This window comes from Loxodonta africana, chromosome 3 (assembly GCF_030014295.1).
Source record: "Loxodonta africana isolate mLoxAfr1 chromosome 3, mLoxAfr1.hap2, whole genome shotgun sequence".
In the NCBI taxonomy this organism is placed as follows: Eukaryota; Metazoa; Chordata; class Mammalia; order Proboscidea; family Elephantidae; genus Loxodonta; species Loxodonta africana.
In genome coordinates, this window is record NC_087344.1 from 135,639,900 (window position 1) to 135,704,940 (window position 65,041).

The 65,041-nt window shown below is 42.8% G+C and overlaps 1 long non-coding RNA gene, 2 other non-coding genes and 2 pseudogenes across 3 annotated transcripts; 2 read left to right on the forward strand and 3 right to left on the reverse strand.

The window, feature by feature from the left end:
- Window positions 1-1,115: 1,115 nt before the first annotated feature.
- Window positions 1,116-1,188, reverse strand: TRNAK-CUU (transfer RNA lysine (anticodon CUU)). Its single transcript has one exon. It is a non-coding gene; the product is annotated as a tRNA-Lys (tRNA).
- A 12,656-nt stretch (window positions 1,189-13,844) lies between these two features.
- LOC135230546 (uncharacterized) lies at window positions 13,845-24,785 on the reverse strand (annotated as a pseudogene).
- A 3,431-nt stretch (window positions 24,786-28,216) lies between these two features.
- On the forward strand, window positions 28,217-28,378 carry LOC111752900 (U1 spliceosomal RNA). Its single transcript, XR_002787795.2, has one exon. It is a non-coding gene; the product is annotated as a U1 spliceosomal RNA (small nuclear RNA).
- A 16,269-nt stretch (window positions 28,379-44,647) lies between these two features.
- On the reverse strand, window positions 44,648-52,052 carry LOC135230756 (uncharacterized). The gene is made up of 3 exons (XR_010321445.1): window positions 51,952-52,052; window positions 50,620-50,895; window positions 44,648-44,789 (listed from the first exon to the last, which is right to left on the reverse strand). It is a non-coding gene; the product is annotated as an uncharacterized LOC135230756 (long non-coding RNA).
- A 7,978-nt stretch (window positions 52,053-60,030) lies between these two features.
- On the forward strand, window positions 60,031-60,178 carry LOC111752904 (U1 spliceosomal RNA; annotated as a pseudogene).
- Window positions 60,179-65,041: the final 4,863 nt, after the last annotated feature.

Below are 65,041 nucleotides of genomic sequence, written 5' to 3' on the forward strand. Positions count from 1 at the left end.
CAGATCACTCATTGACATCATGTTTTCTGTGTGTGTGTGTCGTACTGTGGGGACTTGCGTGTTGCTGTGATGCTGGAAGCTATGCCACTGGTATTCAGATACCAGCAGGGTCACCCACGGGGGACAGGTTTCAGCTGAGCTTCCAGCCTAAGACAGACTAGGAAGAAGGACCCGGCAGTCTACTTCTGAAAAGCATTAGCCAGTGAAAACCTTATGAATAGCAGCGGAACATTGTCTGATATAGTGCTGGAAGATGAGCCCCCCAGGTTGGAAGACACTCAAAAGATGACTGGGGAAGAGCTGTCTCCTCAAAGTAGAGCCGACCTTAATGACGTGGATGGCGTAAAGCTTTCGGGATCTTCATTTGCTGATGTGGCACGACTTCAAATGAGAAGAAACAGCTGCAAACATCCATTGATAATCGGAACCTGGAATATACGAAGTACGAATCTAGGAAAATTGGAAATTGTCAAAAATGAAATGGAACGCATAAACATCAATATCCTAGGCATTAGTGAGCTGAAATGGACTGGTATTGGGCATTTTGAAACGGACAATTATACAGTCTACGATTCCGGGAATGACAACTTGAAGAGGAATGGTGTTGCATTCATCATCAAAAAGAACATTTCAAGATCTATCCTGAAGTACAACACTGTCAGAGATAGGATAATATCCATACGCTTATAAGGAAGACCAGCTAATATGACTATTATTCAAATTTATGCACCAACCACTGGGGCCAAAGATGAAGAAATAGAAGATTTTTATCAGCTGCTGCAGTCTGAAATTGATCGAACATGCTATCAAGATGCATTGATAACTAGTGGCGATTGGAATGCGAACTGACAATGTAGAAGGTTCTAATTCTGCTGGTGGAGCTTCGGTTGCAAAGTGGGTAAGACCTCTCGGCTGCTTATCAAAAGGTCGGCAGTTGAAATCCACCAAAGTTCCTTGGAAACTCTATGGGGCAGTTCTACTCTGTCCTATACGGGTCGCCATAAGTCAGAATTCACTCGGTGGCAATGGGCTTTTCTTCTCTCTCTTTTTTTTTATTCTCTTGGTAAGCAGCTAGAAAAGATTCTGTGACAATGGAAGGGGGCATAAAAGGCGCCCGCCCAACGTGGGGCTCGAACCCACGACCCTGAGATTAAGAGTCTCATGCTCTACCGACTGAGCTAGTCGGGCACTGCTATTATTAGCTTTCTACATAATTATCATTGGCTTCGGAGCTAGAGTCATAATTACTCGTGTGAAAGTAATCCCTGACTTTACAAAATCACGGACACAGTCTCACCTTTTCCCACTGAAAAACTCAAGGCTCAAAGCCAGAGCTTGCGCAGGGTCCGGCGGACTCACTGTATGTGGGAATCAAGAGTTCTGAAACCCTGATATTTCCGAAAATTCCTTCTGGACCTGGTCACTCTGAGAACTCGGTTTCGAGAACTCTGGCTCCGGAAGAGCGCGAAAGGAAGGGGATGAGGGCCGCAAACAACCGCGGGGAACAGGAAGAGAGGGGAAACTTGCTCCTGGGACTTTGGAGCTGCAGCCCAAGCTCCCTCTTCGCGGTCCCAAACCCTTTTCTCCCCTAACTCATGACGGGGGAGGGAGCAGAGGGAAGAGGGCGACGCGTTATGGGAAGCAGGTCGTATAAATTTGGGAGCACTATTTTGTTTCTATATACGAAAATTTTGTGTGGACTGACTAAAAGAACATATTCTTTGCGAATAAAGGTCCCACCGAGATTTAAACGCAGGTCGGATTCAGGGCCTCATGAATACTTGCTCGGGGGATCCTTGGCTCCTCTCCCCAAAGTGTTAGGGCAAATTGCAGGTTGAGCGGCCTGCGGCAAAGCCAATACAGAGACAGGAGGAGGTAAGCAGTAAGAAGGCTTTATTGAATACCGGTATTCAAGAGAGAGAGGGAATTAAACTCCTCCCAAATTCTGTCTGCCCTAAAGGGTTGATGGGAAGGTTTTATATGGGAAAGATTAGGGTTACCTAATGTTTTGAGCACTAGTCCACAGATGGTTTTATACATCACAAAACAACTACAAAAACTCTTTATTAAACTAAAGATGAACATGTCAGGCATCTGGACTTTAATCAGTATATTTCTAACAGGCTGAAAAACTCTCATAAGAATCTCTGGGCTAGTGAAGCTGTTTTGCCAAGTCCACTGTGGCTGAGACAGGGAGCAAGAAAGAAAGCCTTTTGTTGGTTTGCAGGCTGAAGGCCATTTCTCAAGAGAACAAAGAAGAAAAGAGACCAAAGCCACAGGGGCTGAGATAGCTCTGCACCTCTTTGGAAGAGACCAGTATAGCTGGTACAATTAAATGTTTAGAGATTACTTAGAGCATCATTATGACATTAGTCATGTCAAGCTCTTAATCACCTATTTTGAATAGGGGAAAACATGTTGTAAGGTATTAGGGTGTTTGTTGTGTTTAAGAGTGGAACAGGCTGCTCAGCTATATTTTGAACACAGCCTGCACCATTTTCCAAGGACTAGAGATTAATCACAGTTTGTACAGCTATACTAAAACAAATGAGAAAATATACTCTCTCTAATACTAAAACACTGAAGAAAATGCATTTTCGCTACTTCAAAAGCATTCAGATCCCCAGCCTCTAAAAGGTTGTAGCTCTGGGGTCATCCTCTAGAAGGGTCCTCTGGGCTGCTCCCGTGAAGGTGGAGGAAACTGTCCTTGCAGCCTTGGTTACTGCTTCCGCAGATTTTCACTTTTTCCTGAAGCTCTCTCCGTATGGCTGGTGGAAACTATCATTCACCAATTCTTTGACTGCGCTCCTGAGAAGCTGCCTCCAGCAACAGCACAATAACTTTTGAAGGACTGGGCTGCAGAAGGAAGTTTCAACTACATGGCGTGACTGGGATTTAAACCGAAGTTGCTGAGACCATAATGCAGAGTCTTGACCACTATATCATCAGAGCCAATCGCAGGAATCTTACCTCCTCAAGGAAAATGGATGCACAAGTCCTCAAAAGACTCATCCAAAAATATTCATAGCAGCCTTGGTCACAAGCAAACACTAGAAATAACCCAATTGCCCACCAATACTGGTGTATTCACTCTTTGGAATAACCTGCATTAATGTAGAAATTAGCTAGTGAAGCAGGCAGGCAAAAATGTGGATGAATGTATTCCCAAAAACACGACTCTGCTTGACTGGAAAAAAAAAAAAAGCCAGGTACTACAAGATATACATTCATTAACGTGAACTCCAAAACACTAATCTCTGGTGACAGAAATCATAAGAGTGAACAACTAAACGTGGGCGGGCGGCGATTGATTGGAAAAGGGTTCTACAGACCTTGCTGGGATGATGGAAATTTCCTATAACTTGATCTGTGTGATGGTTATATTTACCATTTAATAAGCCGCCCAGTTAAGATTTTTACATTTGGCACTATGGGAGTTACATTCGAAGATTTAACTGTTGGCATAAACATGGGGGACAGAGGATGGAGTAAGACTGTGTAGAGCATGGCAAGGGGCTTGGACTATATTTTCAACTCACTAATAATTCATTCTTTAGTCTAAAAAAGTCATACTGATAGCTGAAATATCTCAGTCAGAAAAATGGTTATGACCACATCTCATTAGACTCAGTGAGAGGCAGCATTTCACCTTCTCCTCACTCATGGGGAACATCTATGGTTTCTGGATCACCAGACCCCAGGCTTGTGCACTATTGGGTTTCTTTCGCTTCTCCTGACTCGCAGCTGAGTCCTGCCGCTCTATGGCCTCAAATCAGGGGTGCGGCCTGTGCAAGAACTTAAGGCAAACCTCAGGAGGAGTCAGTTCGTGCCAAGACAGACGCCTGACACTGCCGAGGTTACTGCGGCCACCACGAAGAGTACCAACCACTCACTATCCGATCACCGCAGGCCATAAACTTGCAAAAATGATGCGTTTCCTTGAATATGTTTGAAATGAAAACATTCCCAATATTTCCTCGCTTTGCTGTTGGATAGCTACAGATAGTTCGCTTTTCTCTCTTTCAAGCCTTCTCTCGGTTCCCTCCCTCGCCTGCCTCCCCATTCTGCTACTTCAGAAAAACCGTTCTCTACTCCCAGGATCCCAACTGCGTCCCCGCACAGGGTCCCCCGGAGGTCTAGTCCTCACCCACGCCTCCCTGTTTTCCTTCGCTCCCCTTCACTGTTCCCCTTTGCCCCCTTATTTTCCCAGCTCCCGCCCCACCGACGCCAACCAAGTCGAGCCGGGGGCGCCCAGCGGCGCGGGCGGGCGGAGCAGAAGAGGCGAAGGGACGTCCCGAAGCCCACGGGGCTCAGCTAGTCTGGGCCCCGCCCGGGATGGACGGGGGTCGCAGACTAGGGGGTCTCTGGGGTCGTTGACTTCTGAGGCGGGAGAGGAGTAGGGAGGGCGAAGTCCATTCGGTGCCCCTTCTAGCTCAGGACTCACCGAAAGCACAGGTTTCAAATGTGAAGAAGAACGCGATTTGTCGCCCCAACCCCTCTGGTTTTTCGAGGCTGTGGGGCCAGCGCAGTTGTGCCAAAGAAAGCGGGTGGCATCGGGGTTAGTAAGAAATCCCTGTTTATTGAGACCAGGAACGCTGGCTACTGAAGGCTCTGTGGTGCAGCCCATTAGTGCGTTCCGAAGTTAACGGAAAGGTTGTTCGAGACCACCCCGGGAAGTGGAGCGCTCCTTTACCCTCCTGTTCTCTCATGTCCTCCCAGAAAACAAATTAGGAGTACGCCTGGGAATCCGGAAATGCTTGAAAGAATAAAATCATCATTAAACGACCTTTTCCCAGTGTTTATGTATACTATTATTTATTGAACACTTCCATCATTCTTGTACACATATCTTTGGCGACTTGTGCAAGTATTTCTATAGGGTATAAGAGCAACTGCAGAAGAGGCACTATGCTGGGGCAATCTTAGGGCTCACCTTGTTTCCTGGTTTTGAAGGGTTGTTCGCCCCTGTTGCCTGATTTCCAGTGTTTTGAAAACCGGTGTTTCATAAAATTCGTCTTTTTTTGTTCAGGAGCCCCGTTGTTGCAGTGGTTAAGAGCGCTCACCTGCTAACCCCAAGTCCGAAGTTTGAACCTACCAGGCGGTCTGCGGGAGAAAGATGTGGCAGAGGGAGAAAGATGTGGAAATCAGCTTCCATAAAGATCACAGCATTCCGTAAAAACGCTATGGGGCATTTCTAGTCTGTTCTATAGGTTTACCGTCAGTCGTAATCTACTCGACCGCAACGGGTTTGGTTTTGGTTAGTCCATGTTTGCCAAAAGTGGAAGGTGTATGTTTGAATGTTTTTTTCATCTGAGTTCAATAGTTGTATAAATGTGTATTTGCATTTCAATTTATTTTTCCAACTCAATGAGTCATTTCCTTAATACCTTTGCCAGCACAACAAATTTTTTACACATCTGTGGTGCAATGAGTTCCTTTATATGGGCTTTTGCCTTGGTTCTTTGGAAAAAACAGCTGTAGAGGTATTTTTCCTGGCCTTGATGAGTTGTTACTTTTTCCCTAGTTCTTTGCAAAAACTACTTGAGGGACCTCCAAGGTCGCTTTCTAGCCCAGACGGCTATTAACTTTTGCCCAGCAAAGAAGCTGGTCTGTACAGGGAGAAAGACCTGGTGATCTGCTCCTGTAAAGATTAGAGCCTAGGAAACCTCATGGGGCAGTTCTACCCTGTCAAGTGAGGTCACTATGAGTCAAAATCCACTTGATGGCACCTCACAACATGTTTGGTTAAAAATTGTAGATAGACATAGAAGTCTCCATGTTGCAAGCACTAATACAACAATTGATGCAGGCAGGGATCATCAACAAACATTAAAACTTTTAAGGATTCACACGTGGACACAGTGTATTTACACGCTCTCTAAGTTTCATCCCACAAACTATCTAAAAATTACAAAGTGAAAAATGTCTCTTTCCAGTGGAGAGGACAGACACATCCTTACACTAAGAATCAGTAACAGTGATGAACACACTGACCCCTCTTTCCTTCCTGACAGGGTGCTGTACAAAGCACAGGGCATTACATATGTAGTGTTCTCACCCAAAGAGTTCAGCTTGATCAGAATGTAGGGGAAGACAATGGGTCTGCCCTCTTCAAAAACCACAACAAAGGAGTAGGAAGGGAGTAGGGAGACAGTTCAATGTAATCAGGAATAAAGAGATGTAACAATCAAGTGCCATTTAGGAGCCTTGATTGGAGGTTGGACAAACAACAACAGCACCACAACTCTCAACCTGCCCTTGCTCTGGCCTTCTGGCCCTAGCACCCTTACTCTCACTCTCCTGATATATTTGTATCAATCTGTCTATCTATCTATCTATACAAAACAATGGATGAAATTTGTATCTGCACAGTATGTTAGGTATTCCCAAAGTGAATTAATATTGATATTCTTAAGTTTGATAATTAAATTGTATTACGGTGATATAGAATAATGTTCTTAATCTCAAGATATACATGCTGAGGTATTTAGGAGTTTTCTTTTTGTCTGAATTTACTAAAGAAATACGTATGTTTGTGTGGGCGTGTGTACAGACAGAAAGAGCAAATGAATATCAATTGCTGAACTTAGTAAAACAGTGTGAGGTGATCATTGTATAATTCTTTCAATTTTTTCTGTAGGTTTCAAAATTTTCCCATAGTTGCTGGGGGTGGGGACAGGATGATTGTAAAATATGGCAGGCTGTGAAGAGCTGGCAGAATCCTGGACTAAAATTGACTCCCTATGGGTCTCCTTCTTGCTGGACGATGTGACCGTCCCCGCTACCACTCACTGCTACAATAAAAAAAGATCACTAATCTGCTGTACAGACTCATCTGAAGGGATCCCTTCCTGCCACCCAGCATTTGGGAGAAGTGTCTACTTCGTCCTTCTTCCTTGAATCAGCCTATTGTAGACTGGAAGTCTGGTAAGTTTGAGGCTACTTTGCATGTTTCAAAGTTTCTGAAAAAGATGTCCTGCTTTTATACTTGATTTCAAAAGACAAGTCAATGGTTATGAGAAATTTATTTCCAGGGAAAAACAAACAAAAAACAACAACAACAAACAGGAGAGTAAAATTATTTGCAACCTCCTAGTTTCATCTGGGAGACCTCAACAGAGACCTCTAGGATGGAATATCTCCTGGAACTGTACAGGAAGGTTTTTCTTCATCACGTGTGAACAGCAAGCTCTGAGGATCCTTCTTTGGTGCACAGTCTATCGCTGTTTCTTTGAGAACCCAGGCTTAGACACGTGTGAGTCTGCTGCCTTGATTACAGGCACCTCGCCACAAGGACAGATGGTGTTAGCTCTGTTCCTGGGTGTGAGACCCAATATTGTTTTTCTAAGTAAAACCAGGTGCTCAGTAACATTGAACTTTGGAAGGAAGTGGTGCATCTAAACTGGGTTGTTATCACTCTGAGGTATAAATGTAGTGGATGTATTAATGATGGAATTTCTTAGATTAGCTTGGAAAAGAAAACTTTATAATTTTGATATCTACAAAGAAAATTTTAGGCAACAGAGCATGTATAAAATAAAGTTTATTTTCAGAGATTTTAAAACCCTCAACTTTCAAAGGAAATGGACATGTGCCAAAAAGCTGATGAATAGTCCGCAGTGATATTATTATTCCCAAGTCCCCGAGATTTTCTTCCAGCTGCTGCTAACTCCTGCCATCCACAGGCTGGGACTGGGGAGGGAAAAGGATCTGGTTCTTTCAAGATTATCTGTGAATGTAGTCAACAGTGCCCTTCGGGCAGTTATCGCATTAGGAGGCTGAGGGTTTGTGGTTTCTGCCTTGAAACCAGCTGTTTGGAGTAAAAATCCTAAGTGGCTGTGACTTTCAATTTTCATCTTGCTTTCAGGTTTGGACTTTCACTTGTTTTGTTGTGTTAGTTTTGGTCATCAATTTGGGAACTTAGCTGAAGTTTGTGCCCATGCACTGATGAAATTAGAGAAGATCTTTTCATAGTTTCAGCATTCGTTGTCACCTGAAACAGAAAGGAAGAAATCCAGATGAGAATCTTCTATCCTCCCCTGCTAAATGAGGCTAGAGTGAGAAGTGGTGATGGAGCCCAGGTGTACACTGAGTGCAGTTAAGTGGATGAGCTCCAGTTTGGAAGGAGTTAGTGACGACAGCAGGTTAGAGGAAATGTGCTCTGAAATATACTTAGATCCCATTCCCTGGTGCTGGTGATAGCCCTGCTCAAAGATGCTGCATATGGGTTGGTTAGATCCCTCCTCAGCTGTCAGTTTACTCTCTATTGTACTCTTCCGGAGGAAAATGAAGACCTCTCACACCTCCCAGGAAAAGATGTGGGTAGCCTCAAGCATGAACTTTCAGAAACAGCTGATTATAGGAGAGAATATATTCAGGAAAATCTCCCTCCTAAATTCATGTCCTAGTCCTTGTAAATCGGTGGGGTGGTGCCAAGGGAAGAGTCCCAAAATGTGTAAAGGAGCAGGGACCATCCAAGTATAGTTCTACCTTTTGCAGATGAGGAGACAGGTGTGGCAAGAGGCTAAGGACCAGCTAAACCTGTGTGACGTACAAATGAGAAACTGGGACCAGAACCCAGGCCTCTGACCTTTTCATCTGCATCTCAGAGTTTGGAGAAAGGGAGAAGAAAGGCTCCAATCTGGATAAAGCCGATGAGCACCAGAGGCTATTGGGCCATCTTGGTAGGGAAAGGAAAAAGGCTTTACAGAAAGGGCTTGCAAGCATTCTTCTAAAGAGATCAGGGAAAAAAAAGAAATCATCAGAGAGAGAAAAATGGGAATTAGCAGATAAAGAGTGAAGCTTTAATCTTGAACCAATCCGTTTTACCCCATGGAGGCCGATATTCTCTAAAGTGACTTCAACATCAGGTTGTATCTTAGGGGAATTTCTAGGAATATGTTCAATAGATAAACTAACAGAATTTTCAAGTGAAAAACTATTAACTTATTGTTTTTAGGTGGTCTCTGTAATCTGATTCATTTCAAATGAGTTTTTAAGGGAAAAAAATTTTTTTAAAACTGTGGTGATAATATACACAACTAAACATATGCCAATCCCATAATTTCTACATATATATTATTGACATTGATTACATTTTTCAGATTTTGCAACCACTCTCACTATCCTTTTCCAAATTATTCCATCACCATTAACGTAAACTCAGTGTCTCCTAAGCAAAAACTCCCCATTTCCTGCTCCCTTCTACCCCTGGTAACTAATAACTTTTGATTTCTATATACTTCCTTCCCACTCATCTGACCGTCTGTCAGTGGAATGAAGGATGCCATTGCTGATATCAGAGGATCTTGGCTGAAAGCAGAGAATAGCAGAAAGATGTTTACCTGTGTTTTATTGACTACACAAAGGCATTTGACTGTGTGGATCATAACAAGCTATGGATAATATTGCGAAGGCTGGGAATTCCAGAACATGCAGTTGTGCTCATGCAAATTCCGTACCTAGACCAAGGGGCAGTCCCGTGAACAGAACAAGGGGATACTGTGTGGTTTAAAATCAGGAAAGGTGTGCATCAGGGTTGTATCCTTTCACCATACATATTCAACCTGTATGCTGAGTAAATATACCGAGACGCTGGACTGTACAAAGAAGAATGCAGCATCAGGATTAGAGGAAGACTCATTAGCAACCTGCCATATGCAGATGACACAGCCTTGCTTGCTGAAAGTGAAGAGGACTTGAAGCACTTAATGATCAGGATCAAAGACTACAGCCTTCAGTATAGATTACATCTGAACATAAAGAAAAGAAAATTCTCATAACTGGACTAATAAGCAACATCATGATAAACAGAGAAAAGATTGAATTGTCAAGAATTTCATTTTATTATTCATTTCCACAATCAATGTCCATGGAAGCAGCAGTCAAGCAATCAAAGGACTTATCTGCTACAGAAGACCTCTTTAAAGCCTTAAAAAGCAAAGAAGTCATTTTGAGGACTAAAGCGTGTTTGAATAAGCCATAGTATTTTCAATTGCCTCATATGCATGTAAAAGCTGGACAATGAATAAGGAAGACTGAAGAATTGATGCCTTTGAATTATGGTGTTGACGAAGAATAATTGATCACAGAACGAACAAATCTGTCTTGGAATAAGTACTGCCAGAATGCTTCTTAGAAGCAAGGATGGCAAAACTTCGCCTCATGTACTTTGGACATGTTATCAGGAGGGACCAGCCCCTGGAGAAAAATATCACGCTTTGTAAATAGAGGGTCAGCAAAAAAGAGCAAGATCCTCAATGAGATGGACTGACACAGTGGCCACAACAGTGGGCTTGAACATAACAATGATTGTGAGGATAGCACAGGAGCAGGCAGTGTTTCGTTATGTTGGACATAGGGTCACTATGATTAAGAACTGACTTGACAGCACCTAACAACAACAACACATATTTCCTTACTTTGTTTCAGTGAGATCATATGGTATTGGTCCTTTTGCAACTGACTTATTTCACTCATCATAATGTTTTCAAGGTTCATCCATGTTGTGGCATGCATCATGACTTCATTTCTCTTTATGGCTGAGTAATATTCCTTTTTGTCTATCCATCATGTTGATGGACATTTCAGTTGTTTCAACATTTTGGCTGTTGTGAAAGTGCTGCAGTCAACTTTGGTGTGCAAGTTTCTGTTTACTTTCGTGCTTTCACTTCTTCTGGGTATATACCTAGAATTGGGACTGACGGGTCATAGGTCATGTGGTAGTTCTATGATCATTTGTTTTAAAAAAAAAAAAACACTGAACTGTTTTTGTTTGTTTTTTAAGTACTTTATGCCATTGTGTTTTTGTTTTTAGTTGCCGTTGAGTGGATTTCAACTCCTAGTGACTCCATGTGACAGAGTAGAACTGCCCCACAAAGGTTTCTCGGCCGTAATCTTTTCAGAAGCAAATGGTCAGGTCTTTCTCCTGTGGAGCAACTGGGTAAGTTTGGAACCGCCAACCTTCAGGTTATAAACTGAGTGCTTAACTGCTTGCACCTATAGATTTCCTTTTACGCCATTGTAGAGAATGGGAAATGTAAATATGTAATATGTTCCCTGAACGTTTAGGTTTTGTTTTTTTTCCTGTTATAGTCTCTTTGGAGCCCTGGGAGCAAAGTAGTTAAGAGTTCAGGCTGCTAATCAAAAGGGTTAGCAGTTTGAATCTACCAGCCACTCCTTGGAAACCCTGTGGGGCTCATCTACTCCGTCCTACAGGGTTCTCTGAGTCAGAATTGACTTGACGGCAGTCAACAACATAGTCTCTTTAGGTAAGTAAGTCCTAAAAGCTCTTTTTTGGGTTTTGTTTAATAAAAAATATTGGTAAAAAGCAAGTTTTTCAAATTGCAATACTGAACCATGAGTAGGTTGTAAAATCAATGTTGTGACTAATTACAGGTTTTATTTAAAGAATCAGAAAGGACAATACTAGGATCCATTACATGTAGTGACCACAAAAATTTTTAAACATATGCTGGGTCACAAAGAATTATATATTTCTTACTGCATCTTGTGATCAAAAAAAGGTGGAGTGACTCTATTCTACGTAGACAGTTATATTTCTAATGTATCCTCTACTTTTTTCTCTTCTCTTTTTTCGATGTTATATAAAAACAAGACTGTTGAGAAAGGAATGCAAATTTCATCAACAGTTGATGTTCAGCCTTTTCTATGAAGTAGCCACACCATTGGAATACTCCAACGCTAGTGACCTGAGACCCTACTAGACCAATCATCTCTCTCATCTCTATCTGCATATTAGAATCACCCAGGGAGGTTTTTAAGAATACCACACCCACCGCCGAGAATAATGATGCCCAAATCCAACTCCACACCATTTAAATCAGAATCTTTAGGTGTGGAGTCAAAGAATTTGCGTTAGTTCAAAGCTGACCAGGTTCTTCCTAGAATCGCCCAAATTCCCACCATTATCTTTGCTTCTCCACCTCTCTTCCACCATAGGCTTCTTTCCCGTTGGACTTAAAGATTTTACTCTTCCTTCTCACAGTCTCAGGTAAATCATTCTCTCATTTGGACCTCCAAGATAAACATTGTACTGATAGCTCTTGTTTTCCTTCTATTTATCCATCTGAATCTTTACAAAGCTGGCCTTTAGATTCTGTTTTCCCAAAGCCAGTTCACGACAAAGGTCTCCTCAAGTCAGGTAGATGGAATTCATACTCCAGCATCTGTCAGTCAGTGTTAAGTGCTTTTCAGGCAGAGAGCAACTGATTGCTGTGGGACTGACATAAACACCCAGGTAATTTCAGGTCCCTGAGCCATCAGGCAAAGTAGTTCCAGTAGTTTTAGTGTAGTCCTCCTCAGAAGGGTCCTTGAAAGCAAGAGGAAATCGTAAGCATGAGAGTGAGAAAGGGATCCAAGGTGGATGCTGTGCAGGGAGAGATAACGAGGTGGATATTCCACAAAGCAGGAACCCAGTAAATATTAAGTCTGGGGGAATAAAGGCAGTTCCAGGATACTTTACGAGCTTATAAACACTTTTACCAATCAAGATATCCTTGCTTTTTTGTTTGTTTGTTTCTCAGTAATAAGAGTTACACACCATAATGCAACTGGGATGTTATACTTTGAATACAACAAATTCAAACTTTGCAAAGGATCAACATGACCTATACTTTCAGTATTTTATCACTTTTATTTTTTATCAGTTTGAAATCCGGGGCTTTTGCCCTTTTTCAGGTTTATATCACCTTTCTGGTCTTCACAGTTCATCAAAGACTACTGACCTGGAATCTAAATTAAAAACACAGGGGCGTGTCTGTTCAGAGACATAAATACTCTACACGTGTGGTCTGGGTGCTCTGAGAAGTATTCCAGGAGCCCTCAGGTTGGTGTTTAGAGAAGTGGCCTGGCATGCCTTCCTGAGCCCCCCTCGTAGAGTGTTCCTGATGTAATGAATCATTGCCATGTCTGCCACCTGAGCCAGGCAAAAAATTAAAATATTTTTTGTTCCCCAGCTGCTGTCTGAACTTCTCCAGTCTTCATTTCCACCACAGAGCTGGTTGCTAGACCATGGTTGTGTGTCCCACTACTATTTTTACACGGAACCTACTCCAGTCTCTGAGGAGAGAACAAACAACCAGGTCCCACCTGTCCTCCAAAGTCAGAGGACTACAAGGGTGCCTCCATGTCTGCCCCTGTTCTGCTTACTCAGGTGTTCTCAGGGGTAATTTTCTCTATAAAAACTGTTTCAGTATAAATCAACTTTACCATCAGCAGGTTCTACTATAACCAGTGTTTCAACTAACCCCAAAACAGTGAGGGACTTTATTCTTTTTTCAGAAACACTCAGGATCATTACTTCATTTGAGGTCTACAGCATTCACAGATTTACAAATGAGGAAATAGAAATCCAGGAAGGACAAATCCCTTGAAGAAAGCTACTAAAGACCAAGCCCAAGCCGAGCCCATTGCTGTTGAGTTGATTCCAACTCATAGCAACCCTATAGGACAGAGTACAACTGCCCATAGGGTTTCCAAGGAGCAGCTGGTGGGTTCGAACTGCTGACCTACTGGTTAGCTGCCGAGCTCTTAACCACTGTGCAACCAAGGCTCCTTAGTAAAGACTGCACTGATAAAAAACAAACAAGCAAAGAAGATGGGATGGCTGCTGCCTCCTGTACCAAAAGCCTGTGATGAAGAAGCCAGTTATAATAACGTCACCTCCAGTTCTATGTGTTTCCTCGCTGTACTCATGCCTTGCCCATCCTGATATTGTCATGGCCCCTAGAGTGTGAGACGAAAAGCAGGACAACTGGTTAAAAAGTCAGTCATAGAGTTGCGGAGGCATAGAATCTTATGTGAGATTAGGACCTTGGTAGGAGCTAAGGGTCTTCAGAGCCTGTGGTCAACTTACCCATAGTGAGTTTGCTCATGAGGCACTCTGCCAGCTGGCTTCCTTGGGCCAGTTGATCACAAAATCTCTGTCTCTGGTAGTTGGAAATGTTAGCATTCCTGATGAAGTCCTTAAAAGACTTGATTGTATTTTTCACATATTGTGTGAAAAGGTTACATCCACCAATCCCTTCTTATATTTTCTGACATAAATGGATCAGTTCTTGAGCCTGAGCCTGAATTAGGGAATCGTATTTCCTAAGATGGAAAAGAAGAGGAAAATATAAGAGTGAGCACAGTGAATGATAGGCTATGACAGTTTCATCAGAGACATCTCTTAGAACACCCCCAGGGAACTCTCCAAGTTTAATTCCTACACAAGGTGTTTGACTTTGCTGTGGCAGAAGGAATGAGGAAACAGCCTTGGGTATATTTGTTTTACTAACTTTGCTTTCAAACGATGCCCCTTCAGTTCATCACTTCAGCAAGCTGACACACAACCTTAACCATCACAGCCCACCTCTTGTCAAATTGGCACCTGTACACATCTCCTGAAACAATATAAGATCGCTAAATAAAGAAAATTACAAAGTCATACTTGTGCCTAACATGATACATCTAACATGCCTACCACCAAAAACACACTAGCCCTGTGTACATCTTATATTTTATCAGTGAAAAAAAACAAAAATATTTGATGCAGACACACAAGGAAGACATACCCGTAACAGTTACAGGCTTCTTTTCTGCAACTTGGCACATGGTTCCTCCACCCATTCCATATTCCCTTTCCCCTCACCAAGCACCTCAGCTGGTCATTGTTCTTTGCCTGCTGAGGTGACCTAAACCTTCATTCCTGAAGGGTCTGGACTATTAGTAGTCATGTTGGAATTGGGTTGCTGTATTTTTCAGTGACTTTAATAATACTAAGAGACGCTTTAAGGGATCTCCTGTATTGCAGAAATACTCTTCTTTACCTCCATTATGCAACATCAATCCAATTTCTCCTTCGTTCTCAGGGTCAACCACACCAGCCAATGTGGTAAATCCCTTGGTTGTCCGTTGATCCAAAGGAATGAGTAGGCCAAATGGCCAGGTGGTGTTCTTAAATTCCAGTTGAGTGGGATCTTTGGTGTTTCTTCATGTGGGACCATTCCTCCCTTTGGAACTAAGATGTCTAGACCTGCAGAGCATAGGGTCATGGGGACAGGGAGCAAAAATTTTGCAAGTGGGTCAATAGAGGTAACAGTGAATGGTGCCAATCCCTTCTCCACCCCTTGATTCCTGGAGCTGTGAATCCTGCCTATGGGAGAAACAGCACCATGTATTGGATGCTGGTTTAAAACATATATAGCCTCCTGGAGAACATTGCCTCAATCCTACAATGTGGTGCCAGTTAGGTGGCACCATAATTGTGTGTTTAGAAGGCCATTCCATTGTTCCATCAAGCCGGCTGCTTCAGGATAATAAGGAACATGGTAAGACCAGTGAATTCCATGAGCATGGGCCCATTGCTATACTTCATTTGCTGTGAAGTAAGTCCCTTAATCCAAGGTGTTGCTCTATGGGATTTCATGACAGTGGATAAGGCATGTTATGAGTCCACTGATCTTAGTTACGTGTGCAGGGAAGCATAATCTGTATCCAGAGTAAGCATCTATCCCAATAAGAACAAAACTCTGTGCTTTCTATGATGGAAGTAGTCCAATGTAATTAACCTGCCACCAGGTTGCTGGCTGATCACCTCGGGGAATGGTGTCATATCGGAGCCTCAAAGTTGATCTCTATTGCTGGTATATTTGGCATTCAGCATTGGCTGTAGCCAAGTCAGCCTTGATGAGTAGAAGGCCATGTTACTGAGCAATACAGAACCTCCATCAATGCCACCATGACCACTTTTTTCATGAACCCATTGGACAATGATGGGAGTGGCTGGGAAAAGAAGATGACTGGTTTCCACAGAATAAGTCATCCTATTCTCTTGATTTTTTTTTTTTTTTATTATTCTCTTGATTATTAAAATCCTCCTCTGCAGAGGTCATCCTTGGTGACCATTCACATAAGACACATAAGACTCTTCATTCCTTTGGTCCATTCAGAGAGATCTATCCACATACCTCTTCTCCATACCTCCTTGTCTCCAATTTTCCAGTCACGTCCCTCCCGAGTCCCTGACCATCCAGCCAACCATCGGCCACAGCCCATGAATCAGTATACAATGGCACACCTAGGCATTTTTCCTTCAAGGCGAAGTGAATAAGGAGGTACACTGTTGAAAGTTCTGCCTGTCAGGAAGATTTCCCTTCACCAGAGTCCTTCAGGGAAGTCCCAGAAATGGCTGCATTGCTGAGGCTGTCCACTTTTGAGGGGTGCTTGCACTTGATGCAGAACCATCTGTCATGGATTGAATTATATCCCCCCAAAAATGTATGCATCAATTTGGCTGGGCCATGATTCCCAGTATTGTGTGATTTTCCTATATGTTGTAAATCCTGCCTTTGTGATGTTAATGAGGGAGAATGGGTGGAAGTTGTGTTAAGGAGGCAGGACTCCATCTACAAGACTGGATTGTGTCTTGAGGCAATCTCTTGATATTAAAAGAGAGAAGCAACCAGAGGGACAAGGGGACCTCGTACCACAAGGAAAGCAGTGCCAGGAGCAGACTGTGTCCTTTGGACATGGGCTTCCTGTGCAGTGAGGTTCCTAGCCTGGGGGAAGATTGATGAAAAGGCCGACAGAGAAAGAAAGCCTTTCTCTGGAGCTCATGCCCTGAATTTGGACTTTTAGCCTACTTTTTTGTGAGGAAATTAACTTCTTTGTTAAATCTGTCTACTTGTAGCATTTCTGTTATAGCAGCACCAGATGACTAAGACACCATCTATAAACCACGCATAAATTTTCTCTTCCTCACTCAACTGATCACAAGGAACTGTCCGTGAGGCTATAGGTGCAGCCTGGGAGAGGCAGGTAATGTGATACAGGTGGAGACAATAGGCATTAGGACCATTTCCTCATGCAGCTTACTTGTACCTTCAGATCCTGCTCAAGGCCGATTTGTATACACCATTTTCATTTAATGATGTCATGTTATGTCTGAGTTTATGGCTCTGTGGGTCAGACAACATCCAGCTCATGATGGTCAACTCCTGCTGCATGGTGACTTGGTGGCTCATTGTTAAGCAGTCTCTACTGAGGCCCAGTAACAAGCCAAAAGCTGTTCCTCGAAATGAAAGTATTGTCTGCAGAGGATGGCAGGGGTTTGCTCCAAAATCCTAAGGGTCTGCACTGTGGTTCACCAATACAGGCCTGCCAAAGACTCCAAACAGCATTTCTATCTGCTACTGACACTTCAAGCTACATTTTAGCAGCCAGATTATATGGCCCAAGAGGTGGAGTAGCTTGAAGGCAGCCTGAAATTTTGTGGGATTAATTTCCCATCCTCCAGCATGCAAAAGTTTTACCAATAAATTCAGAATCACTGACACTTCTTCCTTAATACATCCATTCAGCATAATGTCGTCAGTGTAATGGACCAGTGTGATGTCTTGTGAAAGGGAAAAGCAATCAAGTTTCCTACAAACTAATTTATGACATAGGGCTGGAGAGTTGATATACCTATAAGGTAGGAAAGCGAAGGTGTATTTCTGGCCTTGCCAGCTGAAGGCAAATTTCTTCTGGTGTTCCATCAAAACCGTAATTAAGAAAAAGGCATTGGCCAGATCAATAGCTACGTACCAGATAACAAGAGATGTATTAACTTGCTCAAGTACTGAAACCACATCTGGAACAGCAGCTACAATTGGAGTCACCACCTGATGAAGTTTATGATAATCCACCGTCATTGTCCAAGATTCATCTGTTTTTGCATAGGCCAAGTAGGCGAGATGAGTTGGGATGTCATGGGAATCATCACCCCTGCAGTCTTCAAATCCTTGATGGTGGCAGTGGTCTCTCCAATCACCCTCCAGAAATGTGGTATTGCTTTTTGTTTACTATTTTCTTAGGTAGGGGCAGTTCTAATGGCTTCCACTTGGCTTTTCCTATCATAATGGTACTTACTCCAGTTTTCAGAGATCCAATGTCGGGGCTCTACCAGTTGCTGAGTAAATCCATTCCATTATGCATTCTGGAACTGGGGAAATCACTACAGGATGGGTTTGGGGAACCACTGGACACACTATGTGATGAACCTGAGCTGAGTCTCAAATAATAATCTGGTATCCAGATGGCCCTACTCTGACTCGTGGACCACAGTGAAGTTTTGTGTCTCTTGAAATTAGTGTAATTTTAGAGCCAGTATCCAGTAATCCCTCAAAAGTCTCGTTATTTCCTTTTTCACAATGAACAGTCACTCTCATAAAAGGTCATAGAACACTTTGGGAAGGCTGGGAGAAAGATTAACTGTATAAATTTTTGGCAGTGTAGTGCTGTCCTTCTTCAAGGAGGCCAAGCCTCTGCTATATTCAAGGGATTGTAGATCTATAAACTGGTTCAAGTCTGGGAATTGATTGAGGGACTGTGACTCTCTATTCTGGTGATTCAAGTCAGACTGCAGCTCACTTGACCTAGAAATCCTCTGCTTATACAGATGAAGTAAATATTTAGTAGATTTCCCATCTATTTCATTGGTAGGGACACCATGACTAAGCAGCCAATACCATAAGTCCATGCAAGTCAGACTAGGGCTAATTAATGCTTTGGCACCACTGTTCATTACAGTAACCAAGCCCACCTTGTCTTTGTCAATCGGGTGCCAGCATTTAGCCCCTACCACCACAGGGTCCAACCAGCCCCACTGTAGTTAGATGTCTTAATTCAGTTTGGGACGTTCTTTTCTTGAGTTTCATACGTCCTCCTGGGTCACACTTTGTACTTCACCTTTTGTGGCTTGCTGGGACTTAAGTCTAATCTAGAAGCAATAAAATGGGTGTTGTGGATATGTTCTGAGAATATTCAGCAAAGTCTTGTAAGGCATCTGCCTCAGATGATGCCACAGGTAATGACCCAGATGCTGCCTCGGTTGATATCTCAGAAAAATGCTCTTCAGACACAGCTGGGCTAATCTCATCAGATGGGAGTGGAGGAGGTAATGGTTTTACTGGGAAGGGTGATTTTGCAGACAAAGATGAAATAGTCTTCAGATGCGAGTAAAAAGGCTGGTTCTGTTGAGTGATTCAATGGAATTTAAGGGCTCATTGTCCCCAACTTCCTGATTATCTGCCCACATGTCACCATCTCAAGTTTCAGAATCCAATTTATTCCCAACCAATGCCCCCACTTTAACTTCAGGCACCATTTGAGGTTGGAAATTCAATTGGCATTGTAATTCAGCCACTCTTACAGTAAGACTGTAGGTTTAGTTTTTCAGCAATATCAGCTCTCTTGCTACAAGAAATAAGGTTTTCTTTCAGAGCCTGTGTGACAAAGTTGAGGTCATTTATGTGGTGCTTGAGCAGTGATTCTGAAGCTCTGTGCTCATCTCTTTCTTTCACCACTTTGTCTTGCTAAAGTAGAACTAACCAATCAGCCTCCTTATACTTCTCATTCTGACAAAATCGTAGAAAAGTATGAAACATGTGATCGCCTAGAGCCTTGTCTCTCATCAAGACATAATCTATTGGTGGTGATATTTTCCGTATTTCTGTTGCCACCTCACTCCATGGATTAACAGTGCCCTCTTTACCACTGGAAAGAAAATCATCAATATTTTTAAGACTAATAAGACTTGAGAACCAATTTAGAAAACTCATCCTTACAATTTTGTTTCTCCGGAATCACTCTAGTACCAAAAGTCTTAGGCTGGGTTCTCTAGAGAAGCAAAACCAGTGAAGTGTGTGTGTGTGTGTGTGTGTGTGTGTGTGTGTGTGTATAAAGAGAAGGAGATAAATAGATTTATCTGAAGGAAATGGCTCACGAAGTCGTAGTAGCTGGCAAGTCCCAAGTCTATGGGTCAGGTGTCAGACTGGAGGCTTCTCCTGAATCATGCAGCTGCGAGGGGTGATGAGCCCAAGATTGGCAGATCAAACAGCAGTCAGCTGGCTCACAGACCCCAGATGCTGACAAATCCAAGAGGGGCAGGTAAGACGGCAGGCTTCTGGCTCACAGGCTGCGGGAGCCGATGAATCCTGAGATCAACAGGGATTACAGCAGACTGATGGCTCAAGTACCAGATGTCAGATGATGACAACCTGGATGCACAATTCAGAGTGAGCAAAAGCCAGTGAACTTTACCAGAATATCCATATATACTGGGTGCAGGCTACATCCCCGAGGAAACTCCACTAACAACTGATTGGCTTATCACATCATATTCCATCGTCTAGATGATTACATTATATCACAAAATAGAGTATATATAAGTTCTTACATAACTGCCAAATTACATCGTTACATAACTGCTAAACTACATCATTAGATAACTACCATACCACTGAGAATCATGGCCCAGCCTAATTGGTGCATAACTTTAACCATCACAGGTCTCTATCTTGAATGGGTGCTCTGTGAGATTAAAGACAGTGCCATGTGTTAAGGAACTCACGGCACCCGGTGGAATATAAACACATAAGTAAGCATTCAGTTCATAGTTAGAACTGGGTACTCCTAAAGCTGGACTAGACATTTATACTCACCTACCCTTTCTGATACCTGAATCTTCCCACTTTTGCACTATGAAGAGGTCGTCTATAGATCATCTTTAAAATTCTATTCTCTGAGTTCCAGAGGAAGTAAAGACAGACTAGGGAGAAGCGAGGGCTCCACACTTATGGCGCTGTTATACACTGGGTTCTCTAAAGAAGCAAAATCAGTGAAGCATATAAATATACAGAGAGAGAGAGAGATTTATATCAAGGAAATGGCTCACACGGTTGTAGAGGCTGTAATATCCCAAGACCATGAGTCAGGATAGAGGCTTCTCCTGATTCACATAGCCACAGGGGCTGGGAAACACAAGATCAGCATGTTGGAGAGCAGGGCTCTTGCTCACAGGCTGTGAAGATCAATGAGTCCCAAGACTGGCAGGCAAGACCACAGGTAAGCTGCTAGCTCAAGTCTCAAAACTAGAGTTCAGGAAAACAGGAGCCAGCTGCAGGATTTAGAATGAGCAAAAGCCCCTGACCCCTGACAGAACGTTTGCTTACACTCAATGCAGGTCACATGCCCAAGGAAAGTCCCCTTCAACTGACTGGCTACAGCAGATCCCATAATGGGGGTGATCACATATCAAATCTCAACAGGGAAGTGACCACAACATCACACAAGTGCCAAAAACTCAGAATCATAGCCCAGCCAAGTTGACCCAAATCTTAACCATCACAGGCCCCTTTTATCAAGTAACTGTGTTTTAGTGTGTCTTACACATTTGAGCCTCTGAGATCTCATTTCAACACTGCATTAAAAAAAAGTTTTGAATGCCCCGGTCTACCTTATGTCTGAAACTTTCTGAGCATAGGAAATGCTGGTCCTCAGCAAATTAATAAATAATTTTCCGGGCAATATTTTCTCAATTATCTGTCTACTCAATAGTCCTACCAGTTAATGCCCTATATACTATAATACTTAGAAAAAAATCAAAGTTGGGGAGGAGAAACCTTTTTATCAGGAAAACTTGAAAATTATCTTTTGTAGCAGAAAATGTTAGTCTATTAATGACAACCACCATTCTGACAAAAAAATAAGAGAAAGCATAATAATTATAGCAAATATTGTTTTGAGAAGTTCATATGTGCTGGATATTGTTGTAAACCCTTTACACTGTAATCATGTATTTAACATTCATAACCCTCTGAGGTAGGTAGCGCTGGTATCTTCATTTTACAGATGAGGTAGCCAAGGTAACTGAGACACAGGAAAGTTAGGTAAATTTGCCCAACATTACAAAGCTAGAAGTTAACATTGCTAGTATTCCAACTCAGGCATCTGTCTGCATTTCATTTATATATTATTTAAGGGAGAACCCCAGAGACCTAAATTCTTCCAGCCACTGGACTAGCATCCAATTCCTATAGCTCTCTGGTTGTCTAGTTTTATGCCTTCCTGTACATTTCTGTCCTCCTCTTTGCACAAATTTGCTCTTCATCCTACCAGTACGGGTTGCCCCACTTCAAGCAGAAATTCAAACTTTGCCATAGCTTGCCCTGCACAGATCCCTCCTTACCCAATCCTTGCAACTGGTCTCTCCTCCTCAAACTGGAGCTCCTTTCTGAGCACAGATTCAATGAGGTCCTTGTATGCTTCACACTCTGAGAACAGACAGACACACCTGCCCCAGTGGAAAGCTGGACCTGACACTGACAATCACTCATAATATTCATAACCCCAAGGCTAATCCCAAGGACAAAAATAACCCCAGTTCCAGGGTCTTGCTGGGTTTCCGTAACTTTATGTCTCAGTCTCCGAGCTGCAAGGCATTTAATCACCCCCATTTTAGAGACAATTAAAGAGAAGCTCAAGGAACCCTGGTGGCACAATGGTTGAGTTCAACTCCTAAACAAAAAGCTGGCCATTCCAAATCTCCCAACCGCTCCACGGGAGAAAGATGTGGCAATCTGTTTCTATAAAGATTATAGCCTAGGAAACCCTATGGGGCAGTTCTACTCTGTCACCTGGGCTTGCTATGAGTTAGAATCGACTTGAAGACAATTGTTTTTTTAAAGCTCAAAGACAGGTAAAGTAATTGTTCAAGATGATTCAACTGGTATTTGGCAGAATCAGAATTCATATCCCCTAAATTCTGACTCTGATACATGGGCCCCTTTACCAAGCCTTGTGGCCTCTTCGGTAAAACACTCACCTGGGGCATGAAGTAGCTATTTCCTGTAAGCTTGGGAAGGCCCTAAGGACTATAGGACTGATGGTTCTCCTCTGCTGATTGTTTCAATAATACTGTAATATTCAAAGATTTAAAAGTTTACCTGGATAAAGCTGTGTAAAAATGCAACGGAAAAAAAATGCCTGAAAGACTTACCTTCGAATGCTAAGAGGTATTAAGTTAGAACTGGTAGAAAGGAGTGTTTCCCATGTGCCAGGCTTTGTTCCAGCAGATTTTCAAGAATTAACTCATATAATCATGCCTGCTACCTGAAGAGGTAGGTACTACTCTTATTACCGTTATAAATGAAGAAACTGAGGCATAGAGATGATAACTTGGATTTGAGCCCAGGAAGTTTTCCTTGAGATACATGCTCTTAATCACTGCACTGCATTACCTCTATCCTAAGATCTTAGGTGATATCTTCTCTAGCTTCAAAAATTTTGTCCTGCATTTTTATTGGGATTGTCATGAATAATGTGAAGGAAAACAAAAAATAAAAACCTTAACCTCCCATCCCCCAAAGCTTATCTTTTCACTTCTTTAATAAGTAGTCTTTATTTTTACTTTTTGTCTATGACAGTAAGTTGATTAACAAATTTTATCTTCCAATGATTTGTTGAAAAATAATTGTATATATTCAAAAGCCAACATTTTAATGTCAGCAAGAATCTTCCTCTAATATCCCTGACCCTCTTGTTCCCATGTTCCCTTTAGTCAGTGTATCTCTATCCCTCTCTCTCATTATTAACAGATTTCCCAGTGGGTTTTCAGATGTGAAAGCTGACTGTGGGGAGGGAGGGGCCAGTCTCTACACCAGCCTCCTGGGACTGGTGGTTTCTTCCACTTGGCCTTGTTCTCATTTTGGCCATGTGTCTCATAGCCCAGATGCTGGAGGTCCACCTGGCCTTGCTTGCAGTCTGCAAGGTTCATATTCAGAGAGAGAGAGTGTCATAAAATCTCTGAGTTTCCTGGAGATACCATCACCAGAGTATGAGGACTGGCTTCCTTGAACTTATAGGGGAAAAGAATCTTGCTGCAAACATCTGGACTTCCCTCTGTTTCCTGTTGATGTTCCCATCTCTAGCTTCCTGAGGCTAGCTTGGGAATACACAGAGTTAAGCTCTTTTGAGGCAGGTCCCAGTGCAGCTGACAAAATGCTTTTTCAGTAAAAGTTTGAATTGAATCCTGAAATATTTAGGTCAACAGTGACGTTACATGTTTGTACACTCTGAAACGGGTTCCTGAGCAAGAAAAGGCAGTTTTCTGGCTGAACTAGGATTTTAGCCTCTGTTCCTCCCTACACTCTCACTGCAAACTTGGGAAAGTTGCTTTACCCCTTTATGCCTCCGCTTTGCAAATTAAGGATAAACTATCCACTTCTACCTCTCTAGGAGTCTGGTCAGGATAAAATTTATTTTGATGAAGGAGAGAGAATACCTTTAGCTTTTGGAGAGTGTTTAGTTTCTCCGAGAGCAGACAGACAATCATTCATCATTTTGGTGGCCTTGACCATGTAGGACTTCCTGTATTTCTGCAGCTGGTTGGCCAGGGTGTAGGCAGTAGCTTCAGATATAAGGAATTTCTCTTTGAGGTCTCTGACCTGCTGTTTGCTTTGTGCTAGCTGGGAGAGCAACTCCTGGTTGATTTCCAGGATATTCCTGTCTGTGCTTTGCCTAGAGCAAGTGGTGAGAGCTAATTCCATGTCGAAGCTTATGGTGGAAAGAGTGGAGCCAGAGCTGGGGAGAAGAAAACCAGACAAAAATAAAGACAAGTTAATAGATTATGCTGATGGCTGCATATCTTGATGAATTTACTAAAAATCATTGAATTGTACGGCTAAAATGGGTAAATTTTGCAGTATAAAATCATATCCCAATAAAGTTTCCTTTCTTTTTTTAAGTGAAAAAAGTTATTTAAACCGGTCTAAAGGATTTTTTTTTTTTAAAGGATGCAGATGTGATTTATAACTTACTTTTGGGATAAACGTTGTCAGCATCCCATAACACTTGACAGTCCTGAATCACCAAAACAAGGAGCAAAGTCCAGAGCTCAGAGCCTAAGTCACTGCCTCTAGGTCAGGCTCCGAGTGGAGTGCCAGAAGGAGGACCCAGAGCATCCGGTAACTGTTTGGAGTTGCAATAACAGAATTGGAAGGCAGGGGGTGTCATGGAATCTTAGGTGACCCTGCCTTCCAGTTGCCTGGGTCATGCTGATACACAAGGCTGCCTGGTCTCATCTGAAGGTGGGGACCACCCTCAACATCAATCTTGGTATATGTGTACCCTATTGCTGATACAAGAGCCCTGTCTCTTTCTAAAATTTAAATATGTTTTCCATTGTTTATTTTTGCAAGCACATAGAAAACATCAAGGAGTCCATATCTCCTCCAAATTCTTTCATTTCCTTGAAGAATGTCACAAAGTCACTTTTTCTTTTTCATGAAAAGCTTAACGGAAAACTTAAAGACTACCTTGGTGTTCTTGTTCGGCTTTTCTCCAGTCCCCTGCCCCCCCACCACCACCACCATTTTAACAGTATAAGAACAAAATCCTCAGCAGTTTGTGAACACATTATAAGATTTTTGCCTTGACTAATATTCTTCTTGCTGCATCCCAATGTTACTTTGGCTTCTTTTCCCTCAGCAGGGAAGCATGCTGGCTTTTCATTAAACTTAAAGTCAAGTTTCACATTCCTACCTCCTAATCCTACCCTCCTCTATAGTGTGTGAGTTACTTTGCTTTTTCATCTCCATATACATGTTTTATGCTTTTCACTAAAGAATTTCATTCTAGCTCCACAGGGTCTCTTTCCATCTTGTCAAAGTCATTGAAATATCTCATGCTAGTTGATTACCTCCCATTAGGCTCATGATTCCCTGGACCCCTAAAGTTTATATATATCTCCCTGAATGCATGCAGTGGCCACCTATTTTGGGATGGCTTGTAAACTGATGCTATTTTTTATGTTCAGGAGCAGTTTCTGTGGGACAATGATTAGTAGATCTATTTGGATTGACCAAAGTCACTGACCTGTGGTTTTCCTGTGGTTGTATTTTCTGACAGGACATAGTAAAATCAAGATCATGGATCTGTGGTTGTTTGTGGTGATCCACAGCATTCCTGTGCAATGGGGTTTAGTGACATAGTATCTGAGGTTTTAAGGAGAGGCACAGACAGAAAAAAGAGAAAGTGATCCCCTGACACACCTCCTCAATTCTTAAGTATCCATTCCCCCCTGGTTTTGTGAACCTGAGACTGGGAAGACTGCATGGAATATTTGTTTCTTCCATTTAGCATCCTGGATTGCCTGCCCATTTGGTGGGCGAGGCCTTTGGAGCCCAGAGAAGAGGGACCAATTTCTGGAGGAGGGAAGTTGTGCAGAGGGGCTACAGACTTCCTGTGGTGGTGGGCCCTATGCTCTGCTGGTCCTGGTAGAATTAAGAACACAGATGAGTCATAAGCGGAGAGCACCATGTACAAGAAAATAAGTTTTCACACTCCTGTTTGTTGTACATTCCACCAGGCAAATCTTCAGGGAATCATTTTTGATGCTCGAGGTTAAAGAGCATTGGGAGCAGTCCATAGCAACCCTTAGCTCTGGAGATTTGGAAGAGGAGAATCTGGAAAAGGAATGCCTGCGGGCATGTGGTTTGTCCACACTGTTCTCATCAACTCTCTTCAGCAAAGCTTGTGTATTTCCCAGATATTATATCACAGCTACCATATTGGTGGTTTCATTGCAGGTAATACTTTCTGATGTGGGAGAATTTTGGTCTTCATGACTGGCGCAGGGGTGGGGGTTTCTACTGTCATTTAGTTAGCAGTGGCCAAGGATGTTGCTAAACATCCTGCAATACACAGGAGAGCCCCCTTCCCCCCACAAGAAAGAATTATCAGATGCAAAATATCGATAGTGCTGAGTTTGAGAAACTCAGTGCTCATACCTGAGTGACTAGAAAACATGAATTCCCGACTAATTGGATTTGGGGTCGAAGGAAAACTCTGGAGTCAAAGAGAACTCTTAGGTTTCTCGCCTCAGTATATAAAAGAATGGAGTTGTCATCAAGTAAGATAGGAAAACTGCGGGTGTGGCAGGTTTTAGCAGGAACATCTAGCCCAGAACCCCGGGTCTTGCTTGGAAGTGTTTTCCATCCAGGCTATCTCCATTCATCCATCTGTATGAGTTCTTTTATTAGGTTGGAGATACCTGGGTCTTGGTGTTCAGTCTCCTCTTATCCTGGGCACCATCTATCCTGCCTCCAGCTGGCAAGCTCATCCACTGCCCTGGTTCCCTCAAACATCTCACCACATGTTTTTTCTGTGCAAAGGTGTCTCTAGGTCAGTTGTGAATGAGGCAACTCATTTCTTGAGTTATGGGCAAGGAGGTAGAGTAGTTCCCTGGTGATCTAGTTGCTAGGATTCTGGGGTGAATGACCCTGGGTCAGTTCAGGGTCAGAATCCTTCTTCCATCTCCACATGAAGCAAGTCTTCTTTTATCCCAGGAGGTCTGGGTGCTCCAAGGACCAGAAGTAGAAGAGGCTCTACACGAAGTCCAAATGCTCCTTGTCAGTGGGGCAAGGGGTGGGGAGAACTTGGGCAAGAGTAATGGTGAGGCTTTTCTCCGGTCACACTGGTCTTGCTTCATGTTCATATTGACATGGGTAGAAGTGGCTTTAGACACCCACTAAGCCTCTTACCCAGGTTTACACAGCCTTGCAGAGATTCAAATTGCTGTTGGACTACACCCAAGTTGCTGCTGCTGCTCCAGGGGCTCACATACTGCTGAGCTCTGAATAGCTGAGTGAGAGGACAAGCCAAGTCATGGAGTTTGTATGTACTCTCCAGGTACGTGGGTCAGCTTAGCATTCTGGACTATGTTTGCAGGTAAATTGATTGCTAGGCTTTTGGGCTTTTGGAAGAGGTGACTGGATGTGATAAATGCTATGATGGGAGGGAGGTGAGGTCATAGAGACCTGTCCTGTATTTAGATGAGGTCGTTCATGGAAGGTGATATTTAGTGACCCAAGAAAGGCAGTATGTGAAGCATGTGTGAACAGAAAACTATTACCAGTGCCGGAAGCAGAAAGTATATGTAAAAAGAAAAAAAAAAAAAAGGGAGTATCAAAACCATGGTATCAGAGCAAGGCCTCACAACTCTACCACTGCTGTGATCATTGTCCCCCGTAGCCTCTTCCAGGCACTGCATGCATTTTCTCTTTTGCATTCAGCACTCCCAAGATGGGTTCATATCTGTCTTGTGTCCGTTGTAACCCAGGAGGAGAGCGAGCCAGGGAGGTGGAGTGGCCTTAGCCTGCAGAGGCAGCGTGAGAAGTATGGAGAAGAGATGGCGCAGTGGTGGCTGGTCGGGATTCTTTGCTTCAAGGCCGTGTGGTTGGCTATGCTGTGGGTTCCTGTTCGGGTCTGTGCTTTGAATGGTTTCTCCAGGAGTGGATTGCAAGAGTGGCTGCGGGCGGATAGGGGAGGATGGAGACCATGAGAGTGCAGTGAAGAGATAGGAGGGTGCATCGTTCCGGCAGGAGCTCCAGCCATACTTACTTGTCAGAGGAGACGCCATGATCACGAAGGAAGTTTTCCCAGGCGGTGCTCATCCATTGCACTCAGGACGTGCTGACCCTTGCGATTTCCTCACTCGTGGGAAACTTGGCTGTACGATTTGTGGTAGTGGGTACTGTGTTCTCGCTTTCCCTGACATTCTGCGTTTCACCACAGAGCAATGTTGGGATTGCTACTCTTGTAGGTCTTTTCTAAGTTCCTTCCCTACCTGTTTTTCTTTAAGCCCGTCCATCTTCCTGCTGGATATCTGCATGAACTGCAAAGTTTTACAGTTGCCAGACTGGAACCGCCGACACTGTATTTCAGTCTGTTTGTCTTCTCTCTCTTTCCTTTCCCCCTACCTCTCTCCTTCCATAGCCCTTTGGCTCTTAACTGCAGCACCTTCCACTCCTGCCTTGGGAACCCTTCACTTCCACTCTCTGACATAGGCATGTGGGTCGGCTGGCCCACCTGCACTTCTCCCAGCAGTAGCTTTTCCAGCCCTGAGCCACGCCCGACCCTCAGCGGGAAAAGCCCGCCTGCCTCCTGCTTCCTGGGGACTCTCTGCTCCCACCTGCAGCGAAGAGGCGGCTCTGGATGCTCACTGGGCCTCAGAAAGGGCAGCGCGGGGTGGCGGTGTGGGGCGGAGTACTGCCGTGGGGAGTCAGTCGTGGGTTTCTATGGGGTAGGGCCCGTGGTGGGGAGCAGGGAAAGTGGGAAGGGGGCCACGCGCTCCTTGTTTGTGCCATCGTCGGTGTCCGCCTGGGAACACAAAGGCCTGTTGTTCAGGTGTAGCTTTCCGGGCTTCTGCTTGTAGCCCCACCTAGGAAATGGGGTCTGCTCCCTTATCTTTTTGTTATTATGTTACTATTCACAGCAACTCTAGGCAGGACAGCATGAGCCCATTGTTGCAGCCCTTGTGTCGATCCATCTCGTTGAGGGGCTTCCTCTTTTTCACTAACCCTCTACTTCACCTCTTTACCAAGCATGAAGTCCTTCTCCAGGGACTGGTCCCGCCTGATAACATGTCCAATGTGGGTGAGAGGAAGTCTTGCCATCCTTGCTTCTAAGGGACATTCAGGCTATACTTCTTCAAAGAGAGATTGATTCATTCTTCTGGCAGTCCACGATATATTCAATATTGTTCACCAGTACCACCATTCAAAGGCAATTATTCTTCTTCAGTCTTCTTTACTCATTGTTCAGCTTCCATGCATACAGGGTGATTGAAAACACCATGGCTTGGATCAGGCACACCTTAGTCCTTAAAGTGACTTCTTGGCTTTTTAACTCTTTTGCAGGAGATTTGCCCAATGCAATGAGTCTTTTGATTTCTTGACTGCTGCTTCCATGGGCATTGTGTTCCAATGACTGCCTCTAGTCTATGTACAGGTTCCACAAGACCACAATTATGTGTTCAAGAATTCCAATTCTTCTTAATATTATCCATAATTTGTTATGTTTCACACAGTTGAATGCCTTTGTATAGACAATAAAACACAGGTAAACATCTTTCTGGTATTCTGTGTTTTCAGTTAAGAGGCATCTGACATAAGCAATGATATCCCTCATTTCATGTCCTCTTCTGAACACAGCTTGAATTTCTGTCAGTTCCCTGTGGATGTACGCTGAAACCACTTTTGAATGATTGTCAACAAAATTTTACTTGTGTGTGATATTAATGATATTCTTTGGTGATTTCTGCGTTCAGTTGGATTACGTTTCTTTGGAATGGGCACAGGTATGGATCTCTTCCAGTCAGTTGACCAAGTGAAGCCTTCCAAATTTCTTGGCATAGATGACTCAGCCCTCCCAGCACTGCATCTGTTTGTTGAAATATTTTAACTGGTATTCCATCAGTTCCTGGAGCCTTGTTTTACACCAATGCCTTAAGTGCAGTTTGAACTTCTTCCTTCAGTACCATCAGGTCTTGATCATATGCTACCTCCTGAAATGTTTGAAATGTCAACCAATTCTTTTGTTTCAGTGACTGTGTGTATTCTTTTCATCTTCTTTTGATGCTTCCTGCATCACTTAATGTTTTCCCTGTACAATCCTTCAATATTGCAACTCTAAGCTTCAATTTCCTCTTTATTTCTTTCAGCTTGGGAAATGTTGAGAGTGTTCTCTCCCCTTTTAGTTTTCTAACCCTAGGTCTTGCTCTTTTCACTATGTCTTTGTCTTACTGAAAGAATAGTAACTTCATATATTCTTCATGTACATTTATCAATGAACATTTTCCCACATTTGCTTTGTCACTCTCCATATATACGTATTTGCTACACCATTTGAGAGTAACTTGCAGACATTTCAACATGGTTTGGTTACTCTTTTCTTTGGCAGCATCCCTCAAAACCAGCCACTTGAGGATCTTTCCCCTTTGTCCTCTCAGTGAGGGCCCTCTTACATCTTCAGCAACTAAACACCCATTCCATTCAGAATGTAGAGAAGCTTCAAGCAGAGCTTTATTTAGCTTTTCCTGACACCACAATGGCTAGGTGGGCAAGTGATTAGTCTGTCTATCCTCAGCACAGGCTGTCCTTTTGACTCCTCCTAGTTGCTTTGGTGGGCAGCAAGGTCCTGGGTCAGTCTGACCTCTGGAGCCACCTTATAGTGAGAAGGCCTTTTCAGAATCTTCTAGGAAGGAGGCCTGAATCCTTGGATTGCAGGGTTGCTCAGCAAATGGCAATTCCCTCTCTCTACTCAGTTTAACCTGTTGTTTCAGACATGCCACTGCCTCCTTCTCCTCATTCTATCCTGGTGGTTTCTTGAGTGGGACAGGGAACCTTCCTTCCTGCGCTGTAAGTTGCACATATCTTTGGCATAGTGGGGCTGCTAACCAAAAGCTCGGCAGTTCGAATCAACCAGGTCCTCCTTGGAAACTCTGCGGGGCAGTTGTACTCTGTCCTATAGGGTCGCTATAAATTGGAATTGATTTGATGGCAACAGGTTGGTTGTTTGTTGTTGAGTTGTCCTGAGCTTTAAATAAGGTGATGTATGTAAGAGGTGCCATCAGTGTTCAGTAAGGGTTTTCAATTATTTTTTAGGTATTTCCAATGAATAGGCTGTTGCTTATTGATCCAGTTGTGAGAAATTTTGTTTTCATTATGTAGAGGTGTAATCCTGCTGAAGGCTGTAGTCTTTGATCTTCATCAGCAGTGCTTTAAGTCCTCTTCACTTTCAGTAAGGTACTCACAAATAAGATGTCAAGAGAATCAATTAGCATCTAGATTCACTCATAAAAAAAAATGAGAAGAAAATTCCATCTATTTGGAATTATAGAGGCACATCTACTAATCCTTGTTTCAAAGCAGAGATGAAAATGGAAATTAGAACATATTCTGAACTAAATAAAAATGAAAATTCTGCATGTACTGCATAATGCACAGCTAAACCTGTCCTTAGAGGACAACACACAGCTTTAAACGTGAATATTAGAATTTTAGTGCTGATCATTAATAAGCTAAGTCTCTGTCATAGATTGAATTGTGTCCCCCCAAAATATCTGTCAACTTGACTAGGTCGTGATTCCCCTTATTGTATGATTGTCTACCACTTTATCATCTGATGTGATTTCCCTCTGTGTTGTAAATCCTATCACTGTGATGTAACGAGATGGATTAGTTAGTGACAGTTATATTGGTGGGATCTATAAGATTATGTAGTGTCTTGAGCCAATCTCTTCTGAGATATAAAAGAGAGAATCAAGCAGAGAGACATGGGGGACCTTATACCACCAAAAATGAAAAGTAGGAGTGCATGTCCTTTGGACACGGGGTCCCTGAGGTGAGAAGCTCCTCAACCAGGGGAAGATTGATGACGGGAACAGAGCTGAGAAGAGAGGGCCTTCCCCTGGAGCCAATGCCCTGAATTTGGACTTGTAGCCTACCTGACTCTGAAAGAATAAATTTCTCTTTGCTAAAGCCATCCACTTGTGGTATTTATGTTATAGAAGCACTAGATAACTAAGACACTAATAGGTCCAGTTGTGAAGATTTTTGTTTTTGTGTAGAAATTGTTAAATGAGAACCTAATCTGCTGTGTACACTTTCACCAAAAACACAAGAAAATATTTTTAAAATTTAAAAACAGAAAAGAATTGCCCTGGGGCCATCAAGCCTGTGGCTGGTACCCTGAGGGGGTAATAGGAACCCCAGAACCCCTGGGGACCTCTGAACATGCAACTGGTATCTTGAAGGGGTTGTGGGACAATGTGTCAAATGAGAGCTTGGTGGCCCATAGGCCCTTGCTCAGAGGCCATTTCTTTCTCCTGAAAGTGGGGAACCAGGATTTTTCACATCCTGGGTTCAGGATCCCACATCTCAGTCAGGCTTCCCAATTCCAGAATAAAACACCAGTTGAAAGTGCCCTGGGGCTCTTGCACAGGTCTAAGGCACAGAGAGTGCTCCCTGCAAGTCAGGAGCTGACCCCAGGACCTTTCTGCCCACCAAAGCAACTAGGAGGAGTCAAGAGGACAGCCTGCGTTGAGGATAGACAGACTAATCACATGACCACCTACCCATTGTGTGTCAGGAAAAGCTAAATAGAGCTCTGCTCTAAGCTTCTCTACATTCTGAATGGAATGGGTGTTTAGTTGCTGAAGATGTAAGAGGGGCCTCATCGAGAGGACAAAATGGAAAAGTCCTCAAGTGCTTGTTTTGGGGGATACTGCCAAAAGAAAAGAGTAACCAAACCATGTTGAAATGTCTGCAAGTTACTCTCAAATGGTGTAGCAAATACATATATATATGGAGAGTAACAAAGCAAATGTGGGAAAATGTTCATTGATAAATGCATGTGAAGAATATACAAAGTTACTATTCTTTCAGTAAGACAAAGTAAAGTATTATTATGAAAGGAGCAAAGACCTAGAGTTAGAAAACTAGAAGGGGAGAAAGAATACTCTCAGCATTTCCCAAGCTGAAAGAAATGAAGAGAAAATTGAAGCCTCGAGTTGCAATATTGAAGAATTGTGTGGGGAAAACATTAACAACTCAGAAAGCATCAAAAGAAGATGGAAGGAATACATAGAGTCACTGTACCAAAAAGAATTGGTTGATGTTCAGCCATTTCAGGAGGTAGCATATGATCAAGAATTGATGGTACTAAAGGAAGAAGCCCAAGCTGCACTGAAGGCATTGGCAAAAAAAAAGGCTTCAGGAATTGATGGAATACCAAATGAGATGTTTCAACAAATGGATGCAGCACTGCAGATGCTCACTCGTCTATGCCAGGAAATGTGGAAGACAGTTTGCTGGCCAACCAACTGGAAAAGATCCATATTTGTGCCCATTCCAAAGAATGGGGATCTAATAGAATGCAGAAATTATCAAAAATGTCATTAAAATCACACACAAGTAAAATTTTTCTGGAGATCACTCAAAAGCAGTCGCAGCAGTACATGAACAAGGAACTGCTAGAAATTCAACCCAGATTCAGAAGAGGATGTGGAACAAGGGATATCATTGCTGGTGTCAGACGAATCTTGGCTGAAAGCAGAGAATACAAAACAATGATGTTTACCTGTGTTTTATTGACTATGCAAAGGCTTTTGACTGTGTGGATCATAACAAGTTATGGACAACATTGTAAAAATAAGAATTCCATAACACTTAATTGCGCTCATGAGGAACCTGTACATAGACCAAGAGGCAGTCATTCAAACAGAGCAAGGGAATACTGCGTGGTTTAAAATCAGGAAAGGTGTGTGTCAGGGTTTTTTTTTTCATCATATTTATTCAATCTGTACGCTGAGCAAATAATTTGAGAAGTTGGAGTATATGAAGAAGTCAGCATCAGGATTGGAGGAAGGCTTATTAACAATCTGCATTATGCAGATGACACGACCTTGCTTGCTGAAAGTGAAGAGTACCTGAAACACTCTTTGATGAAGAACAAAGACTATAGCCTTCAGTATGCATTGCACCTCAACATAAAGAAAACTGAAATCCTCATAACTGTACCAATAAGCAACATCATGATAAATGGAAAAAAGGTTGAAGTTGTCAAGGATTTCATTTTACTTGGATTCACAATCAACACCCATGGAAGCAGCAGTTAAGAAATCAAACGATACATTGCATTGGGCAAATCTCCCGCAAAAGACCTCTTTAAAGTGTTAAGTAGCAAAGAAGTCACTTTAAGGACTAAGGTGTGCCTGACCCAATCCATGGTGTTTTCAATCACCTTGTGTGCATGCAAAAGCTGAACAATGAATAAAGAATTGATGCCTTTGAATTATGGTGTTAGTAAAGAATATTGAATATACTATGGACTGCCAGAAGAACAAACAAATTTGTCTTGGAAAAAGTACAGCCAGAACAATCCTAAGAAGCAAGAATGCCAAGACTTATACTCAGGTACTTTGGACTAGTTATTAGGAGGGACCAGTCCCTGGAGAAGAACATGATGCTTGGTAAAGTGGAGAGTTGGTGAAAAAGAGGAAGACCTTCAACAGGATGGATTGACACATTGGCTGCAACACTAGTCTCAAGTGTAACAATAATTGAGAGGATGACAGAAGATAGGGTGGTTTTCGTTCTGTTTACATAGCGTAGCCAGGAGTTGGAACTGACTGGAAGGTACCTAACAACAACAATATTCTTTCAACTTTTTTGTGTTTGAAATTTTTTTTTGAAAAGGCTGATTGGAACTCTCCCTATATTCTAATTTGTTCTCTTGAGATGAAGATTTTGAAAGTGAGAGGTTAGTTTTCTGGTATGAGAAGAGCAGGAGTGCTGGCGATTCCCAGTAGCCCATTACAGGATGCAGCTCCTTCAGGGGTCCCAGCCTCTGAACAACTGCTCATTGCTCCTCACCTCTCCAAGCCTAGATGATGTCTTGGACTCTGAGGTTGGGCTCCGGCAGAGTTTTGGGACTCTAGGGGCAGACTCTTCTCCATCAAGTGTTTGCGGTGTATCAGGGCACTTACAAAATGGTTCCCTAACTGGGAATCGGAACCAGGCCACAGAGGTGAAAGCATCTTATTCTAGCCACTTGATTACCAAAGAACTGTGCAGTACATCCTTTGCTTTCACCCTCTGACCTTGCGATCTCTTTGTACATAGCTCTGGGAAGACCCAGCCTCCCTACCCTTCCAGGTGTCACCTTCTCCTTCCAAAGACTGGCTGGAAAGCCATTTCCTCTCGGCTTTCTCCAAAAGGTGAGCCTGCATCTGACACACTGAGAGCTCTGTTAGGCCGGTGGTATGCTGAAGAGGCCCACCAGGTTCACAAGACTCACAGCAAGTTGGCTCCTCCTGGCTTCAGCTCAGCCTTGACCTAGAGACACACCTTTGGGAGGCTGCAGCATGTGGAGAGATGCTGGCCTGATTCAAGGCAGTGGACACGGTTGGAGAAGGAAGTGGGAGGGAAGGTGCCTGGATGAGAAGAGGCCTAGCACTCACGCCTGCCTGGATCTTTTTTTTTTTTTTAAGGACTAGGTATTCAGAAACAGAGGTAACTGGATGGAAGTCTCTTTGAAACAAGGCCTTGGGGCCCTGAACTGAACTGTGGATGTTTTCCCTAAAATCTTCTGAAACTGCAGTTTTCCTGTATTAATTGGTGGAAACTCCATCCTACAATGATCAACCCATAAACTTAGAGTTCTTCTTGACCAGATCTTTCCCTCTGACTCCACGTCTAGTTAGTGACAAATTTGTGTTTTCTTGTCTGTGAAGTGTGGACATTGGTCTACACAATCCTTCCTCTTCGTGATCTCTGAATTGAACAAAAGACTTTCCTGATAAAGGCAGGAGATCGATTTAACTTTGGACCCTCAGTTCGCTCAGACCTTAGGGTTCCAAGCTCTTAATCTCAGATGGTGGGGTTGGGCTGCCTTTGCCCCTTCTCTTTAGCTCTGTCTCTCAAAATTAGCCTCTTTCTGGACTTTCCTGGAGGGCGAGCAACAGGCCTGAGACCCGTGTACACTACTTTTCTTGCCAGGTCAGGCGTCCCATAACTTCTTAAGTGTTTTGGTTATGCTACTGTCAGTGTCCTTAATAATTCTTGTGTGCCTAAAACCATCCCCTACAGAATCATCTAACAGTTGTCATTCTGTTCTTATATCCTTCCCTTGTTTGCTCAGTTCTCTTAAATGGTTTACTCTCAGTGTTCTTCTCCTTTTTCTCCACAGAGAGATCTTGTGATTCCTCTGATTCTTGCCACTTCTGCATGCTATTATGTCTGGCCACAAGCTGAAAGCCTTCACCAAATACAAGTCACACTGCTGGACACAACCACACCAACTTCCACCAGATCCAATTTTGAGGTCTGTAGCTCGTGGGAACTTTGATGTGGGATTTCTCATGAGGTAGGGAGTGTGTTCAAGTACAACTAAAGCATTAATCTAAAATGCAGCTGTCTTTCCTGTGCAAGGGTGTAACTCCCTAGAGAAATTTTTGTCTTCTGCAAATCCAAGTAGCCTGGTATGACTGTCTCAAGTCAGATAGGTGGAAAGGTTCCACATTGCCACCTTCATCATATGAAAATTCCCACCCCCCCAAAAAAAAGAATTTCCCTGATGAATGTTGGATTGTCTAAGCCGAATCCTTCACCTATCTTCTGGTTCTTGTCCCACTGAAATTTGAACACTTTTCTGAATTTCAGATCCAGAGCTTTGATCCCTGGACCTTAACACAACCTTGGGATGCAGTAACTCATAAGCTATGAAGAAACAATTAGCTGTCAGAGAAAGACATGGAGTATGGATTCATTCTGTAGACTTGAGAAGGTAACAGTGTCCAGTGAATGTTCTCAATCTAAATGTGCTAAAATTTCTTCTCCACAGACCTGTCTGTAGGTTCAAAGCCCTGATAGTGTAACACATCCCTCTTGGAGTTGATTCCAACTGATCGAATCATAGGATTCTTGAATCTTTCAGGAAGAGCTAAGCTCTGCCTTAAGAAAAGAAACCCAATATAAAATGGTGTAGCTTCCAACTAGGTCCCTCTGCTCATTGAACTTGACCCAGAAACCTCCACTGGCTTTTACGTTTGATATATGAACCCTCACGGTTTCAACCAGGACTTTGAACCACGTCTTCCTGGTTCCGTCATGTCTGAGAAGGTGACACCAGAAGAGATCTGAATTTTTCAAATTTGGGTGACCCAGAATTGTAACAGAAATGGGAAAGATTACTGGTGGGAGCCCTGCCAGAAACTTCATCTCCACCTTGGAGAACAAGGGAGACGTTCATTACACATAGCAACCAAATCTCATGCCTGTGGGATTCTGAGTGGGATTCTGGTGGCCAGTCGCGCTGCTTTGAATGTGTGTGGCTCCCCTCAATTCTAGCAATAATCCAAGCTCATGCTTCAGGCTCCTGAAAGGGCTCACTATGCTATTCCCGGGTATCCCATTCCAGAGCTTTGACCCATAATTTTTCCCGTTCTCCTTATGGTTATGGATCACCCAAGTTTTAAAAATTTGGTTCTCTTCCTATTTCGCTTTGTCAGCCATGACTGAACTGATTTGAACTGGATTGACGCTGTAGTTTCAACAGGTGGTGAATGAGAGATAAAGAATACATTGTTAATTATGAAAAGATACTTCAACTCAGCAGGGTCTGAATTTCATTTCTACTCTTCTCCTCTCCTTTCCATACATATCCCATAAATCCACCTCTGATTCCCAAATCCAAAGATCCATTTAGAACTCATTTACTACCTTATATACGAGCAAAATCTTATTATTGCTCAAGTTGTTCCCAGTTGGTCTGCTGCAATTTTTCTACTTTGTAGACTAATCATGGCCCTACCCTTCTTGCTAAATTCCTTTTCTTGTGTATCTATCTGTATGCGTGTGTGTGTGAAAGAGAGAGAGAGACACAGAGACAGGGGAAAGATAGAAAGATTCTTTCATTCATTCATATCTTAGTTATCTAGTGCTGATGTAACACAAATACTACAAGTAGTTGGTTTTAACAAACAGAAATTTATTCTCTCACAGTCTAGGAGGCTAGACATTCGAACTCAGGGAGCCAGCTCTAATGGAAGGCTTTCTCTTTCTGTCGGCTCTGGGGGAAGGTTCTTGTTGTCAATCTTCCGTTGGGTCTAGGAGTTTCTCAGCATAGGGACCCCAGGTCCAAAGGATGAGCTCTACTCTTGGCTCCTCTTTCTTGGTGGTATGTGGTTCTCCTCACTCTGCCTTCTTCTCTCTTTTATGTATCAAAAGAGATTGACTCAAGATAAAACCTAATCCTCTAGATTGTATCCTGCCTCATTAAAATAATTGCCTCTAATCTTGCCTCATTAACATCAAACCTGTTGCTGTGGAGTGGATTCTAACTCACAACAACCTTATAGACAGAGTAGAACTGCCCCATATGGCTTCCAAGGGATGGCTGGTGGATTTGAACTGCCAAGCTTTTGGTTAGCAGCTGTAGCTCTTAACCACTGTGCCAAAACAGAGTCCCAGTCTTTAACATCATAAAGGTTAGGACTTACAACACGTGGGATAATTACATCAGATCACAAAATGGAGGACAACCACATAATACTGGGAATCATGGCCTAACCAGCTTGACTCACATTTTGGGGCGACAGAATTCAATCCATAGTAATTAACAAATATAGATTGAACTATGCTAGAAACTTTGCTAGCTCCTGAGAATATATTGTGTACATATACACCTTTGGCTTCCTGGGAATCATCAATATTTTGGAAGATGAAGACAAGTAAAGCGTGATTACATCAGAGCATGATTGATGCCACAGTATAAATGGACTCATCAGCAGGCATTTAACTCTATCTTTCCAAAGGAAATGATTTCTGAGCTGACACCTAAGGATGAGAATGAATCAAAAGAAGGTAGAGGGGATGGTGAGAGACAATTCCCTGTAGAAGGAAGCAAGTGTCTGGAAGTGAGAGAGTTCCTGACATGTCAAATACTTCACTGTTGCTGGATTTGAGAATTGGCAGGAGATATTCATATGATGAGCATGAAGGGAAGCAGGGTACAGATCAGAAGGTATTAAGACATTTTATTAAATTAAAGAAATATGAGAACACTAGGTGGGTTTAGGATGCAAGTATGTCCAGATTTAGGCTGTGGAAGGGTCACTCAGGATAAAGAATGGAAACGAAATGAGTAGGCTAGACTGGCTGTAGGAAGCCAGCTTTTTACCTGGTTTTATTAAAGAAGGTAAGAATTGATGTATGGAAGAGTGCAGTAATAAAGTGAAATTTAGCTTATGGAGTGCCAATAAATTTAAGAAATATTTATTAATTCAAGTGGAAATAAATTGTTGCAAAAGTATTTACCCAAAAGAGAATAAAAGTTTATCCAAAGAAGATAGCAAGATCCAGTTTAGGTAAAAGATTAGGGGTAGTAAGAGTCAGTGTACTAGGCAGGGGTAGGAACGGGTTTAAAGTATTATTTTATCAATAGATTGAAACACTCAGGACAGTGCACTCCTCTTTGGGAGACGTTGTGCTTAGTTAGGTCTTAGGTTTCAGGCAGAGAGTGGTGTGTGATGCTGATAGGGAGCTCACTGGAGCATTGAGTTTTTGCATCTGTGACTCTGAGATGCATGTGAGGCATTGACTTGTAAATTGGGAGTTGTGAGTTGGAACTGCAAGTTGTAATTAAGAAAAGGAGATGTGGGAAGAAATGTATATCTGGTTGATGTAGGTGGTAAAGGAGTGTTGGCAGAGCTGGTCTGTGTCTTGTGTGTTGGCAAAAGGCAGATAGAACTAAAGCTCTGCAAGGTCAACATGGCAGTTGATTTCCTTGTTGAGCTCAAGTTTATGACTTGGCTTTGACCTAGCTTGGGTTCTCAGAAAGAAAAGCATGATTACATGTCTGCAGCTCCTGTTTTTCAAAAAGTCATAATGACCTCTAGTTTCAACATGTCGGAGAGTTCTCCAGGTTCCTTTCTTCAGTTTAATTTCCCCAGGGAAATGGGGTGGAAAGAAGTATCTCTATATTTCACTTTTATCAAAGGATCAATACATTAATATTTCAGCCATCAATATTTATTTAAAATAGTCTACTCCTTATATAACTAATACATCAATGTATATTAATTCAGAAAATTGAATTCTTCCAATTAACCATTGATTGCCAAATTAATGTTAATTATTTTTTTTATAATAGTGACATTTCCATTCAAATGCTCAAATACCTTAAAAAACAGACACACACTGTTATCGTAATGATTACAAGAGTGATCATTATTCTTGCACAAAAACAGTTACAAAGGATTAACTTGGTAGACCAAAATTTGTTTCTTCATTGTCTCTATTTTGAGTCTAGCCCTTTTCTTCTTCTAATTCTTATTTTTTCTCTAGATTAAAATTTTACCTACCTAACCTAACAAGTGGAAACCCTGGGGGCATAGTGGTTAAGTGCTACAGCTGCTAACCAAGAGGTAAACACTTTGAACCCACCAGACACTCCTTGGAAACTCTGTTAGGCAGTTCTACTCTGTCCTAGAGGGTCGCTATGAGTCGGAATCGACTCGACAGCAATGGGTTGGTTTTTGCTTTGTTTTGTTTTTTTTAACCTAACAAGTTAGGTTACCTTCTCAGACCTTCTAAACTAAGTTTGTGGCTGACAGTTGAAGATTCAGGGACACAAACAAGGGTCCTGGATGAATTATTGATGTTTTTCTATGGGGGTCTGTTACTCAGTTGAAAAAAGCCTTTTTCGGAGGTGTAGTTTAAGCTGACAAAACAGCTCAATTTGATATTTTAATTTGAATACCATCACTTTATACCGTTGCCTGATGTAAGTCTCCTTTCAAGCCTTAGCTTTTGGTATCTGTTCGTTTGTTAGCACTGTCTTCTAAAGACAACACCATGTGAAGTGTATTTTGGAACTTTTTCAGTGGTTCAAGTACTTCTTTCTTGCTACCTTCCTGCTACAAAAACAAGGTGAAGCATTGATGGCTCAATGGTAGAATTCTCACCTCCCATGCAAGAAACCTGGGTTCAGTTCCTGGCCAATGTATTTCAAGATTTATTTCATTTACCCAGGGTTTTCACACCTTCTTCCTACTACGCAGGATTATCTATTGCACAGGCATGTCTGGCCATGTGGTGGTTCTGGCAGCCAGGAGCAGAAGACCTTAAAGAGTTGTTCTAAACTAGGACTTCCCAGGGCCTACCACAAAGGAGAATATTTTCATCCTAGGGCTGGAGAGGTACCCACAAATAGCATTTCAGGAGAATCAAGTAACATCTAGAATTCACTTACAAAAAATAAGAAGGAATTCCCATATATTTGGAATTTTAGAGGCACTTCTATTAAACCTTGCATCAAAGCAGAGATGAAAATGGAAATTAGGAAACATTCTGAACAGAATAAAAAGGAGAATCCTGCATATGTTGCATTTGTTATTGTCAGTTGCTGTGAAGTCAGTTCTGACTCGTGGTGACCGTATGTACAACAGAAGGAAACGTTGCCCGATCCTGTGCTATCTTCCTGGTTGTTGCTGTGTTTGAGTCCATTGTTGTGGCTATTGTGTCAGTCCATCTCATTGAGGGTTTTCCTTGTTTTCACTGACCCTCTGCATTACCAACCATGATGTCCTTTTCTAGTGATGACTTGTCCAAAGTAAGCGAGCCAAAGTCTGGCCATCCTCACTTCCAAGGAGCATTCTGGCTGTATTTAAGACTGATTTGTTTGTTCTCTTGGCAGTTCATGGTATATTCAATATTCTTCTGCAAGAACACAATTCAAATGCATTAATTTTTCTTCTATCTTCCTTTTTCACTGTTCAGCTTTCCCATGCATATGAGGTAATTTAAAAAGCCATGGCTTTGGTCAGGCACACCTTAGTCATCAAAGCGACATCTGTACCTAAACCAGTCCTCAGAGGACAACACACAGCTTTAAACCTGAATATTAGAAAATTAGTGCTGATTATTGGTGAGCTAAGTCTCCATCTAAAAAGTTACAAAAAGAACAACAACAATAAAAGCAGATAGGAGCACAACTTAAATATAAAAATTGGAAATAAATATACAGAAGAAAATATTAAGTAGTTGGTTCTTTATAAACACTACTAAAATTGACAAAACTAGGGTAAATGGGAGATAGAAAAAAGAAAGACGGAACAAATAAGGAACACGGGGAATAAAACAGAAGTCATTACCACTGTATTTGTAGATATAAACAGATAATGAATATCATGAACAGATATGTGGCAATAATTTTTTTAATTAGATAAAATGAACAAATTCCCAGAAAAATTTTGAAAAAAATTAAAAATAGAAGTCCTACAAACATTAAATAAATCAGAATTCATGATCTTGCAAAGAAGGACCAAGTGGTTCTCTAGAAGAAATTACTCCCATTGCAAACTAACTCTAAAAAAATTAAAATATGGTATATTTCTCAAATGTACTTTATGGATTAGATTGAAACTAAACACCTGAAAAAGGCCATAGGAAAAACAGAAGATACAAACCTACCTCATTGACGAATATAGATGCAGAAATCATTTAAAATATTTTACTAAACGGAATTTAAAACATTTATATACATATGTTCATATATATCCCCACACGTCTGTCAGTTTGTCGGTACTGTGGTGGCTTGCGTGTTGCTGTGATGCTGGAAGCTGTACCACTGGTATTTCAAATACCAACACGGTCACCCATGACAGATAGGTTTCAGCGGAGCTTCCAGACAAAGACAAACTAGGCAGAAAGACTTGGTGGTCTACTTCTGAAAAAACGGGCTGGTGAAAACCTTATGAATAGCAGTGGAACTTTGTCAGATATAGTGCCAGAAGGTGAGGCCTTCAGGTTGGAAGGCACTCAAAATATGACTGGGGAAGAGCTGCCTCCTCAAAATAGAGTCAACCTTAATGACATGGATGGAATCGAGCTTTTGGGACCTACATTTGCAGATGTGACATGACTCAAAATAACAAGAAACAGCTGTGCACATCCATTAGTATGTATATATATATATATATATATATATATATATATATATATATATATAAGCCTTGGTGGCACAATGGTTAAGCGTTTGGCTGCCAACCGAAAGGCCAGCAGTTTGAACCCACCAGATTCTCCGAAGGAGAAAGATGTGGCAGTCCGCTTCCATAAAGATTTACAGCCTTGGAAATCCTGTGGGGCAGTTCTACTCTGTCCTATAGGGCCTCTATGACTCAGAATCTCCTTGATGGCAATAGGTTTATATGTATCAAATCGACTTGACAGCAATGGGTTATGTGTATATATATATATATACATGTATGTGGTTTTGGTATGGGTTTTATACGTATATGTATACATGTATGTATATATGTATATGTACATATATATATATTCGTATATATTTAAACCCTGGTGGCATAGTGGTTAAGAGCTACGGCTGCTAACCAAAAGGTTGGCAGTTCTAATCCACCAGGCACTCCTTGGAAACTCTATGGGAAAGTTATACTCTGTCCTATAGTGTCACTGAGTTGGAATCATGCTGACGTTGGTTTCATTCTGGGAAAACAGTTTTCATTAGAAAATGAACTAATTCATTTAATCGCATTAACAACTTAAAGAAGGCAAATAATAATAACTAAAACAAGGAATGAGGACAGCTACGGAGTGGAGATTACCAACCAGCTAACATAGCATGAACTCACCATCTTGAACCCCTCAGCCACCAAGAACCAAAGACAGGAGTACAGGAAGGCAACTTCACCAAGCTCCCAGCAGGAGACAGAGTACTTGGTAACCAGGAATACAATGCTTTCCCATCCTTCACCCTTCTTCCCTCTGTGTGGCCTCCACCATCTTCCACTGTTTGAAAAAAAAATTCATCATCGAACAAACAAAAAAACAACCTTAAAGTCCCTGCAGGCCAGAAACGGACAAGGGCTGGACTGCTACCTGAGAGGTTGACGTTTCGGACCAATGCAAAAACCCACGGCCATGGAGTTGATTCTGACTCATAGCGACCCTATAGGACAGAATAGAACTGCCCCATAGGGTTTCCGAGGCTATAAATCTTTATGGAACCTCAGCAGCTGGCAGGTCGGAGCAGATCTTTTGGTTAGCAGGCGAGTGCTTAGCCACTGCGCCACCAAGAGCCATCCCGAAAGACAGGTCTTGCAATCTGCTTTCAAAAGGTCACAGCCTTGAAAACCCTATGGAGCAGTTCTACTCTGCCCACGTGGGGTCACTATGAGTCAGAACTGACTCAATGGCAACTAACAGCACACTGGCTACTGTAAAAATTACCACCAACTTGGTGACTTAAAAAAAAAAAAAAACGCTTAGCAAAATAGGAATAGAAGACAAAAGTATAATCTCATAAAAGATAGCTCCCCCCCTCCAAAAAAAACCTACAGCAAACATTATACTTGTTGATAAAATACTGACCTTTCCCCCCCATCAGTCAGGAATCAGCAGGAATCAGACAGCTATGCTTACTCTGACCACTTCACATTTATGATGGAGATCTTAGCCAGTGTGGAAAGGGGGAGAGAGGAGGAAAGGTAAAAGAAAGGAAAATGAAAAATGAATACTATATTTACTTACAGACCTCACCTTATGAATCCTTTTTGCTATAATAAAACTAATAATAAGTACAGTGTTTTTCTGAGTTCCATGAATCTGTAAAATAAAATTACAGGTTTTGCTTTAGGAAGACAAAGAGTTCTCTTACATACAACACTATGAAGTCATTTTGTTAAACGTTGTTGAAAACCTACATAGTATAAAAAACAAACAAAAAAACTTTAATGCTTATAGCTATGCTTTAAACTATTAACTAACCTTTAGAAGTAGCTTATCTTTTTCGCATAATTGTATCTTATGTGGGCAGGATCAATGAAACAGTTGAAACTTAGTATTTCTGAAAACAATAGATTAATGAAAATGTTTCTTCACTAATCTTGTCATTGTCTTGGCAAGGTTTCTAATTAAGCTTTGATAGTGTTTGAGCACATACTGCTCGCATAAGATCTATGTGTTCTAACATAATCGTCAACCAATCAAAAATTTTTTGTTCAGAGTTCCCGATAAAATTGCACATAAGCACTTTGGAAATCTTGATTAATCAGAGAACTGATTTATTCTGATATGTGCTGCCCAATTTGCAAATTGACTATAAAACCTGCATGTTGTTGTTGTCAGGTGCCTTCGAGTTGGTTCTGACTCATAGAGACCGTGTATACTACAGGACAAAACTCTGCCTGGTCCTGCACCCTGCTCATAATTATTGTTATGCTTGAGCCCATTGTTGCAACTACTGTGTCAATGCATCTCCTTGAGGGTCTTCCTCTTTTTTGCTCACCCTGTACTTTTCCAAGCATGATGTCCTTTTCCAGGGACTGATTCCTCCTGTTAACATGTCCAAATTATGTAACACATAGTCTCACCATCCTTGCTTCTAATGAGCATTCTGGTAGTTCCTCTTCCAAGAAAGATTTATTCATTCCTTTGGCAGTCCATGGTATAGTCAATATTCTTTGCCAACACCACAATTCAAAGGCATCAATCCTTCCTTGGTCTTCCTTATTCATTGTCCAGCTTTCACATGCATATGATGTGATTGAAAATACCATGGCTTGGTCAGGCGCACCTTAGTCTTCAAGGAGCCATCTTTGCTTTTCAACACTTTAAAGATGTCCTTTGCAGCAGATTTGCCCAATACCATGCATCATTTTTGATTTCTTGACTGCTGCTTCCATGGGTGTTGACTGGGGAGCCATGTAAAATAAAATCCTTGACAGCTTCAATCTTTTTTCCATTTATCATGCTGTTGCTTATTAGTCCGGTTGTGAGGGTTTTTTTTTTTTTTTTCTTTATGTTGAGGTGTAACCCACACTGAAGGTTGTGGTCTTTGATTTTCATCAGTAAGTACTTCAAGTACTCTTCACTTTAAGCAAACAAAGTTGTGTCAAGTGCATAACGCAGGTTGTTAATTAGTCTTCCTCCAATCCTGGGACCCATTTTTCTTCATACAATCCAGCTTCTCGGATTATTTGCTCAGCATACAGATTGAATAGGTATGATGAAAGGATACAACCTGGACACACATCTTTCCTGGCTTTAAACCATGCAGTATCCCCTTGTTCTGTTCAAACAACTGCCTCTTGATCTATGTACAGGCTCCTCATGAGCACAATTAAGTGTTCTGGAATTCCCATTCTTCGCAATGTTATCCATAATTTGTTATGATCCACACGGTCGAATGCCTTTGCATAGTCAATAAAACACAGGTAAACATCTTCCTGGTATTCTCTGCTTTCAGCCAGGATCCATCTGACATCAGCAATGATATCCCTGGTTCCACGTCCTCTTCTGAATTCAACCTGAATTTCTGGCAGTACCCTGTTCATATGCTGCTGCAACTGCTTTTGAATACTGTTTAGCAAAATTTTACTTGATTGTGGTATTAATGATATTGTTTGGTAATTTCCGCATTCAGCTGGATCACCTTTCTTGGGAATAGGCATAAATATGGATCTCTTACAGTTGGTTGGCCAAGTAGCTGTCTTCCAAATTTCTTGGCGTAGCCAAGTGAGCACTTTCAGAGCTGCATCTGTTTGTTGAAACATTTCAACTGATATTCCATCAGTTGCTGGAGCCTTGTTTTTTGCCAGTGCCTTTAGTGCATCAGTTCCTGATTATGTGCTCCCTCTTGAAATGGTTGGACATCAACCAATTCTTTTTGGTATAATGACTCTGTTTATTCCTTCCATCTTCTTTGATGCTTCCTGCATCGTTTAACATTTTCCCATAGAATCCTTCACTATTGCAACTCGAGGCTTGAATTTTTTCTTCAGTTCTTTCAGGTTGAGAAATGCCAAGCTGTTTTCCTCTTTTGGTTTTCTATCTCCAGCTCTTTACACATGTCGTATTACAATATTTTACTTTGTCTTCTCGAGCCGCCCTTTGAAATCTTCTGTTCAGTTCTTTTACTTCATTATTTCTTCCTTTTGCTTTGGCTACTTGACATTCAAGAGCAAGTGTCAAAGTCTCTTCTGACATCCATTTTGGTCTTTTCTTTCTTTCTTTCCTGAAATTTTTTAATGACCACTTGCTTTCTTCATGTATGATGTCCTTGATGTCATTCCACAACTCGTGTGGTCTTCGGTCATTACCGTTCAACGCCTCAAGTCTATTCTTGAGATGGTTTCTAAATTCATGTGGGATATATTCAAGGTCGTACATTGGCTCTCGTGGACTTGTTCTAATTTTCTTCAGCTTCTACTTGAACTTGCGTATGAGCCCTTGACGGTCTGTTCCACAGTCGGCCCCTGGCCTAGTACTGACTGATGATATTGAGCTTTTCCACCGTCTCTTCCCACAGATGTAGTCAGTTCAATTCCTGTGTATTCTATCTCATGAGGGCCATGTGTATAGTCACCATTTATGTTGGTGAAAAAAGGTCTTTGCAATGAAGAAGTCATTGGTCTTGCAAAAGTCTATCATGTGATCTCCAGCACCGTTTCTATCACCAAGGTCATATTTTCCAACTAACGATCCTTCTTAACTTTGTTTTCAACTTTCAAATTCCAATCACCAGTAATTATCAATGCATCCTGATTACATGTTCAATCAACTTCAGACTGCAGGAGCTTGTAAAAATCTTTGATTTCTTCATCTGTGGCCTTAGGGGTTGGTGCTTAAATTTAAATAATAGTCGTACTAACTGGTCTTCCTTGTAGGCTATGGGTATTATCCTGTGACCACCAGCGTTGTACTTCAGAATAGATCTTGAAATGTGTTTTTGACTATGAATGCAACACCATTCCTCTTCAAGTTGTCATTCCTGGCAATGTAGACCATATGATTGTCTGATTGAAAATGGCCAATACCAGTTCATTTCAGCTCACTAACGGGTAGAATATCGATGTTTATGCATTCCATTTCATTTTTGAAGATTTCCAATTTTCTTAGATTCGTACTTCATAGATTCCATATTCTGATTATTAATGGATGTTTGCAGCTGTTTCTTCTCATTTTGAACTATGCACATCAGCAAATGAAGGCCCTGAAAGCTTGACTCCATCCACATTACTAAGGTCAACTCCACTTTGAGGAGGCAGCTTTTCCCCAGTGGTCTTTTGAGTGCCTTCAAACCTGAGGGGCTCTTCTTTCAGCACTATATCAGACAATGTTCCACTGCTATTCATAAGGTTTTCACTGGCTAATTCTTTTCAGAAGTAGACTGCTGGGTCCTTCTTCCTAGTCTGTCTTAATCTGGAATTCAGCTGAAACCTGTCCTCTATGGGTGACCCTGCTGGTGTCTGAATACCGGTGCCGTAGCTTCCAGCATCGCAGCAACACCTAAGGCCCCATAGTAGGACAAACTGACAGACATGTGGGGGAAAAACCTGCATAGCAGTCTGATAATGGAGTTCTGAGTGCTTATTTTTGACAAATCGTCCCAGTTATTTTTGGAATTCGAGGACGGTGGTAGTGGGACACTCGGAATTCTGAAAGTGAAAGGCTAGGTTTTTTCACATCAGGAGTGGTGGTGGTTCCCAGTGGCTGGAGCAGGATGCAGCAGTTCAGGACTCCAAGCCTCTGAGCAACTGCTCATCTCTCCAAGCCTTGGCGATGCCTCGAGCTCTGTCTTACCCTTGACAAAACGCCTCCCTAACCGGAAATTGAACCCAGGTTACATCGCTGAAAGCGCTGAATACTATCCACTACACTACTAGAGAACTGCGCTGTGGGTCCCTTTCTTCTACCCTCAGGCCGTAGGTTCCTTGGCATGCAATTCTGGAAAGCTCCCGCCCTCTTACCCTCCTGGGTGCAGCCTTCCCACCTAGGTATCATCCTGAAAGCTGTTGCCTCCCTGCTTTCTCCAAAGGCTGAGCCAGCTTGCAATGCATCAAGCGCGGTCATACAAGTGGGACATCAGCAAGGCCTGCCATGTCCACAAGTCGTGGAGTAAGTGGTTCGTCTGGGCTACAGCTCAGGACTGACCTCTCTAGAGATACGCCTTTGCTAGGTGGCAGGGGCAGCGGTAGCAGGTGGAGAGATGGTGGCCCCATCCATAGCAGAGGCCGAGGTTATGGGAGAATGTAGGACGGGAGATGCCTAGGGCAAGACCGGGCCTAGCACTGACCCCTCTCCCTTGATCTAAAAAAGGAAAAAAAAAAAAAGACTCATATGCAGAAGCGGAGATACCTGGATGGAAATCTTTTTCAAGTAAGGCTTCGAACTGAACTATGATGCTCCCCCTAAAATCTTCTACACCTATAGTTTTTCCATATTAGTTGATGGCAACTCCATCCTTCAAATGCTCAGAGCAAAAACTTCTTCCTGACAGCAAACTTCTCCTCCAATTTCACATCTAGTTAGTGAGTAATTCGTGTCTTTTTGTCAGTGAAGTATGGACATTGGTTTACACAATCCTTCTCTTTTGCGTCTCCGAATTTGAGCAAACAACTCTCCTGATAAAGGCCAGGAGATCAATTTAACTCACCATCCTCACCCTCTCAGACCTTAGAGTCCTAGACCCTAAATCTAGGGATCGTTGAGTTGGGCTGTCTTGTGTCCCTTTCCTTCGGTTATGCCCTCAAAATTAGCCTCTTCCTGGATTGTCCTCCAGGCCCAGAGATGTGTCTGAAACCTCTCAGTGCAGCTAGTCTCTCCAGGTCAGGAACAGCACACCCTTCCAGTTCAGCCTACAGAGAAGCTTCAGGAGGCACTTTTTTTCCTCCAGTTTCTGAACCCATCAGACTGCAGGTGTGCTATGCGCAGGGGCTCACGGGTGAGCATGCGGTTGCCCAGGAGCTGGCTGCCCTCCCAGCCTCTAGAAAAGGGCAACTGCCCCCTTTGTCCTGTCCAGGAGGGACCCAAAGGGTCCTGAGGCTACAGAAAGGCAATGAATCCTCTCCTCTGAATGGATGGGGGAACAGGGAAATAGAACATGGAGGGAAGAAAAGGGGGAGGGATCTAATGAAATTTCCTGATCTAAAGTTACCTTAAGGAGTTTCAAAGAATGAAATTCTTAGTCTGTTAGGAGTAGACAAGAAATTAGTTTTATTGAGGAATAGTGCAACTCGAACTGGGAGCACAAAGCCAAAGCACGAAGTGCTCCGAAGTACAGAAGCTAAAGAGGGCTTTTTATACATAAGAGTTCAGAGAAACAGTAACACAAGTCGTACTTGAGTTAATGCTGGAGCCAGCCTGCCCACAAGCATTTTATGAAAATAGTCCCACTTGTCTTTCAAGGCTAGGGGCAGCTTGAACAAAAGCATTCTTTTTGAGAACGGCCACAGTTTTGCCCTCTTCTCTTGTGCTCTCAAGAGACTGAGCCGATTAACCCATTACTTTGAGTTCAGCCCGAACACCTCTCATTTTAGGGGTCAGCTAACTCAGGAGCCCTGGTAGTGCAGTGAGTAAGCAATCAGCTGTTAACCAAAAGGTTAACAACGTTAACCTTGTTAAGCAATGTTTTTTTGTTTGTTTTTAAAGTTACCTCAAAGTCTGCCTCTTCTGAAACTGGGTCTTCTAGTCTTGGTGAGGGTGATGCAGTCCAGTCACACACCTTTCTCCAATTTGAGTCTAAGAACAAGACTGAGCACTGCAGCTTGGTTTCCAGCTAGCAGACAAGTCCATTCCTTCCCCAAGGTGGGAACACTTGAACTTTGGACTTCGAGGCACCAGGGTAAGCACTTCACTAAGAACGCAGCTTCAGGAGGAAAGGGCACATTCTTCCCGAGATTTCTTTTCAACTTCATTTCTAAAGGAAATCCTAGGGAGAATAATATGAAAGTCTTTCACCAAAGAAAACTCTTTGCTTATTGGTGCTTGCCGGGAGGCAAAGGTGAAAACCTGTCCAGACACTATGGCGCTATGCAAACTGCCTTTTCCTCTTTGTCCTGGGCTAGAATTTGCACTCCATGACCTACTGAGCAGCAAAATAAAAAGGCAAATAAAAATGAGTTTTAGTGGTTGAAATACAACTGCCTTACAAAAAGAATCTCAAGAGTGAGGAGGGAGAAATCGGTTGATCTATTAGCTGATAGAAATAAGACTGATGCCAAACCACCAGCTGCAAGGGAAATGGAAAGTGGAAATTTACTGTTTGTGCAAACAAGGAGCAATGTGGGGCCTAGCAGCTGAAAGGCCACACGCTGCCACCCCTAGGGGAGCTTGGAGCTTTTATGCCCCCAGGAGGCAGGGTTGGTGCCCAAAATCTGATATCCCGATCCCTCCCATGTCCATACTTAGAGATCCAGGTGCTGAGTCATTTGTAAAGGAAAGGAACTTTTGCTTTTCAAATGGGCTCGGATGCAGCTGTGTGCTGGGGAACATCTTCCTCTCAGGCGAAGTGCACCTCTGGGATCAAGTTTGGGGCCACAGCTCTTTAGGTCCTGTGCATCCACTAAGATCTTGGTTTGCACACGTGCAGGATTCTAGCACCAAATTCAAACTACAGTAAGAGCCTGCTGCGCAGTCTGGCCAAACGACAGTTAGAAACCACGGTTTGGCGGGCTTCGAGGGGGTGGAAATTGCAGTAGAGCGCGGGAAGCCTCAGCAGCTTCACTATGATGGAAAAATGAAAAGGGGGGGGAGGATGGAGAAGGGCGATAGCTCCATCTTTGACTTTCAAGACATAGGAAAGGATTGCCATTACTGTCCAACCTGACTTTCACACGGCAAAACAAACCTCATTTCTCTGTTTCTCGTCAGAGATGACCAAAATTATCACCAGCTTCTGGGGTGGAGTGGGATTATAGGACAGTGCTGACTTTATGTAAGATTTTAGATCAGGAAATTCTTTAAAGTTCCTTTCTCTTCTACTTACTGAATTTTCTCCACAGGCTGACACTGAAACTGAGTAAGTGCCCGTGACAATGGCAGCCAGCACAAAAAGTATTTCCTGAGGGTCCCACTTGGCTTTCCTCCACCCCAGAGTGTGGTTACAGAATAGGTTGACTTCCTTAAGAGAAAATGAATCTAAATCTGCATCTGGGTCTCGAGACAACGACAGGCAGTTTTAATATTCCATATTTATACCAGATAAATATGTATATAGAGTTGAGAGCTTTAATAAATACAACTAACCATGTATAGCAAACAGATCTTGGAAGGCTGTTGCCCCCTTGCCCAACCTCTTCTGCTTTGTCCCTGCATTCTCTCAGCTCTGCCTTGATGGGTTGCAGGCCACTGCCCCAGTATTTACTTCACCTTTGCTCTATTCTTGGATACACTTCTGCTGTCTGGCACCAGATGAAAGCATGTGCCTGGGAGTGAAAGAGCTCGTGACATGTGAAGTGATTCACTGCTGATGGATTTGGGAAATGTCAAGAGATATTCGGATGATGAGCATGGAGGGCACCAGGGTACAGATAATAAATGTATTAAGACATTTCCCTAAAGAAATGTAAGGACAGTAAGTGGATTAGCCTTCAGGTACATCCAGATACAGGCTGTGGAAGACTCACTCAGGATGCAGTGTGGCAAATGGATTGGACTATATTGGATGTAAACACTGGGTGTAGGAAGGCCCACTTTATATCTGGTTGTATTAAAGGAGGTAAGGGTTGATGGATAAAAGAATGCAGTCATAAATGCACAGTTTCCTTTCCCCAGTGTGTTTATGCAGGTATAATCAAGGAAAGAAATGCACTTCACCACATGACCTTGTCAAAGGACCAATATATTAATGTTTCAACCACTAAAATTTCTTTAAAATAATTTGTACTCCTTTTTTTTGTACATCAAAACATATCGAGTTAGGAAATTGGAGTCTCCTAATTTTTTAAAACAATTAAACATTTATTTCATACTTTAAATAAAATATCCATATAATAGGATGAGCCTACACCTGAAGAATTGTTATATCTTTGGCCCCAGACTTTAATGGAGGTGGTGACTGCCCATGGAGCCCTGGTGATGCAGTGATTAAGTGTTTGGCTGCTAACCAAAAGGTCAGAAGGTCGAATCCACCAGCTACTCCTTGGAAACCTGATGTGGCCAGTTCTACTCTGTCCTATAGGGTTGCGGTGGGTCAGAATTGACTCAGTGGCAATGGGTTTGGGGTTTGGGTTTGACTGACTGCAGGTCATATTGAAGACGGGGCTGGAATGGTGAGGGGTCAGACACTGGAGAGAGCTGAAGATACTGAGAATTTTAAGACTGGAGAACAAAACAGCAACGTATAGTGGAATGACATCTGTGATGGTTAAGGTTGTGTGTCAACTTGCCTGGGCCGTAATACTCAGTGGTTTGGCAGTTATCATGTAGTTTGGCAATTATGTAATGATGTAATCACCTCCCTGATGAAATCTGGTAAAAATATCCAGTCAGTTGAAAGGGAGTTTCTTTGGGGGTATGACCTACATCCATTATATGTAGACTTTCTGGCAGTTTGTTGGTCTTGACTCACTCCAGATCCTGCAGCTGGCTCCTCATCTCAGTTCCAGTTCTTTGTACCTGAGCTAGCAGCTTACCCACTAATCTTGGGATTCATCAGCCTCCACAGCCTCTGAGCCAGAGGTCTGCTCCTGACCTGCCGATCTTGGGTTCACCAGCCCATGCAGCTAAGTGAGGCAGGAGAGGCCACCAACCTAACTCACAGATTTGGGACTTTTCAGCCTCTACAACCCCATGAGCCATTTCCTTGATATAAATCTCTAAGACATCCAACATGAAATATCTGAAGGACTTCTGAGAGAAGAAGGAGTGTTTTGTGACAGGAGTGTTCTGTGACACTAATGGAGCTGAATAGGGAACGATGGTGAGGAGTACAGGACGTCAGGTATGGGCCATAATACAGGCACTTTCCTGACCACCAGAGCTATCTAATGATATAATGGCTGATTGTGAGTGAGCTTCCCTTACAAGACATTTTAGGAGAAACTGCACAATATGAAAAGCATCAGTTGCTGCTTTCAATGCTTTCAACTCTAAGATCTGTTCTTCTGTTTGCCAATTCTTTCACCAAACAGGTTTGGTGGTTTAAGATGTTTTGCTATTCATATCAATATGCATTATCATTAATCCTTTCCTTCTTCCCAGTGCCATCTAAGTGTCCTAAATTACTGAGGACTTTTGGGTAATGAAATTGGTGAGACATTTGATAGAATGGAGATGGGAGAATCAGAGAAAGCCGTTGGAAGGAGATTGCAAGAATGCAGGCATCAATGATGAAAGTCTGATAAAGGCATTATCAGGAAAACTAAGTGGTAAAAGGCATATGAAAAACATTAAAAAAATAAATAAATAAACCTGATTAAGTTTGAGGATGTTTGGAGGGAAGGACAGAGAAAAACCCCTACTGGAGTGTGGAACAGATCCAAGGGCCTTGTCTCCCTCACCTGAACTGACATGAAGCTGTTTGATTTCCTTGGTTAGCCTACTTTGTGAAAATCTACATTCATTTCATAGTAGAAATATAAGTACGTTTAATTATGGAATATTGCCCAGACACCACTGCAGAGATGTGTGATGTAAGGATTGTGTATTGTATTACCTCCCTAATGAACCACAAGTGCTTATGCTGAAACACTTCTGGCCCCTAAGGTCCTGATACAAGTTTGAACTTTTACTGCATTATTTACAGGTGTTAGTACCCACCATGTAGAAATAAGATAGATATATGTATGTATGAGTTAATGGATGGAGAAATGATTAAATAAATAAATAAATAATACAAGTAATAAGTTTAAAAGATTCTAGAACCCTGAAAATTTCACATAAATTTGTTCTTTGTCTATAGTTGTCCAACTTCTTATTTTCATGGTTCTCAGAAGCTTTGAGGCCCTGCTTCTATTTCCGCTCTTACCCTTTTATCTCTCCCTGTGGGTAGAGATCAATAACTTTCTCTCCCACCCTCTTTTGTCTCTCTAGAAACTTCTTTTTAGGCTGGAGGATTAAGGATAGCAGTAATCAAAGAGTATGTGTGGCCTCATCTGCCAACCCAAAGTCTTCTATTCTCAAGTGGATTATTTTCAATCCAGGAAAATTCCTGCCTGAGTACCTGCCATCTCAGTATCCCCAGGCACAAATATGAATGGTGCCACCTTCTGGGTCTCTGGGATCAGGGTGATATCACTGACAGGCAGGGCTCAGCATTTGGCTGCTGATGGTGGCAAAGCCAGGCTTGGCCCTTCCTCAACCACCTGGAAACCAGTGGCCACTTTTCAAGGCGGTTGCTGTTGTTAGGTGCCATCACGTGGGTTCTGAATCATAGCAGCCCTACATGCAACAGAATGAAACACTGCCCAGGGCTGCACCATCCTCAGAATCATTGTTATGCTTGAGCCCATTGTTGCAGCCACTGTGTTCATCCATCTCATTGAGGGTCTTCCTCTTTCTCTCCAACCCTCAACTTTACCAAGCTGGATGTCCTTTTCCAGGGTCTCGCTCCTGATGACATGTCCAAAGTAGATGAGACAAAGTCTTGCTGTCTTTGTTTCTAGGGAGCATTCTGGCTGTACTTCTTCTAAGACAGATTGCTTTATTCTCCTGGCAGTCCAGGGTATATTCAATATTCTTTGCCAACACCATAATTCAAAGGTGTCAATTTATCTTCAGTCTTCCTTATTCATTGCCCAGCTTTTGCATGCATACTAGATGATTGAAAACACCGTGGTTTGGGTCAGGCGCACCTTAGTCCTTAAAGTGACATTTTTCCTTTTTAACACTTTAAAGAGGTCTTTTGCAGCAGATTGGCCCAATGCACTTCATCTTTTGATTTCTTGACTGCTGTTTCCGTGCATGTTGATTGTGGATCCAGGTAAAATGAAACCCTCGACAACTTCAGTCTTTTTCCATTTATCATGATGTTGCTTCTTGGTCCAGTTGTGAGAATTTTTCTTTTCTTTGTGTTCAGGTGTAATCCATACTGAAGGCTGTAGTCTTTGTTCTTTATCAGTAAAAGAACAGTATCAAGCCCTCTTCACATTCAGCAAGTAAGGTTGCATCATCTGCTTATCCCAGGTTGTTAATGAATCTTCCTCCAATCCTGATGTCATGTTCTCTTCATATTGTCCAGCTTTTCAGTTTATTTGCTCAGCATACAGATTGGATAAAGTTTTTATGTACACCTTTCTTGACTTTAAACCACCCAGTATTCCCTTGTTCTGTTTGATCAACTGCCTGTTGGTCTAGGTACAGATTCCTCATGAGCACAATTAAGTGTTCTGGGAATTCCCATTCTTTGAAATGTTATTCATAACTTGTTATCATCCACACAGTTGAATGCTTTTGCATAGCCAATAAAACACAGGTAAACATCTTTCTGGTATTCCCTGCTTTGAGCCAAGATCCATCTGACATCAGCAATGATATCCCTCATTCCACGTCTTCTTCTGAATCCAGCTTGAATTTCTGGCAGTTCCCTGTGGATGTACTGCTGCAATTGATTTTGAATGATCTTCAGCAAAATTTTACTTGGTTGTGATATTAATGATGTTGTTCAATAATTTCCACGTTCAGTTGAATCACCTTTCTTTGGAATGGGTACAAATATGGATCTCTTCCGGTTAGTTGACCAGGTAGCTGTCTTCCAAATTTCTTAAACAGTGAGTGCTTCCAGTATCGCATCTGTTTGTTGAAACATCTCAACTGGCATTCCATCAATTCCTGGAGCCTTGTTTTTCACCAATGCCTTCAATGCAGCTTGGACCTCTTTCTTCAGTACCATTGGTTTCTGACAATGTGCTACTTCCTGAAATGGTTGAATGTCAATGTTCGATACAGTGTCTCTGTGTATTACTTCCATCTTCTCTTGATGCTTCCTGTGTTGTTTAATATTTTCCCTGTAGAATCTTTCATTATTGCAATCGGAGACTTGAACTTTCCAAGGTAGGGAAGTAAAATGGGACGGGGGTCTTTGGTTTGTGTGTAGGTCAGCAAGGTGATGTGGTTGGAAGAGATAATGGGGCCACATCAGGATCCTCTGAGAGCTCAGTCTGGCTCATAGAATGTCAGAAGACCAAAACCAAAACAAAACAAAATTTGCTGCCACCGAGTTGATTCCGACTCATAGTCACCCTATAAGACAGAATTGAACTGCCCCGGTTTCCAAGGAGCAGATGGTGGATTCAAGCTGCCAACCTTTTAGTTAGCAGTTGAGCTCTTAACCACCATGCAACCAGGGCTCCAGAATATCAGAACCTAGTGTATTTTCACTGGAGATTCAAGCTTTAATATCTCACTCATTTTATGGTTCCCCTCCCCCTTATTATTAAAGAAAACAATACACATGCTTTCAGATTGACAAATGCTTACAAACTTACAAAAGGTTCTCAGCTAACCCCTATTCCACACTTAACATTCATTGAGTGCCCTCTGTGAGTAGTACCCATCTCAATGTCCATTCCTGTATAGGATTGCTCCCAGGCTGCACCTATGTCTCATGGTGTGTTCCCTATGATCAGTTGACTGAGGGAGAGGAAACTTGGACCTGATTTACAGATGGTCTTGTGTGATACGCAGACACCACCTGAAAGTTGACAGCTGTGACACTACATCCCCTTTCTGGGACATCGGTGAGAGACAAGGATGAAGGGAAATCCTCCCAGTGGGCAGAACTTTGAGTAATGCACCTGGTTGTCGTTATTGCTTGGAATAAGAAATGACCAGATGTGCAGATGTATAAAGATTCATGCAATTGTACACAATGATTTGGTTGGGTTGTCAAGGATTTGAAAGTATATGATTGGAAACTGATGACAAGGGAGTCTGGGGAAGAGGTATGTGGACAGACTTCTCTGAATGGGCAAAAAAAAAAAAAAAATTAAGATATTTATGTCCCATGTGAATGCTTACCAAAAAATGGCCTCAGCAGAAGAGGATTTTAATATTCAGTGGATAGGATGACTTGTTCTATGGATACCTGTCAGCATTTTTCTCCAGTCAATCCTTTCATTGCCCAGAGAGCTCTTAAACAAAGTGTCCATGATGGCAGGGATGAAAATTATGCATGGGCTCAGCAACATGGACTTCCACTGACCAAGGCCAACTTGGCTACAGTCACTACTGAGTACCCACTCCTCCAGAAGCAGAGGCCAACATTGAGTCCCAGATACAGCACCATTTCCCAGAGTGATCAGTCAGCAACCTGGTGAAGGGTTGTTTATACCCCTTCCGTGATGGAAGGGGCAGTGTTTCTTTCTTCTGGAATAGACAGTTACGCTGGTTATCAATTTGTCTTCCCTGAGTCCAAAGCTACGGCCACAACTGCCAGCTGTGGACTTTCAAAATGTGTTATCAGCAATGATGGTATTCCACACAGCGTTGTGTCTGATGAAGGAACTCACTTCACGGCAAATGAAGTGTGCAATACACCAATACACTATTTAGCATCCTGTCCTTGCAGCTGACACCAATCGAGGTGAAGAGCTCATAGGAGCCATTGAACACTGCTCCATCCACTTCAGGGACTGTTTGTGGGGAGAGCGAGTTGTGGCATTTGAAGGTAGAATTTACCCATGACAAAAATACCTGTGGTGCTCTCCCAGGAAAAGTTCTAAGTGCTTTCTGTGCCTTAACAGCTTTGACCTTCATAACAACCCTGAAGGATGTATTTCTATTCCTGTCATCATCATAGAGTCCCTGGGTGGTACTGTGGAAGAAAGACCTGGCAGTCTGCTTTTGAAAAAATCAGCCATTGAAAATGCTATGGAGTACCATTCTACTTTGACTCACATGGGGTCATCATGAGTTGAAACAGGCTTCATGGACACTGGCTTATGCTTTTATTATTATTATCATTATTTGTTTTTATCATTATCACTACCACACAGATGAATACTTTAAGATCCAGAGAGGATTACTGACTTGCCAAAGGGTCTGGCCTCAGAGCCCTTGCCTTCTACCGCCATACTCAGATTTCATTCCCATTTGCAGCCCCTCTCCCCATGAACCTCTCTTCTTTACATCTCTTCATCCCCTAACAACCCAGGAAGTTTATATGTCAGGAACCCAGTGACCCTCAGAAGTCAATAAATAAAAGAAAAGAAGGAAGAAGAGGGAGAAGCAGGAGAAGGTATGAGGAGGAGAGAAGGAGACCTCAAAACTATTTGAGTTTCTCCAGGGAAACTCCACCAGGCTCCTGCAAAGATGACATGGCTCTGACCCCCATTCTAATTGATGGTCTGATCCAGGGAGATCCTTGGACGGGCCTCCCAGGAGAAGAAAACAAGGTCATTTGGTCTTCGAGGGGCAGGTGGGGCCTCCTGAGAGGGCCCTCTCCCAGACTGAGACCCAGACTCAGGTTTTTCTACAGAATGCATGAAGAGCCAATGAATCCCACAGCAGCCAGGAGCTCGCCCTGCCCCCTATTCTTTTGTCCGGTCCATGTACTCCTCAGTCAAGTACTAAATATACTTTTTAAATGTCCTTTTTAAACACATTTATTTTCTTTTTCTCATGTCATCTGACTTTTATAGTCTGCTGGCTCCCGCCAATGAAAGCAGGTATCAGTTCCATAAGCAGAAGGTAAGCATACAAACACCAGAATATCAATATGACAGTACTACAGTAAAGCCCCATAATTCCACCACTGCTATGATATTTAATCCCCATGGACTCTTCCAGACACGTCACATGTTTTCTCTTTTGCATTCAATACTCCCAAGAAATGTTCATACCTGTCTTGTGTCCAAGAGGGAAGCAACAGTGAAGGAGGTGGAGTTGCTTGAGCCCATGGAGGCAGCCTGATAAGTATGTATATGAGACAATGCAGTGGCAGCTGGTCAGGGTCTGTGCTTCAAGGCAGTGTGGTTGGCCAGGCTGTGGGTTCCAGTTGGCGCCTGAATGTTTTTACGGAGAACGGTTTGCAAGAATGGTGGTGGGTGGATCGAGAGGAGGGTAGTAACATTGAATGTACAGTGCAAATGTCGGAGGTTGCACTGTACCCATAGAAAATGTAGTCATACTTAGCCAGCAGGGGAGATACCATGATCACAAATGTGGCTTTCCCAGGGTGAGGCTCATACATTACACTCAGGTTGTGCTGACCGATGTGATTTCCCCACACATGGGAAACTGGACTCCATAATTTGTGGTAGTGGGAATTCCCCTGATCTTCCACTTAAAACAGACTTTGCTAACCTTGGCTGCCACACCCAGTAAAGCTGCTGTCTCATCACCTTTTCTTACCCGTGACTCAATTCTCTACTCTTCCCTATGTCTCTCTCTTCAAACTCTCATTTTTGACTTCTTTGACAGAAGTGCCGTCTGTGCTTCTGCTGCCTGCTCAGAGGCTCTTTACTCTCCCTGAGACACTCCAGAATCTGCAACTTCACCCACCAGTCTCATATGCACTAAGGACCAACTGTTCCCACCTGCAGCTAAGACACTGACTCTGGCTGTGCATTGGGCCTACCATCAAGGGCACTGCTGGAGGTGGGGAAGCAGGTTGAGAGGAGGACTCTTGTGGGAGAAGCACCTTTGGCTGTGGAGTGGGGAGGGACCAGTAAGAGGTGGTAGTGAGAGATGAGATTCTGGTATGAAGCCTTCTGGGGTAGATGGGAATCGAGCCAGTGGATGAAAACGTCCAGGTGTGGCTCTCCCAATATCGATTTTAGCCCTACCTCGGAAATGGATGTGCACCCTCATCTTAAAGTCTTCTCATATCGTGAGTAAAGTGTCTAAATGAGCTCTGGTTCTTGCTTTATTGTCCAGTGGAAAGGTTCTCTTTCCTCCAGGTCTGCTGTAGGCTCCTGACACAGATAACACAGCTCTTTGCTGGGGAACAGCCCTGTGTGGGGGCAGCTGTAACTTCTCTAGCCTGGTTGGCTGTCACCAGCAGGAGAAAGGGCATAGTGCATGCCTCGTTGGAAAGCATGGAAGACTTTGCCTTTCTGCTTTCCACTGCACGAAAAGGCCTCTCTAGAGCCTCAATGGGGACTGGAGTGAAGGAGGCACCTCTTTCAGGAAGGCTCCCTCTCCCCTCTCCGATGATCCAGTTACTTCTGAAATCTCACCCAGCATCCTCCCTCTTCCTTCCTTTGGTCTTCCTCTTTCCCAGATGACCTCTGCACTTATAGACTCAGAGTTGGTGGACAAGACTGAGCTTCATCTCCATGGTTGGGGAGGGAGTTGGGTGAACACTTTCTAACAATACGAAGAAGCAACAGAGACTCCTGCGTGAACTCTTCCCCTTGCCTCCTCTCTTGGCACAGCCTGTTGAGGGCCCTGGGGGAGTGTCTGGGAATGGCTCAGTATGCAAACCTTGATGGTGATGGCAGAATCTCTCCATTGCACCTTAGGGAATGGGTGGATTAGCCTGTGGGGCCAGCTGTTACTGATAAGGGAAGCCTGGGGGAAATTCCAGCAGAAGCCTTGACTCTGCACTGAGCTGCTATGGAATGCTGCTTCCATAGCTCATTCTTTCCTAGGAGCATCTTGGAGAGAGGAGAAGAAATCAAGGATGACGCTATCCTCACTGCCCCTTGTGCTCTCACAAAGGCCTTTTTCTCCACCAGGAGATTCACAGGACCACCATATAAGCTCCTGGGCCCTATAGCATTAGTGAACTCCCTGCAGAAATTGTCCTTCGAACCCATCCAATGCTTCTCAAAGTACAGCCTTTGAGGGTTTCCTAACGGCAAATCTTCACTGCGGTGGTGGTTGCTTTCTGGATCTGATAAATGCTTGTATGAAAGCTTCCACAAATATTTTCCAACTTTGATTTCTCCCAGTGGGTGTTCATTCTTGGCGTCCATGAGATGGCATGTGGCAAAGTTCTTGCTGGTAGCCTGTCACACACTTGCCCCATTCACATTCTTACCTTGATCAGCTTCCCAACACACCCCACACCCATGGCGTGCCCAGAAACACACTGGAGGCAGTGCCAGCCTCCTAGGGGCTGTCTCCAATTCCTATTATGTAACCACCCAACCCTCCTGAGAATAACCTTTGTACATGGATACTTTGTACATGAGCCCATTGAGCAATGATGGAAATAGTTGGGGAAAGATGATGACAGGTTTCCACATAATGTATCCTCCTATCCACTTCAGTATTAAAATCTTCCTCTGCTCATGTCACCCTTTGGCGAACATTTACATGAGATACAAATATCTTCACTTCTTTGGCCAATTCAGAGAGATGTATCCACATACCTTTTCCCCGTACCTCCTTGTCTCCAATTTTCCAATGATGTTCCTTCCAAGTCCCTGACCATCCAGCCAAACCATTGGCCACAACCCATGAATCAGTATACAGTCCCACATCTAGCCATTTCTCCTTCCAATCAAAGTGAACAAGCAGGTGCACTGCTTGAAGTTCTGCCCATTGGGAGGATTTCCCTTCACTGCTGTCCTTCAGGGAGTTCCCAGAAAGGGGATGTAGTGCTGCCGCTGTCCACTTTCCAGTGGTGCTTGCATATCACACACAGCTATCTGTAAACCAGGCACAAGCTTTCTCATCCTCAGCGAATTGATCATAAGGAACTCCCCATGAGGTTATAGGTGCAGACTGGGAGATTGTAGGTAATGTGACAGAAGTGGAGACCATAGGCATTTGGGCCACTTCCTCACGCAACTTACTTGTGCCTTCAGATCCTATTCAGGCCCAATCTCGTATATACTACTTCCATTTAATGATAGAATGCTGCTGTGAACATCCAAATGTATGACTCTGTGGGTCAGACAACACCCAGTTCTTGATGGGCAGCTCAGGCTGCCATGGCTACTTGGTGTCCCATGCTTAAGTGTTCAGTCTCTACTTGGGTCCAGTAACAAGCTAAAAGCTGTTTTTCAAAAGGAGAGTAGTTATCGACAGACGGTGGCAGGGATTTGCTCCAAAATCCTAAGGGTCCGCACTGTAATTCATCAATAGGGGCCTGCCAAAGTCTTAAAAAAAAAATCTCTATCTGCCCTTGATACTTCAAGCACCATAGTATCAGCTGCATCATATGGCCCAAGTGGCAAAGCCACTTGCACTGCAGCCTGAACCTGTTGCAGATCCTTCTCTTGGTTTGTGTCCCACTCAAACCTAGCAGCTTTTCGAGTCACTTGATAAATAGGCCCAAGTAGCACACCCAAATAAGTGGTATGTTGCCTCCAAAATCCAAAGATGTCTGCTAGGTATTATGACTCCTTTTCTGTTGTGGGACTGGCCAGATACAGTAACTTATCCTTCATTTTACAAGCTCTATCTCAACATGGCCCACGCCACTGGACCCCTAGAAATTTTACTGAGGTGGAAGGTGCCTGAATTTTTGTGGATTTAATTTCCCACCCTATAGCATGCAATTGTTTTGCCAGTAAGTCCAGAGTCATTGACACTTCTTCTTTACTAGGTCAAATCAGCATAATGTCATCAATGTAGTAGACCTGCGTGACGTCTTGTGGAAGGGAAGGGTGATCAATGTCCCTGCGGACAAAATTATGACACTGGTCTAGAGAGTTGATATAGTTCTGAGGTAGGCAACTGAAGTTGTATTGCTGGCGTTGCCAGGCGAAGACAAACTGCTTCTGATGGTTCTTCAAAAGAGAAATGAAGAAAAAGGCATTAGCCAGATCAATAGCTGCATACCAGGTACCAGGAGATGTATTAATTTCTTTAAGCAATGAAACCACATCTAGAAGAGCAGCTACAATTGGAGTCACCACCTGGTTAAGTTTTCAATAAGCCACTGTCATTCTTTAAGATCCATCTGTGTTTTGCACAGGCTAAATAGGTGAGTTGAATGTGAATGTGGTGGGAATCATTACCCCTGCATCCTTGAAATCCTTGATGGTGGCAGTAAGTTCTGCAGCCCCTGCAGGGATGAAGTATTGCCCTTGATTTACTATTTTCTCATGTAGGGGCAATTTTAATGGCTTCTACTTGGCTTCTCCTACCATAATAGCCCTTACTTCATTTGTCAGGGATCCAATGTGGGTGGGGGTTCTGCCAGTTGCTGAATATATCACAATAATGCATTCCTGAACTGGGGGAATCACTACAGGGTGGGTTTGGAGACCTACTGGATACACTGTGAGATGAACATGAGCTAAGGCTCCATTAATAACCTGACCTCCATATGCCTCACTCTGACTGGTGGTTCTCAGTGATACTTTGGATCTCCTGGAATTAGTGTGAGTTGAGAGCCAGTAATCCTGGAAAAGTCTCATTATTTCCTTTTCCCCAAAGAACAGTCACTTGTGACTGGCCCTAGATCCATTTGGGGAAGGCTGGGAGAAAGATTAACAGTAAAAATTTTTGGCAGAGTACTGGAGTCCTTCCTCAAGGGGACCCTGCCACCCCTTCATTCAAAGTGTTGTGGGTCTTTAAACTCACTCAAGTCTGGAAATTGATTGAGGGGCCGTGAGTCTATTCTGGTAATTTAGTTAGACTGCTGGTCACTTGACCTAGAATTCAACCACTTGTACGGATCAAGTAAATATTTAGTAGATTTCCTATGTATTTCACTTCCAGAGACACAATGACTAAGTAGCCAATGCCATAAGTCTACATGAGTCAGACTATTCTGATTACCACTTCGACTCCACTGTCCGTTACAGTAACCATCCCCACCTTATCTTTGTTGACTGAGTGCTGCTAATTGGCTCCTACTACTACAGGATCCAATCAGCCCCGTTGTATTTAAGTGTCTAAATTCAGTTCCCAATGTCAAATCTGAGTTACATAAAATAGCAATCACAGCAGTCTTCAAGGATGTTGAGGCTCCCTTGACAAATTTGTTCCTCATAGTGTGGTAAAATTTGTGTCCTCTGGATACTTTCAGATATCTCAAGATTCTTGGTTACTCCTTTCCTTTGGCAATATCCTTCTAGACAAGCCTCTTGAGGACCTCCCTCTTTGTCCTCTCAAAGAGGCCCCTCTTGGCCCTTCAGCATAAACTCTCAGGTATGACCTGGAGCCGCTCCGTGAATTACAAAAACTCTAGTCACTGGGGAAATCTCAAGAGTTTACAGATTACCTTCCAGGAA